Source organism: Amphiura filiformis, chromosome 19 (assembly GCF_039555335.1).
Source record: "Amphiura filiformis chromosome 19, Afil_fr2py, whole genome shotgun sequence".
In the NCBI taxonomy this organism is placed as follows: domain Eukaryota; kingdom Metazoa; phylum Echinodermata; class Ophiuroidea; order Amphilepidida; family Amphiuridae; genus Amphiura; species Amphiura filiformis.
Genome location: NC_092646.1, coordinates 57349202 through 57410149, shown reverse-complemented (window position 1 = coordinate 57410149; position 60948 = coordinate 57349202). Strand labels below are relative to the sequence as shown.

At 37.8% G+C, this 60948-nt stretch overlaps 3 protein-coding genes across 3 annotated transcripts; 1 reads left to right on the top strand and 2 right to left on the bottom strand.

Annotated features, from left to right (window-relative positions):
* Positions 1-308: 308 nt before the first annotated feature.
* LOC140141554 (rho guanine nucleotide exchange factor TIAM1-like) lies at positions 309-32345 on the bottom strand. Its single transcript, XM_072163463.1, has 13 exons — positions 32250-32345; positions 18614-18661; positions 15517-15588; positions 14227-14355; positions 11755-12149; positions 10832-10957; positions 10213-10431; positions 9382-9558; positions 6489-6527; positions 5797-5917; positions 5057-5239; positions 3335-3431; positions 309-2378 (listed from the first exon to the last, which is right to left on the bottom strand). The coding sequence occupies exons 2-13, from the start codon at positions 18657-18659 to the stop codon at positions 2102-2104; spliced, it is 1881 nt and encodes a 626-aa protein (XP_072019564.1). The 5' UTR covers positions 18660-18661; positions 32250-32345; the 3' UTR covers positions 309-2101.
* Positions 32346-35852: 3507 nt separating this feature from the next.
* On the bottom strand, positions 35853-37210 carry LOC140140827 (uncharacterized). Its single transcript, XM_072162583.1, has 2 exons — positions 36895-37210; positions 35853-36268 (listed from the first exon to the last, which is right to left on the bottom strand). The coding sequence occupies exons 1-2, from the start codon at positions 36973-36975 to the stop codon at positions 35930-35932; spliced, it is 420 nt and encodes a 139-aa protein (XP_072018684.1). The 5' UTR covers positions 36976-37210; the 3' UTR covers positions 35853-35929.
* A 10216-nt stretch (positions 37211-47426) lies between these two features.
* LOC140141552 (uncharacterized) lies at positions 47427-53741 on the top strand. The gene is made up of 2 exons (XM_072163460.1): positions 47427-47521; positions 50461-53741. Exon 2 carries the CDS (start codon positions 50708-50710, stop codon positions 53669-53671), a length of 2964 nt encoding a protein of 987 aa, XP_072019561.1. The 5' UTR covers positions 47427-47521; positions 50461-50707; the 3' UTR covers positions 53672-53741.
* Positions 53742-60948: the final 7207 nt, after the last annotated feature.

Here is a 60948-nt window from a genome sequence, read left to right as displayed (position 1 = left end):
TGATGGGGTGCGTCCTATCCCCCGCACCACCCCTGGCAACGAGAACATGCAACCCACTTAATTACAATTTTATATTTTACCATATTAAGGGACCGTTCATAAACACTTGTAAGGGGGGGCCTGATGCAAAAAGTGTGGGGGGGCCTGACATTTTTGACCCTCCTAAGGGGGGGAGGCCATGAAAAAAATGACCGCAAATTTTCCTGGAAAAATTAAGTTTATATGCTTTTCTATGGGGTTGACCCATAATTTTCATGTCAAAAAGGGGGGGCCTGAAATTTTGAGGTCTGCAAAGGGGGGGCGAACATTTTTCGCGATGAATTTTGCATCAGGCCCCCCTTACAAGTGTTTATATGAACGGTCCCTAATGTCTTGATTGAAAATATTAGCACATTGATTTCGATGAAAGACTTTGGAACGGTTTTTGTCGTTTAGAAATGGTTTTCTTCATTTCTGGTTCTCAGCATAACTTGTTACATTGATTAAGTTTATGAGATCACGTAATAGCTAAGACTATAAATAAATCTGAATAAATGTTCTATCTTAGCTTACTCTATAATAATATGGTTTAACTTTATATCTGCACAAGATTCTATATCTATATCTGCACATGAATCTAAATTTTAGAGTTGTAATTATAGGGTGGCCGATCTCGATGGCCTAGTAAGGGACCGTTCAATATTACGCCAAGGGGTGGAAGTTTTGACCAAAAAAATCGACAATTCGCGTTCCACCCTCGACGTGTCGGATTTCCCCTTTAAACTCCCACTCCACCGGCGTAAATACTGAACAGTCCCTAATCATGTAAATTTGTGAAAGGAAGACATTTTTTATCGCCACAATAAAGAATACTTACTATGATTACTGAACAAACAATCAAGCACTGATAAACGGATATAAAAGGCTTCATTTTGAAATTGTATATCATGATATATTTTTAAAAGGCATTTCGTTTCGATCAACTGAATAATGCGCACGTTGTGGAAAACGATCTTATTCTTAGTTAGGTTTTATTTGTGCATAGTTTTAATCAGTGTATAATATATATTTCATTTTCTCTGTATAAATCTGTTTTTAATTACTGTAAAGCACTTTGAGATATCCGCTAATAATAATAGGCTAATAATAATTACGCTGTTTGCTGTTTTCATTATAATAATCATCATTACTGGAGAAATGACACGGTAGTGTGAACACACAGTTCCAAGTTTAACTGATAGTCTTTTTTCCAGCCGTTTTGTATACGTACTACTAGTGTATTGAGGAAGCACACACCAACCAGTGAAAGCAAATAAGAAAGTTAACACTGTTTGTTATCGTTAACTTCGTTTCCATGGTTAGTTCATACGAAAACACGCTTGAGTCCAGATGGTACATACTTTTTAGAAGTCATTGTTAAGATAGAATAAGGTGCGTAATTATTTCAGGAGACACATACTTTAAGAAAAGAATAATCATTTTTAGATGATCATAATGTACATGTAATAGCATTGGAATGACACAGCCTCTATTTTTAGGAGCTCCCACAGTACATTGTAGTCTTTCTGAGGGTTTCTATATCTGTCACTAAATGGACTCTGTCCCCAGTACATGAAAGACTGTGTCTGGTGGTGAAAAACCTCATCTTGCGCCTCGTGCGCTTCTTATTTGCTGTTATTCCGGATTATCCCCACCGACTGATCACAAGTTAAGTGCTGAGTCGGTACGGTACAACTCGGCATGCCCCTCTCAATCCCGAGGAGGGGGATTCAAAACTACGGGTCTTTCGCTGAGATTTGACGCCTTAAAAAGGGAGCCATTACATAGGTGAGACGCATCGTAAACATGTTGGATGAGAAGCTACCCCTGGGTTCGACGCTGCGAATACTACACCGCGATATTCTTTGAATTGTATTGATTTATTGCGATATTCTCATGCTCAAAGTTTTAGACCGAAATTAGGTCTTTTTATCTGGAGACAACAGCGTTAGAAAAATCAAATTCTGGTTTATCGTTCGTCATGTACAACAGCACGGAATTTATAGCACAGAAATCATGATTATACAGTTTTATTCCGTAAGCTGCTTAAAATTCCGCAATGGAGTCTTTATACAAGTCTAACTCAGATAGTTTCAGTTCTTTTAGGTGTTGGTGCAGGGTTAACACCTTCAGCCTTCTTCAGTTTATGTTTACTGTCTTCAGCCGATGACTGCCATCTTCTTAGTGTACGCACGGGTTTAGATTTGAGATCCTCCAGCCGTTTCCCTCCTGATTTAAACTCGTTTATCTTGCGTACGACGTGCGCAGCTTTGCCTGCGTCTTGTAAGATGCGTTTCCGGTTGAAGTTATTGATGGTTTGTTTGATGGTTTTCACGAAGTTATTCTTGAGTTCAGCGGTACTGTATGAAAAATGAAAAATAAAGATAACTTTACCAGTGACATAATACATACAAGACATATCAGCCAGAGTTTACACTAATTATCATTTGTTATCAACTAATAGCACAGGCTCTGTGCTTTACTCTGATACCTAATGATGATCCAAGATATGATCCAAGATCATGTTCCATCAATCGTCCTCGCTACGTTCGGTGCTCGCTTCAGGCGGTAACCAAGAGGGGGAGGGGGGGGCGGAGGTTATTTATGCCTTCTTGGTAAAAAGGCCACTTTTTAAAAATCAACCCCGTCTCACCGAGTCCACTTTTTCAAAATCCGCCCCATTAAATCCTGGTTACGGGCCTGCAAAGGCCTTCAAGCATAAAAAAAGAGAAAAAAGCTCAGTGATTTATAGTGCGCTACGCACAGGCACAACGCACAGACGTTGATCCACAAGCCTCAGCACACTTTACAGGTTGTCGCTAACCACTACGGCCCACATCATTCCATAAACCATTTAAAAACAACACAGGGACTTTGCAGCTTCAAGAGCGCACACCCTAGAAATTCCACAAATGACCATCGCAACCAGGATCAGCTCCCCGAGTTTCATACGGGTTAGCAGTAAGTTCCTTGTCCAGGGAATTTCAAGTTAACTCAATTTTTTCATGAGAGCGAAAGCATAAAACCTGATGTAAGTTAGAAAACAATTCGGACCACACATCTTAACTCTCTTCAAGCGGGTGTCGACTGCAGACGACAAGTTTCAAAAAAAATTTAAAAATTCAAAAATTTCAGAAATGTAAATTTTCATGACCATATTTGGAATCAGCATGAAAAATAAAATAAAATGAGTACAAACAAGCCTAGTATTGAATCAGTAGTTCTTAAGATAGCTCTTGATATTTTGAGAAAATATTTCAAAACTTGAACTTTTTCCATTGAAGCGCATGGCTAGCACGCAGAGCATTAAACTTACTTGCAATAGAATCTGAATACTCTCTTATTATCTTGTAGATCTGTTGATTCTGTTGACTCCTTGTGAATGATCTCCCATGGGAAGTAATCTTCAGAATCTGAAAAGAGAAAAAAAGTATAAGTACTATACTGTGGAGAATGGAGATACGGTCTGTTTTTTGCCCATTTTTTGTTTCATGCCTGTGTTTTTACAGGGCGGAGTGACCATCTCTCTTTGGAAGCGATTTGAGGCCAGACTACACCGAATAATATTGATGTGGGGGAGGGGTCTGTCTGCACCTATAGTCCCGGACTCAGACGACGCGACGGTGGCCGACATTAGTCAATGTAGCAACAGCCAATAGCGTAAACAAAACAGACAATATGACGGCAACACTGCCTGGACGTTGGACGCCCCGTGCCGAGGTGCGTTTTTATCACTATTGGCCCCGTTACAGGAAAAAAATTCACACAATATATTTCTCAGTGCAATGTATACATTTTCACATGAAAATAAATATTTTTGGATTCAAAATGAATGTGAAGAATTTTTTTTATAAAAGCCGGGAGTGGGAATCGATCTCGGGACCCTCTGCGTGGAAGGCGAAGACGCTACCACTACACCACGCAAACATTGGTACACGTTGGGAGAAATTTTCAGTATATATCATAAACATATCGTGCGTTATTCATACAAAACATTAAAAAAACAGTACTTACAATGAGGTTCACTGTCGAACCTCAACGGATTTAGACTGATAAAATAGTGCTTAATAACATGCATACACTTTTGGAATTATTTGAGACATTTTCGTGTTTACGTGTAAAACCAATGACGACGTCAAAATTCAGTCAATCTTGGCGCCCACCCCTGTCCCGGACTCTTTAATTTCTTTCTGCAACCATAATGGGCGGCAATAAACACAACCCTTATGATCAGCGGTAAGCATATTGCGGCCCTTTTTTATATGGTTGCAAAAGATAAATATGCGTCCCGCACGCGTATTAATTTTCTGCAATCATAATGCAATCATAATGAGCCCCAATGCGCGAACCCTAACCCTAACCCTGAACTCTAACCCTAAGGGTTAGGTGTTGCAGTGGCCCATTATGGTTGCAGAAAAAATTAAACGTCCCGCACAACGAGTCTGTTCCCAGGATAAGCCGGTACCAATCTATATAAGAGCCTTGTCTAAGGGCGCACACCTCTAAATCACTCCGCGCGCGATGTAATGTGGATGAGTTCCGGTAAAAACGAAATCTTTTTTGAGGTATTTTGGGCCTTTCTGTGGACTTGTAAGGAAAAAGAGAAGCATGTTATAGCTTAAATAAAAGTTTGAGACCTATACACGAACTTCGATCCCAAAAAAGTTGCATAATCCAATTTTTGAAAAAAGTAGGCCCTCGGATTGAGAAAATGACCAGAAACGGGTTTTCAGGGTAAAAACGGGTCATGGTGCTGTTTGAACGCCCATATCTTGAAATCTAATCGGAAGACTACCCGTACATTGAAACATATATTAAATTTTCATCGATTTGCAATCGATTGGTGGTATATTTATGTTCAATTTGTTGCCGAAAAGGTCTAAAATCGGGCAAAGAAGAGACGTGTTTTCACGTGTATTTCAATGGGACGCGCTATTGGTGGTGTGCGCCCCTAAGAGCACCGCCTAGGCTCGAACCTGCAGCCCTCCGATTATGAGTACCGTGCCCCCAGTGAGACACTCTGTCTCTGCAAACTAACCTTCGTCTTCAGAGATTTTGACTTGTAGATTTGCGATAGGAATCAACATCTTGAAGCTTGTTCCGTCGCCATCTTCACCAAGGGTGGTACCCTTTGGGGCGGCAGACATCAAATCAACTATAGATCGCCTCTTTGTACGACGAGCTGCCTCTTTGCAGATCAGGACCACAGCCGTCTTGAATACTGTAAAATGAAATAGCAGAAACAGTAAATTATTTTAAATTATTTTACCAAACGTTGCCAGGAATTCGTGTCTGTCATGACAACTACGATTCCCGGGGCATATCCTGAGAATGCAGGAAGATGAACCATGCAGAAGATATGCTCTCCACACCCCATTATACGGTAAAAGAAGACATGGAGGGCAAAGAACATCCTAGTCTTATGTGCAAAAACTGTTGGGGGACTTCGACAACTTTTTACTGCCAGATGCCATTACCACTTTGGCTACAAATGGTACTATTATGGAGAAACTTTGTAGTCGCCTGCATCGCCATGTTCGCAGCCGAATGAAATGAAATGAATGAATGTCTGTCATGTCTGTATTACTTACAGTACACCATTATACAGAATGGAACAAGTAACGAAATCTGGATGGCGTTAAAAGTTACGTTCTGGGGTAGGCCTATAACGTTACTCAGGCAGAATGTAACGTCGTACAGACAAGATATAACGTTTTATTGGCGTGCAGCGTTGTGTTGATGTAGCAACTTGCCTGTTACCAGTAACGAAAAACTCACCTAATACAGTCATCTCGGGCTCTGAACTGCCAGCACGTTTATCTTTGCCGAGGAAATCAGCAGGATTGGACCAAAACGCCTTTTCGTACATCACTAAGTCATCCATGTCTAATTCTGTTCTCTGAAGAATTAGGTGCAAAAGATACAACAAAGACATGATATTAACAATAATTTTTACATAAGACTCTATCATTGGCGGTACCAGCCATTTTTACGGGGAGGGGGTAAGGTGACCTTATTCAGACTGCACGGGGAGATCAATGTGGCAAATGTTTTTGTTGCTATATTTGGTAATTTACAATAGTAACTACTCTCTGGCATATTTATGGCCTTTTATCATGTTTATTGTCTCCCCTCATAATATTCTTGCCGTTTATGTTTTTATATAATTATTTATATGGAAGTTTTCATGAAAATAAAACATGATGATGATGATGATGATGATGATGATGATGATGATGATGATGATGATGATGATGATGATGATGATGATGATGATGATGATGATGATGATGATGAGGATGATGATGATGATGATGATGATGATGATGATGATGATGAGGATGAGGATGAAGATGATGATAATAAAAAGACCACGGACATGAGAACAATTATACCACCGCGGCGGTAGTTGGACATAATGGGATACAGGAAAAGGTTTATGGGAGATGCTTGACTTTGAATGCACTAACCCTTTCGGTTCCTTTCTTGTCCTTTGGTTGCTGATTAGCCTAAAAACACATGAAAAACATAAAAAGAAAATCATATTTGCCATTCCTTAGTATTGTTAAAATCCAAACTAAACGTTAAAGACTCGCGCATAATCATCGAGATCTTAAAAAATGTATAATGTATCTCGATGGTACAGAGTTTCCCAAGACAAAATGCAAGCCAATTTTGACATATTGTTTTGCAGGTTTATTAATAGTCAAATGTTTTACATGCTTATTCTACACCTGTATTGTCTTTAAAAATGTTAATCGGGAAAGTAGGATCTTGCATCGTTGAGATTTGGTACTTTCGGAAAAATGAGTCAAAATCAAACTTGTCCACGAAATTGATATACTGTACTTGCGATACTTGTATTAATTGAGTTCCTTTTGTTGATGATTAAAGGGGTACTACACCCCTGGTCAATTGTGTGCCTATTTTTGCATTTTTCTCAAATATTATAGCACATTGGTGACAAGTAAGATGTGTATATTATAGGGGCAAGGACTACAACTACCGCACTGAAAATTCAGCAACTCAAGGCAAGTAGTTATTGATTTATTGATCAAATATTGGTTTTCCCTCATTTTTGACTGTAACTCCACAACTGTTGTCTCTGCTGAAATAAAATTTCCAGTGCAGGAGTTGTAGACCTTGCCCCCATAATATACGTATCTTACTTGTCACCAATGCGCTATAATTTTTGAGAAAATGCAAAAAATAGGCACAAAATTGTCCAGGGGTACTACAGTACCACCTTAATCACTTTGTTCTGTGACAGTAAAGCATAGAGAAACTTGAAATTGATCGGAGCAATTGTCATTATTCTAGTAAATGAAGCTGTATTTCAGTTGGATTGAGACTAAAATACATCCAAACAATTCATTGACAATAATCCATGAAAACTGTATTTTGGGATTCATTTGAAATTGAAGCAAAAACTTTGATTTGCTCATTTTGCACCTAACACTAGGATCCACAACATGCTCATCCATCAGGGGCACAGTTCTAAACCCCAATACATTTGTCCATTCATTGAATGACCTTTGAAAATTTTGGTACAAAAAATCATACTCTGCAACTTGAGGTCAAATTTTGCACTATGATCATGTAATTGAGGTTATTGGACTATGCCATTGGGATGAGGCTATTGTGGTCCATAGTGTAAATAACATGTTGCTGGGTGAGAATACCTACCGTCACTTCAGCGTCAAAACTGTTTTTTTTATTTCTCACATCGAAAACTAATTATTAATTAAATACGGTAATATAGCATTAATATCACTCATTAAACCTAACACATATTTTACAATAATTGTTAAATCGGTGTATTGTGTATACCACTAAAAATCATTTGTTTCTGCGATATGCTATATGCATGATTATTGGGCTATCAAATAAATTAGTTTTGAAATTTAGGTCTTCTTACAATAGTGATTGAAGGACTAGTGCATCATAATAAAATGTGCAACGACAACACAAAGAACAACTGCAACACATGTCAATCAATACAACCGTTTTTAAAACGCTAACGCGAACGCTCATTTCATGTATAAACTTAATTGAGCTCATTTTGTCTGAACTGTCATACCTCAACAAACACAAGATGCTAATTGGGCTATTCCATTTAAAATCCACACTACCCCTGTGGAAGATTTAGCTAAAGTCTTCCACAGAGGGAGTATGAGTTTCAAATAGAATAGACAATTGGGTAACATTCATTTGAAATACTTCTTCCAGTTGTGAAAGATATAGGTAAAGCCATAATACAAAGGGAGTATGGGTATGATTAACCCTGACCAATTACATTTGAAAAATATACTCCCCCTGTGGAAGAGATTTCCAAAATTCTTCCACAGGGGTAGTGTGGATTTCAACTGGAATAGCCCATTTCACCACTTTGTTGCAAACATTTTCCAAAACAATACATTGTTTGAATATGTAACCCTTCTAACTATTGACTATTCACCTGAGAAAAAATGGGTCAATTTGGGTTGCGTTTTTATTGGGACACCCTGTATAACTTACCCATTACTTAGAGGTAGGCATGTTAGTCAAATTTTAGTCGCATAGATCGCTAGTAAATATATTTAAGCTGACTTTGAGTTCAGTTTCATTTAAAAATATGCTGTATATAATACATTTCTAGCTGGGTGACGAAGTTGGCTAAAATAGGCCCAAATATCGCAATGCAGTCAAACCGCTGTTGTAGGGCCTACTGTATCTCCAGCCAAGAGTGAGTAACTTACGGTAAATGGGCTGAATTTTTTAACATCACGGCATAGGCTATGCGTGTGAGACATAATATAGTCGCATAGATCTGTGTTGACTTTGAATTTAGTCGCATTTTGAAATATGCTTTATATTATACACATCTGGCTGGGTGACGAAGTTGGTTTATATCCCGGACATTATATCGCGAACACAGTCGTGCAGCCAAATCGTTGTCGTATCTTGAGCAATAAGCGAGTAGGTGTACGTGTGGACGAGTAGGCTTATTATTTAAAATCGCGGTATAGGTACGCGTGTGATACATGATATAGTCGCATAAATCGCTAGCAAATATCTTTAAGTTGACTTTCTATTCATTTTTACACTTGTATTGGATGAATTTTGTACTTGTTTGCTAGGGTAACGAAGTTGGGTAATGTATGTCCATTGGCCGAATTTACCTTGAGCTGGCTCCTGGGCAAGGCAACATGATTGACCCTGGCTCTTTGGTTCGAAGTGTTACACCCCTACCCCACATCACTGTAACAATTTATTAATGTTATTATCATTTTTTCCTCTCAAAATTTGGACCTCATAGATCTTAGCCCCTGGATTGGGCCCGCTATGCCCTGTGGTAAAACCAGCCCAGATAAGTCCACTTACCGCAAGTAGTGACTCGAATATATTTCCATATTCTTCATGAACCTTCATCATATCATTGATATGATTAGCAACTCTCTGCATCTCCTTCAACGATCCACCAAGATGATAGTATGTCTCGCTCTCAGGATCAAATCTCCCCTGCATTTCACGGAGAAGCAATGGGTACTTTAAAATCCTCTGAAAAAAAGAACAAATAAAAACAAGCTATAATTAGTTACGTTATGTAAATAAACTAGACCTTTATTACTTAAAATACAGGCGGCGGATGACATGATCGAGCCGGCAACTCGTGAAACCGCCCGGCCGTATGGCATTTTCCATGTACTCGGTTAGTTTTGTGGGGTTCATTATAGAAACCCCAACGGTTTTAGCTTGTAATTATATTATTTATCAACATAGGCCTATTTGTTTGTGATATTTCAAGCGTTTTAAAATTTCAAAATAATCCCATTCAATTACACGGTTGACGATGAAAATTTACTGAATTTAGGGACTGCACGTCATACACCACCTGTTAAAATACAGTTTTATGTACAACCACATTCGTTTGTTTTGGACACCCTGTAGCATATGACTAATAGACCTATCTGGACCCGGTGTAGACTCCAAGAACTCATAGTATTGTTTGTTACCTCGTTTTTTTTAACTCTTGTAATTGTTTGGTTGTTTGTCTGTTGTTTGTCTGTGTGTTTGTCCCTTTGTCTGTATGTAAGATGGATGCATCTGAGGACAGCCCCCGGGGGACAGCCTGGACTCTAAGAACTACTGCATCTGTTTGTTTGTCTGTCTGTTTGTTTGTCTGCAACTCAGCATGTCACCGCGCTAACGTACCTGCATAGGTTTAATTAGATATGACGATATACCCAGCGTTCCACTACATCCACCCGGGGCTGGTCTGGATTGTAAGAACTCCTGTAGTTGTTTGCCAGCCTTGCCACTGGGAGTTTTAAGGAGCTTCTGCGCTTTGGAATGGACGGCACAAAATGTGCTGTAGAGATTGAATGTTTCTTGGTGGAATAAAAAGGCGCTACCGATTGAGAATACAATCCTCTGTAAAGGAGAAAAGATAAATTATGAGATAATATTTCTAAAATGCTCATATGCAAAATTATGGAGTTAGTTTAACGCAGTCTCCTACACCGTTGGTTTGATTCCAGTCACTCCACACCCATTTATACTAAAAGACCTCCAGCAACTGTGGACTTTTTTTACCAGAACATACCCAACCATCCGTGGACATCACGGACTGCATATGAGAATAGATTATGAGCGGATTCAGACAACCATGACAATCGTGGACATCCTCAGTTGGAGTGTATCCCTATTTAGGTGGGAAAAAATTACCAAGAGTCTCGTATGCAGGTTTTTACAAACGTCCACACACCCCTAGCCGCATACACACACAATTCATAATTTTAACGATTTTTGTCACCGCAACGTATCAACTTACCCTGAAATCGTTGGGATCCTCGAGCGAATCATATTCAGCAACTAATCGTTGCGCTTCTTCTATACTCTTCTGAAATACTGTTTGAAATTCGGTGATCTCTTTAATGTTGTGTATTAGAGCGTCTACCTATAGGCAGAAATAGGGAAATAAAATTGTAGTAGGCCTTGTGTTTATTTTGATCTGTTACTTTCTCTAGAATTCGTATCAAGATCATACAAATCGTCATCGCCATCTCCTGCTCCTCCTCCTGCCCCTCCTCCTCCTGCTCCTCATGTCTTGCTCCTGCTGCTGCTCCTCATCTTCATCTTCTTCCTCCTCCTCCTCCTCCTCCCCTCCTCCTCCACCACCTCCTCCTCCTCCTCCTCCTCCTCCTCCTCCTCCTCCTCCTCCTCATCATCATCATCATCATCATCATCATCATCATCATCACATCATCATCATCATCATTTACCACACTCTTTCTATATACCATGTATACCGTAAAGATTCGCTATAGCGCATTTGGGCTCCTCTGCCTTGGGGTAAACTTCATGTGCAAATAGAGAACTCCCTCGTTTGAATCCCATCAAGAATTAAGGATCCATGCCCTTATTTACTGGTGGGAAATTTACGTGAGGGCACTCTTTGGTTGTGCCTAAAATTACAGGTTGTCTCTAATGGCGCTAAGTGAGCCCATAGTGCCATTAAGCGAATCATTACGGTATAATACTTTTTATAGGAACTCAAAACAGTTCTGCTCAACCGTCAGGACACAGTTCTTTAACCCCAATATCCGCGTACACTCAGAGAATGACATTTGCTTGTATAGCGTATTAACCTCATACGCCACGACTAGAGGTCAACCTTTGAGCTATGATTGGCGAATAGATGTTATTAAACTATGACACTAGAAATGAGATCATTTTGGCGCCTAATTTCTTTACCTCTTCATCGGGAAAGAAAGCAGCTCTTTTCAGAGGCATCAAATACGTTGTCATCAATATCACGAGGTCCTTTCCATATTTCCTCTCTGTCTCGATGAGCTCATCAATAACGTGCCGCAATTTATCCGCTGATTTCTTCGTCTTAAGAGCGAGCTTCGTAGCGTCATCCTCCTCCTCTACTTCGTTCTCTTTATCTGAAGTACTCTCCGTACTACCATCGGGGCTTGTGACTGAGAGAGAGGGAGCCAGTTTTTTCGTAACTTCTGGACTAGGCTTCGGCGAGTTGTTATTTTGTAACTGGGCTTTTAGTACTGCAGCTTGCTCAGCATATTCTGCTGGACAGGGTGATGGACTCCGTGACCGGGGAATGTCGAAATTTGATGCCTTCCTAAATCCTAAAAATAATAGTTACTTCAATGTTAGTTAGGCCTACTAGTAAAGGAAAATATCATAATTTCTTTTCTCTTGACCCAAAAGATGACAGTTATTGTTCACTTGATGTGTTGGGAGGGTCTTGTTTTGGACAACTTTTCGGTCATAGCACTGCCATTGATCGTAAGATTTGAAAACACAAAAGCAAGTTGGGAGGGTCTTGTTTTGGACAACTTTTCGGTCATAGCACTGCCATTGATCGTAAGATTTGAAAACACAAAAGCAAGTTGGGAGGGTCTTGTTTTGGACAACTTTTCGGTCATAGCACTGCCATTGATCGTAAGATTTGAAAACACAAAAGCAAGTTGGGAGGGTCTTGTTTTGGACAACTTTTCGGTCATAGCACTGCCATTGATCGTAAGATTTGAAAACACAAAAGCAAGTTGGGAGGGTCTTGTTTTGGACAACTTTTCGGTCATAGCACTGCCATTGATCGTAAGTTTTGAAAACACAAAAGCAAGTTGGGAGGGTCTTGTTTTGGACAACTTTTCGGTCATAGCACTGCCATTGATCGTAAGTTTTGAAAACACAAAAGCAAGTTGGGAGGGTCTTGTTTTGGACAACTTTTCGGTCATAGCACTGCCATTGATCGTAAGTTTTGAAAACACAAAAGCAAGTTGGGAGGGTCTTGTTTTGGACAACTTTTCGGTCATAGCACTGCCATTGATCGTAAGTTTGAAAACACAAAAAGCAAGTTGTGAGGGTCTTGTTTTGGACAACTTTTCGGTCATAGCACTGCCATTGATCGTAAGTTTTGAAAACACAAAAAGCAAGTTGTGAGGGTCTTGTTTTGGACAACTTTTCGGTCATAGCACTGCCATTGATCGTAAGTTTTGAAAACACAAAAGCAAGTTGTGAGGGTCTTGTTTTGGACAACTTTTCGGTCATAGCACTGCCATTGATCGTAAGATTTGAAAACACAAAAGCAAGTTGTGAGGGTCTTGTTTTGGACAACTTTTCGGTCATAGCACTGCCATTGATCGTAAGTTTTGAAAACACAAAAGCAAGTTGTGAGGGTCTTGTTTTGGACAACTTTTCGGTCATAGCACTGCCATTGATCGTAAGTTTTGAAAACACAAAAGCAAGTTGGGAGGGTCTTGTTTTGGACAACTTTTCGGTCATAGCACTGCCATTGATCGTAAGTTTTGAAAACACAAAAGCAAGTTGTGAGGGTCTTGTTTTGGACAACTTTTCGGTCATAGCACTGCCATTGATCGTAAGTTTTGAAAACACAAAAGCAAGTTGTGAGGGTCTTGTTTTGGACAACTTTTCGGTCATAGCACTGCCATTGATCGTAAGTTTTGAAAACACAGAAGCAAGTTGTGAGGGTCTTGTTTTGGACAACTTTTCGGTCATAGCACTGCCATTGATCGTAAGATTTGAAAACACAAAAGCAAGTTGTGAGGGTCTTGTTTTGGACAACTTTTCGGTCATAGCACTGCCATTGATCGTAAGTTTTGAAAACACAAAAGCAAGTTGTGAGGGTCTTGTTTTGGACAACTTTTCGGTCATAGCACTGCCATTGATCGTAAGTTTTGAAAACACAAAAGCAAGTTGTGAGGGTCTTGTTTTGGACAACTTTTCGGTCATAGCACTGCCATTGATCGTAAGTTTTGAAAACACAAAAGCAAGTTGTGAGGGTCTTGTTTTGGACAACTTTTCGGTCATAGCACTGCCATTGATCGTAAGATTTGAAAACACAAAAGCAAGTATAATTCTAGACGGTCTACTTTGCTCAGTTATTGCCTTTTGTCATTTATCACTCTTAGAAACAATGCTTCGGCTGTCATCCAGGGGGCACCTTTAAAGATTCTTCAAAGGGGTTCTAAATGTGCCTTTAGAACCCCTATTGGTACTATAAAGAACCCTTTTGGGTTCTTGAACATATAAAGTACCTATTCATGCCATCGGAGTTAACCTTTTCCCAGAGGGTTCTTCTTGCGGGACAAAAAGGCTCTAAGTTGCACTTTTTTCTAAGAGTGTAATGTTTCAATTAAACCTCATCAGAATGATCATGCTGCAATACTTGTCAAAACTTACTTGGTACGCGTTTTGGCGGCATTTCACCATCTTCAGGTATGGTTTGGATATTTGGTGACGGACTGCGGCTACGAGACTTCCTTGATCCTGGTATATCACCCAAATCAACTGTGTCACATTTGGTCAACTCTGCATGTGAAAAGAATTCAGACAAGATTGCGTGCACGGTATTTTTGTGGGACCTGATAGCACATCGGACATATCAAATTGCATTCTGAATACAAGGAATGTCCTCCTGATATCATATAATTTTGATTTTTTGAAATTCATAACATAATACAAAATTTATGGCAAAATATTAAAAATTGATATTTTTGTCAATACGAAAGGTCAAAATTTTCAAATGATGGACGGCTTTCCCTCCCAGCTACATACGCTTTAATTACATAAGCCTAGGCCTATCATTATATTGATGAAGTTTAATTCGAGGACTGTTGAATATCAAAATTATTAATTTTTAAATAATTATATCGCGAATTTCAAAATCTGAATAATATTTTTTAATATCAGAAGGACATTCCTCGTGTTCAGAATGCAATTTGGGCATTTGGCGTGTCTGATGTGGTCTCAGGTCCCACAGAAAAACTATGCAAACGTTGGATCCCGGGATTTGGAGTAGACGGTAACTTTTTTATCTTTCAATATTTATCGGTTTTTATTAGAGACGATACACGTGTTTATTCACTTCGATATGAACTGCGTTGAAGTCGTATGAGAAAGTAACATCCGACAATGGTCCAAAAGCCGATCCATGTTGCACAGCGACAACGCCTGGTAAATAATTATTATATTGTACAGGCAGGGAAACTATAAAATCAATACACGTGTATCTGCTATGCACGATTTGATATTCAGACGATAAATCCTTGGATACCGGGGTAGAAAATGATGAATATCTTCCATAATTTTTGGTTTTTAAAGAAGCCAATTGTAAGGCTTGCACTTGAATATATGTGTTGAAAGAACATGGTAGTCGTTGGCGTGCGTATTGACAAACAACCGTGCGTTATGAATGGCGTAGCATGGCGTAGCATGGCGTAGCGTGGGTCATCCGATTAGGGGCACCGACCATGAGGGGGGGAGCACCGGGTCTGATATGGGGGGGCCGCAAGCCAGTTTTTGTAATTTTCCTATGGGATTTTAAAATTTTGCAATCGATGGGGGGGAGCACGTGCCCCTATGACGCTACGCCACTGTTTCTTATTCATGCCCTGTCCCAGCCGTTCAACACCATAAGAATAGTCAAATATAAACGGACGAGGAAATTAAAGTTTAGGTTTAATTCCTTACCAGGAAGAGAAGCTTGAAGTCTTTCGTGTGCCATTGGATGTAACATGCCGTCAGATGTCCGTCTCCGATCGACTGCAAAGTGATCACAGGTCATAATACATATTAAGCATAATAAGGGGGACGACAAGATTCTTTTTCACCAATCATACACGCAGCTTGATAAAAGATGTGTTGAAATAAAGATTTCAAGTGAGCATATACTGATATTGTTACACTGATCCATTTGCATTGATTTGTGACATTTTCCCGGACACTTTAGACTTCAGACGTGATGATCAACATGTTATTAGGGATTGATGATGAAATTAGCATTGAGTCCGTAACTTTGGAGACAAAATGTTACGGATCCTGCACCTGCCAGCAGAGTAGCGTCTTGGCGGGCCCGCGGTGGTTTTCACGGGCCTTTGGCGCGTGGGCCCGTCTTATTTCGAGCACTGCAAATGGGTCCGGCATGGAGTGTACGGTATTAGATATAATCATTTCACAAATGGGTACTGAACTCGGATGGTAGGCCTACTTTATAGTGTTCAGTGCGTAATGTTTAGTTTAATTGTTTGACGTGATACCGTAAAACCCCGTCTACAAGCATATATAGTGTTTTTTTATAAAAGCTTAATTAATTCGAAGCAAGCGTTAATATACCAATACAATAGATCGGTCTTACTTGTTTGCATATGCTTGGATCCGTAATTTATTTGCTCAAACTCCATAATGGCGACTGGATTAATGAAGCTTTCATCAGAAGCACACTATATGCTTGTAGACGGGGTTTTACGGTATTCAGTCTTTCTTGAGGTACGTGTTTCTGCACGTGGATAAAATTTACATCTCGACATTCGGTCAGAGCCTAGACTTTGTAATGGGCAGAGTACTCAGCAAACAAAAAAAAGTTTAAAACAAGTTATATTTTGGATTTTGGTCTTGATAAAAGCATAAGGGAGTGTTCAGAAATACTTTGGTGGGGGGGGGCTGGAAAATATTTTTTTTTTCATGTCGAAAATTGTTTTAACCCCCAACATAATGTAGGCCTACCATTCTACTAATTCAATTCTACTACCATTTAAATGGCATTAATGATACTAAAAGGTGCAATGAAATTGTACGCATGTCATTGATGTGGAATTGTGGAAATGTTTTTAGTAGCACGCTAAAATGTTTGCCATTTGGAAGCTAAACGAATGAAATTTGATGTAAAAGTGGATTACATGTACATACGCGCGAAGCGCGCAAAAATTTGTACTTTGGGGGCTAAAATGGCCAAATATGAGCTTAATTTGGTCAGAAACACACATACAAGCGTCAACATTGGGGGATCTACGCCTATGTTTACTGGGACTTTTTGTTGCGGCGAAGCGCGCAAAAACAAGACTATTTTAGCCCAAAATACAGGGGCGTAGCCAGTTTTCTTGGTCGGGGGTGAATAAAATTTCGGGGACACAGATGAGAAAATAAATTGCAGTTGCAATATACATATACCGGTTTTGTTTTTTAGAGAGACTGTACATGTATTTGAGCTTAAAAAGAGGCTTTATTGGGACAAAACGCGTGCAAAAATTGTGCATTTCGCCCATGATGGGGTGAAAATGCCTTTATTGTGACAATGTGGGCACACAGCGTGCAAACATTTTGTATTTTACACTATTTTGGCCCATGATCGGGTTGAATTTATATGGAAAAGGGTCGATCTCCTTGCTCCTTTTCTTTGCCCTCCAGATTTTCTCTTTCATTTTTTGTCAGAGGGGCACTTTTCTCTTTCATTTTTTGTCAGGGGCCCTTCCGCCCCTGTCTACACTACTGCCGAAATGGTGTGTTTTGCTCTTAAATTGATGGGCCAGTTCTCGCATAGCGCAAAATTGTGCAATTTTACTCTATTTGGGCCCAAAACATGGTGCTTTTCGATGTGCTAAAAAAGTTGCACATGGCAATTATTGCTTTATTTTTTTCTTCTTTAAGGATTTTTAGGGATGTCCCCATGGAAAAAAAAAAAATAGAGGGAGGACATGTACCCCGGTTCTCCAAGCCTCCTCCGCCTATAATTGTAATGCAACATGATTTAGTTGTATATATCAGTGATAATAAATGAATAATCTGTACTACATGAAACATTATTGTAAAAATTGTCAACACTAAAGAAGAGCAAAGATATTGCAGCTTTTAGTGATTTAAAGAGCTGACCAGAAAGAACTGACACAAACCTAAAAATTAAGTTATAGACGACAATTTTTAACACTGGATCAAATGTACTTTTGTTCTGGTTTAATATGGGAACATTTTTTTACACCCCCCCCCCCTCTACGTGCCGAAAAACTTTTTAACCCCCCTGTTCATACACCCAAAACTTTTTCAACCCCCTATTCAGAACTCCTAAAATTTGTTGACCCCCCCTACATATTTTCCAGCCCCCCACCAGAGTATTTATGAACACTCCCTAATAACATTATATGTCAGGTTATATGTCATGAAAATGTTTTAAATCATTTTGTATGAAAACACACTACAACAGCATTTTAAAAATATTGTCAAAACGTTATTGTAAAATATGTTTTGCAAACATTTTTTGCCAAATATTTCTTCAGCACTTAAATTACATTATGTTAAAATACCCTGCAGTAAGTTTTTAACAAATGTTTTTGAATGTTATGAAAATGTTTATACCCTTTATATAACCCGACATTTAAACAATTTCTGGCAACCTTTTCTAACCTTTTAAAAATAATGTCAAAACGTTTTGTGTTTGCTGAATATTGCTGTGTAGCAAGTCAACTTGTCAGAGACATATTGGACTATTCCATTTAAATTCCACACTACCCCTGTGGAAGATTAAAAATATCTTCCACAGGGGAGTATAAATTTCAAATGGAATAGCACATTAACCAACTCTATTTGAAACTCATCCTTCCCCTTTCTCAGAGGGTGTATGAAATTCAAATGGAGTCGCCAAATGTGTTCATTCCATTTGAAATTCACACCCCCTGTATAAGATATTTCTAACAGCTTCCAAAGAGGGAGTGTAGATTTTAAATGGCATATAGGCCATTCACAGCTCTCAATTACCTATGAACTAGTGTTTAATTACAAGTGTCAATTTGTGACTTACGATTAGGACTGTTATTTGTCTTCTTCCGCAAAGCCTTCGAAGCCATTGCTGAAACAGGAATAAAAGAATGGAACCAAAAGGGTGAGATAAATAAAAAGCAGTTATTTGCACTACAACCGTTAAAGGGGCATTTCGTGATCCACAGCCTCATCCCCCACTTTTCCCAAAAAAAGTTGAGATTTTTACACCACTGGATACCTCTGGCTACATAATGTTTATGTACCAAATATTTCTTGCAGATTAATTCGTTTAGCAAAAATATCGCCAAATTTGAATATCGTTCTGGTGCACCAGAACGAAATTACAACACATTGTCTATGGAGCAGTGTAATACACATAATCATGCATAACTCGCAAACGCAACATAATCATGATAATGGTTTTTCTTTCTTTCTTTTTGGCTGGTGTGGGATTAAAAAAAAAGTTTGAATAATTGAACTTGACCTTCTGTGCAAAGGTTCAATGACCTTTTCCCACTAAATATGATGTGAGTTGAGGAAATGCCTCAATAAACCAAAATGGTCAGCTCTGCTTGAACTATTTTTCTGCCAAAAATGGCCTTTACATAATGTAATGTCATTACTAACATTCCAGGTACTTTTCAATGTAAAATTATGAAACATAAACTTCATCCATGCGTTGTCTTTTTTAAAGACATTTCTTGTTTATGAAATATAGGTTGGGAGCACGGTGTGTGTGCCTTAGTCTGATAAAATAATTTGAAAGCCTGTCACCAAACAATAATTATAATTCTCAGTTCAATGAGTAAATTACTGATACAAAATCGTGACATAGGCTTTCAATTCTTGAAATATTTTGAAGGTTCGATGAACTATCACATGCGAAATTTGCAATTATTATTTACTTCCGTGTTCCCAAAACGATAAAATAAAAGGATATGTTGATATTCCATATTCATATTATATTTTTATAACATGTTTGTCAATATTCAAATACTTTTATTTGTAAACTAGATCTTATCCGTAGATTTGTTGAGACCATTTTTCTTATACCGTAAAAACTCGAAAATTAGCATTATGTGCTTTACTATCTTATCGAGCGCTATTGAAAACATGAAATTGTACCGAAGTCCGGCGCTTTACCAACTGAGCTATAATGGGGTTGAGACACAAATTTGCAGGTTTACTTCAATGTTTGTAGGCCTATATAACTATGTGCTCGAAGACCTTTACACTTTTATGGATGGGACTCTTCATGTTTGCGTGTTTTCAAAAGCGCTCGATAGTAAGCACATATGCTAACTATCGAGTTTTTACGGTATGTTTAAAAACCAAAATACGTAGCCTAATCGACATTAACAACCAACAAATGAAGGGCCCATTTTCAAAGTTTCAATGAAAGGAGCCTGTTATATAAATTTGTACATCCATATCAAAAGGATGCACTTCTTGGCTGCAACATGTAGCACATGTTAGATATGTATAGCTAGAGGAATAAATACCAGACTCATCTCAAGTGGAGGTCACTTCAGATCATCCCTAAGTCCAGCAAAGATGCTACTGAGTCACATGGTTTAGGAATACAGAGAACATTCCCTAACCATGTGACTTGGGGATGATTTAAATGTTTAAAGTGACCCCTACTTGAGCTGAGTCTGGTATTTTTTATCTATTATAAAAGAGACACAAGCGTGTCCTTTTGATATGGATGACATCAAATTTTATATATCCGCGTAAATTTCTTGAAAGAAAAAAAAAAAAGAAAAAGATTTTGGAGCTCGACAGAATACGGTATTAGGTATTATCTGATATAATTGAATTTATATGAATTGGTGTATCTGTGCAATAAAGCCATCTTTTGATATCATGTGTATGAATGATTTCAATATCACTATAATTTTTTCTGTAATTCCGAATATCTATATAATACTAGATTATAGGCCTACTTTTAATTGTATATCACCATGTAATTCAGCCATTTGGATTTATATGAGATGAATTCGGTACAATTCTGGTTTACCCTGCGCCAATGTGCTATTCAGAACAAGTAGGCCTACACACCCCCTAGAGGAGTAACTTTTCAATCAAAGAAATGTTCGGATTTCCAAGTTAACTTTCTGAAAACTACTGGAATTCGGTTCGCCAATGTCACTTGAAAAAGCTTGGAAATCGAATTAAATGAAGAAAAATCACGGAAATATCCAAAATGAATTATTAAATTGGGGATTTCTGATTTTGAACTATTTTTCTGCCGGATTTTTTTGCCTTTGGACACTTTTAAAGTCATTCTGGATTTCCAACAGTCCCGACTGGACAAAAAGTTCGGAAATCCGAACTCCTCTATAGGGGAGGTGCATCTATTTTCTGGAATAGCCCAATTCTGGTTTACCCTGCGCCGGGCCCTGCGCACCCTGTGTTTTAGGGTTAGGGTTAGTGCATATAGTTAGTGTTAGGGTTAGTGTTAGCGTTAGGGTTAAGGCTAAGGTTTTGGTTAGGGTTATGATTATGGTTAGGGTTATACTTGTGCGCGAGATTAATACACCAGAATCATTCCAAATACACCTGCAATATATGTACTGAAAAATAACAATGATGAATAATCATAATAATAATACCCATATAGTTTTGTGTGCTATTTCAATAGCATGACCTTAACAAACCTGGTCAATGGATACTTCCATTGTTTACAAAGGCATTTAAAGTTCCTTTTCACAGTGCATTTTATGAATGGAGAATCCTAATTAACCGTGAACTTCGTTTTGACCGAACAGGATTTCGTTTCCATGAATATTATTGACGTAGAAAGCGGCTTTTAATTGTGACATGACAAGTGAACCAAAAATACAATTTTATTGCCAATGCAGTCATCGAAAAATCAAAACGCACGTATACTTGGGGCCTATTACACAATAAAAACAAGGTGTAATCGTTAAAAGTAGCCCGGTGAGGAGATACTCATTAAAGTGTAATCGTTAAAAGCAGCCCGGTGAGGAGATACTCATTAAAGTGTAATCGTTAAAAGCAGCCCGGTGAGGAGATACTCATTAAAGTGTAGGCCCTAATCGTTAAAAGTAGCCCGGTCACATCATTTTAGTTCCCCTTTTCCTGAACCAAAGAGTCTGCAATTAATTTACAGTAATAAAAATCTAGAATATGGTGTAGCGTTTGATTCCAGGATCTATGATCAAATATACTATTTCGGAGTAGTGTTGCATCATCAAAGCACTACTTTTTTGACATTCCTGAAATAACTGTGCAGTGAAAGGTGTACTTATATCCCCCGGACCTGTTCATCTTCATAATCTTATAGACAATATATAGTTTTGATACTTTTATAGTTCATATATTTTGACTAAATAACTATTAAACATACATTTTAATATGTGCAAATTATATGATCACTTGTTTTATCTTTTATAATGTCTTAATATTTGAATGTCAGTGGTGAAGTGTAATAAATAAATAAAAATAAATGAATAATGTGTTGCCAAAAACGCATTTAGTCATATGATTTCGGTATTCCACTGTATTGCAAGAAATAGAGTTAATATATTGTTTAAGATTTAATAGCAACTATTTAAAACTGTTGTGATTTGGTATAGTTCGCAGCATCTTGCGAATGGTTGTGAGCTTTGGCACACACTGCATTGCTTATTTCATATAGCGAGTATAATGTAGAAGAATTCAAATATCACAGATACTTTTTGTAGGTCATGGTTCTTGAGCTAGTTATGTTGTAAAGAGGGCTGAAACAACAACACTTTTGTAAAACGTACATAACACATTAACAACAATAAATCAAGCAAGTTTTCAAAGGACATGATTTGTAGAATGAACTTTTGCAAAACATCGAAGTGTTATTTTTCAATTTTTTTAAATTAATTTAGATAATGACAAACTTTTTTGGTGCTTTGACCACTATAGTCTACCCTTAATGTTAAAACGAAAACCTGGAACTGTTCCAGCCTAAGTGGTCACAACTGGTTTATACTCATGATTATTGTACAATTTCATATAATTATAGACTCGTTGATTCATATGTTAAAAATTTATGGCTGCAGTTCTCTGTAGGCCTATTACGTCATTTTTAGCGGGCCCCTTATTTGTCTTGACTTTGCAAAAATATGAGCTAATATGCACGGGATGAAATCGTGTGCGTCTAGGCCCGTTATCCTTTGTTTAAAATACAAAATTAATGGACTGATAAAAACACTGAGGCTTTTCAAGAGATGGTGCTATTACGATCGCAAAGTATGATCCAGAAATCCCGTGCGTATAGGCTTGTCATCTTTGTTTGAAATCAGTACACAATTATTGGGTTTATTATAGAGCATGATTTTTGGCATTCGGTGAGAGCAAAATGTACAAAATATGGGGTCATTGGATGAGAGAGGGACCGTTTGGATCTAAATTGGGGGGGGCATTGGGTGAGAATTATGACTTTTTTAATGGGGTCTTTGTGTGAGAACCTAAAGAAGCCTCGAAAATTGAATTCCTAGTTCTAAAAGCTTCTAAATGGCTTCAAATGGCTTTGTTATTTCAAAAGAATGAAAAAAAAAAAATCAGTGATAGACGAGGCTCGTTGCTGTTCAGATGGAAATATATGGGTCAAGGTCTTTGGGTGACAGATCTAAAGGAAAAATATAGAGACTTTGGGTGACAGAGCATGTGCTGGTAATGGGGTCTTTGGGTAACACCGATGGTGAAAAAGGGGGTCTTAACAGCCCTACATACGCGTCACCGCCAACGTGGGAGTGCCCCCCAGATTTCAGCACATCACATCAACGCTTCCATTGGGCGCCCATTCCTTTTTTAAAGGAATTTTAATTCTTGTCTAAATTGTGTAATTTATTTGTAAAGGGGTGCAACATCCACGTGGGGTGCGTTGATGTTTGATATGGACTCGGGAGTTTACGGTTGTGTTTATAATATGTAAGAAGCCATATCAATAAACACAAAAAAGTGCTGACCTGATAAAGATAACGTTTTACAAAATCCATAGTAGGCTACGTAAGTCCAGAAAATGTGAGGCAAAGCACAGATATTGGAAAGCGACCGAATGAGACAAGCTGAGACAGATATATATCGGCAAAATTTTTAAAGTGATGCAGGATGAGTGAAGTAAGCCTACTACTCCTCACGTTTTTAAAAATTTTAGTCTGTGACATATAAGCGCCTAGATACAACTTCCTATACAAAATCACAGTTTGAACCAAATACAACCTTTTTGCCCCTTGAATTGTAATTTATAGGTTGCATGAACATGTAAATATGTTCAAATTGCCCATAAACTTTGTTTGCCTTGGAAGAATATGTATAGGCCTATATGGTATACCTAATGCAAAGGTCGATGCATACATTTAACTTTATTATGATTTGGGCCTACATTTCCGTATCTAGGACGCTCTGAATGGAGTTAGGCTAGTTATGATTTAATAAAATGGTGCATAGTATTAGTAACATTTCCTGCTTCTTTTGTCTTTCATGTGTCAGAATAATGCGTCCTTTTGGTTCAGCGCCCTTTAACATGTTTAATGGGGATCATGAGATGAAGTCCCTGGTACCTTTGGGTGTTAGCAAACTGCAGAAAACATGAAATTGATTGTTTCGACGAACAATGAACAATTATGAACAACTCTCGTTTTCTTTCTCTCCCAATATCATAAGAGTGACGCCCCGGTTTTTGGTGGGTCAGAGATGCAAATTGTGATTTCTTCCTCAGGAGCAAGGTTTTGGGCTAAAGATTTCCTCAATCATGCCAGACCATAAAATAGGCTTTATTCTGCACTTCGAAAGATGAGAATGGTAACATATCATGTTCTTTATATTAGAGAGACTCTATGTGTAAAGTCTTTGAACCTCCCAAAAAGGGCTTTATTGGGCCTTATTAAGATGTGCGCGCGTAGCGAGCAAAATTTACACTAGTTTGGACCCATGATTGGGGTGAATTTTGGTGGAACACAGGCTCCTTTCCTTCTTCTTTCCTTTTCCCCTCCATTTTCTCTTTTATTTTTATCAGGGGGCACTTTACCCATCCCCTGTCAGGTATTCCTCCATTGCCTCAAGCACCCTTGTAAACTTCTTCGCAAATCTTATGTCAGAAAGCACATCTGATAATTAGTTTGATAGACTTGTCGACATGGAACATTACTATTGTATTTTGTCACCAATCTTCAGTCCAGATCATCGTCTCCCCACTGGCACTTCTGATTTCTTAGTATTGATACACTGAATTTCCTTTATGACTTTTTCCATAACATCCTCATTGCCGCCTCTGTATAAATTTCCTCAGATATGTGCCCTATAGTTCCACCCACCTACCTTCGCCCAACTTCTCCTTTTCCTGTTAAATTATTTAATACCTCCTCTGATGGAGGTATGAATTGTAAATTTCCTCAAATGTGACCGTACAGCACGAATGAGCCGTAAATGTCCTCAATTGTATTCTGAGTTACAGTGTAAAATGGGCATGAAGGTCATATCCATATAGGTATTTCAATTTGGTGCTACGTGTATCTCATTAAATGAGGTACACGTAGCACCCAATTGAGGTACCTATGAATACGACCTTCATGCCCATTTTACACTGTAACTCAGAATACAATTGAGGACATTTACGGCTCATTCGTGCTGTACGGTCACAAATATGAATTTTGCCCATTTTCATATTCTAACACCAACACCTTCCTCTTTTAAGGCTCTTATTTATTGAACAATCATGTGAATTTCTTTGCACAACTTTGCACAACCAGTGTCTTGAGATTTCCTCTCTTCCTTTCCATGCACTGCCTCACAGCCCTCACCTATTAACTTGTTATCTTTTGCTAAGATATGTTTCCTTTTTCGTCATCCTCTACCTCACTCCTCCGCCTTATCCTCTCCTTCTTCTTTCCTCTTTTTCTTCTTCCTCTCTTCTTTTTCTTCTCCCTTCCTCATTTTTCCTCTCTTTCTTTTTACTTCTCAAGGCATCATTTCCTCAATTTTGACTGTCATTTCCTAGGAGCGGTGCTCCCTGCTCCCACTGCACAATTTGCATCCCTGGGGTGTTCCACCCCGGAATTCAGAATGGTGGGTCTTTGGGAGCTGACATCATACCGGGAAAAGGGGGTCTTGTGGAACCTGTGAACGGTCCAAATTAAGGGGGTTTCTTGGCTTTCTGGTTGAAAATCGTCTGAAAAAACCCCAAAATGTGAGGGATGAGCAATTTATATGAGTCTTAATTATAGCCGAAATTATCAAAACCAAGGGTCTTTAAGGGATGGGGTATGAACGTTTGGACAGTATTTATTGTGGGACATTAAAGCACATCAGACATATCGAATTGCATTCTGAATACGAAGAATGTCCTTCTGATATCAAATAATTTTGATTTTTTGAAATTCGCAATGTAATACACATTTTATGGCAAATGATTAAAAATCGATATTGTTGATATTTAACAGTACTCGAAGTAACCTTTATAAATCTGATTTTATACTTAAAGTGTACGTAGGTAGCGGGGATGAAAAGCCGAGGTTCAATTGAAAATTTTGACATTTCGTATTGAAGATATGGATTTTTTTCTCAAAACACCCAAAAAAAATTAGGTCTTTTTGGAAAAAAATCCATATCTTCAATATGAAAGGTCAAAATTTTCAATTGATCGTCTGCTTTTCCTCCCAGCTACATACACTTTAAGAATCATTAGATTTATAAAATTTACTTCGAGGGCTGTTATATATCAAAAAAATGTGAAAATTTTTAATAATTTGTCATAAAATTTGTATTATATCGTGAATTTAAAAAAATGAAAATTATTTCATATCAGAAAGACATTCTTCGTATTCAGAATGCAATTCGATATGTCTGATGTGCTCTCATGTCCCACAAAAAATACTGTCGAAACGCTCATTCCAGATCCCTTAAGCGTTGTTCTGAATGTTCTGAATTTGGTCAAATTAATTTACTCGAGTACATGTCATGCTGTATCTACCAAGGGTGGCCCCTCTAAGAAAGGACGGCACATTTTTGACGAACTTCACAAAATCTACCCCCTCGGGCTCATTCTCGATCCAGGCCTTGCTAATAGAGTCGCACTTTTTTTCACGAGTGCCCAAAACAAAAAAAAAAAAATATGCATTGATCAAACAATGGCCTACAAATTATCATGATGTTGATTCATTCATTCAATTCAACTTTGAATTGAATTGAAATTGAATGAATGTTGATAGAACAATTATTTTTCATAACGATATTGAACAATATTTGTTGTGTATTTTCGTGTGAATCGACAGATATTTTACTATACTTCACGTGACTACATGTTTTTGTGTTGTTCTTTAAGTTAGGCGGGCAGCCTAACTTATTTCTTTCTTTGCATTTCTTTCTTTCTTTCTTCTTTCTTCTCACAATTTGCTACTACTTCCACATCCTTGATCGGATTTCGACCAAACTCAGTCACAAGCAGTATTGGGTAGCTGGCTACAAAAGGTATGGGTTGTTTAACATCAAAGGTCATCCAAGGGGTCACAGGGGTCAAAAAAGGTCATTTTAACAGAAAATGCTCCGATTGAGCTGAAATTTAAATGCAATGATCCTAATGACATTCTAAACATGTTTAAAATATATTAAATTTATTTAAGGTCATTAAGGGGCCATAAAGGGGTCAAATGGCAAGTTTTTCAAAATGCTCCAATTGAGCTGAAATTTAAATGCAATAATCCTTATGACATTCTAAACATGTTAAAAATATTTTAAAATTCATTTCAGCTCTTCTTCTTTTTCAGCCATTATCAATCCACTGCAGGATGAAGGCCTCAGCATGATGTCTCCATGTGTCTCTGTTTTGTGCTTGTTGGTACCAGTTCACTTCTCCCCAGTAGTTTTGCAGCTCGTCCCTCCATCGCTTCCGTTGGCGTCCTCTATTTCGTTTCCTCCCATAAGGTGTCCAATGTGTGAGTGTTGAACTCCAACGATTGTCTTGTCTGCGGCTGATATGGCCAGCCCAGGTCCATTTTCTGCTTTTGATGGTTTCCAAGATGTCTTGAACTTGGGTCTGCTCCCTGATCCATTTGTTTGTTTTCCTGTCCTTGTAGGTGATGTTTAATATACTTCTCTCCATGTTGTGCTGGGCTGCTGCTAGTTTTCTTTCCATTTTTGATGTTAAGGTCCATGATTCTGCCCCATATGAAATAGCTGGGAGGATGCATTGGTTGTATACCTTTCGTTTAAGGCATATTGGAAGATTGCCTTTCATGATGGTGCTGTATCTTCCAAAAGCTTGCCACCCGGCTTTAATTCTCCTTCGAATTTCAGAGTCTTGGTTTTTGTCTCGAAGAGAGAAGCGTTGTCCAAGATATACATATTACTCGACCTGCTCAATTTCCACCCCTTTTACTCATTAAGGGCCAATAAAGGGGTCAAAGGTCAAGTTTTCAAAATGCTTCAATTGAGCTGAAATTTAAATGCAATGATCCTTATGACATTCTTTACATGTTTTTAATATTTCAAAATTCATTTAAAGTCATTAAGGGGTTATACAGAGGTCAAAGGTCAAGTTTTCAAAATGCCAGCTTTCCATGATCAAGGTATATTAAAACGGCAATTGATGAAACAGTCTTAACTCTTATTAAAATCAATACTATCCAGCACCCAGCACAGTATTGCTGCTTGATCAGATCGTCACAATCATCCGCCTAACTTACCTCGTGCCCTTGCAAAGGGCACAGTTGCTATCTAGTTGATGATTTTGTTTGTAACAAATGCATACGTCGTATAACATGGGCTCACTATAAATTTCCCTAATAGAATTATTGAATCATCCAATAGGTATAAAATATTAACAAAAAGAGGGAAGACCAATAAAATTAGGTTGAATAAATAAATAAAATTAATTTTAACAAATATAATATAGCCTAGGTCAAAAAGAAAATGAATATTCAATAGACATGATAGAATTATAGGTAAATCTTGTTTATCCTGTTTTTTCTTTAAAACATAGCTTTTTACGTGTGTGATGATTGGACCTGAACTGCATGTATGAATGTTATGTGATTGGCATAATGTTTAATGTGCAAAAGATTTCTTTACAGATTAATTCCCCGGAGTAAGGGATCTAAAATGAGCGTTTATTGCGTTTCGACAGTATTTTTTGTGGGACATGAGAGCACCTCAGACCTATCGAATTACATTCTGAATACGAAGCATGTCTTTCTGATATCAAATAATTTCCATTTTTTGACAATCACAATACAATACAAATTTTATGACAAATTATAAAAATTTGATATTTTTCAAATTTTGATATATAACAGTCCTCGAAGTAAATTATATAAATCTAATGATATATTCTTAAAGTGTATGTAGCAGGAAGGAAAAGCCGACGGTCAATTGAAAATTTTGACCTTTCATATTAAAGATATGGATTTTTTTTCCCAAAAAGACCTAATTTTTTTGGTGTTTTGGGAAAAAAAATCCATATCTTCAATACGAAAGGTCAAAATTTTCAATTGATCGTCGGCTTTTCATCCCACCTACATACACTTTAAGTATAAATCATCAGATTTATAAAGTTTACTTCAAGTACTGTTAAATATAAAAATATCAATTTTAATGATTTGCCATAAAATGTGTATTAAATTGCGAATTTCAAAAATCAAAATTATTTGATATCAGAATGACATTCTTCGTATTCAGAATGCAATTCGATATGCCTGATGTGCTCTAATGTCCCAAAATAAATACTGTCCAAACGTTCATACCCCAGCCCTTAATTCATTTAGCAAAAATATCGTCAAATTTGAATTACGTTCTGGTATATAGGCTACAGGAAATTACAGCACAGTGTGTGACATGACAGTGGCCTATGGAGCAGCAGTGTTAGTCCTAATCATGCATAACCATGATAACTCGCAAACGCAAAATCGGAATCGACTGAAATTTTGGGAATTTAAGCTTTTTTTGTGGATACCTACTGAAACTGTTATAAAAAGAGGATGCTATATCATGAAATGCTTTTTAAAACTATATAGGCTACAGTACATGTACAAGTATCATACAAGTCATGCAAGTATAGGCCTAGATTACAGCGTATGCTCTGGTATTTTTATGAGGACCTAAAACATATATTTCAACCATGCAGCATGACCAGACACACGTCAAATTGTTTATACATCACTAGCGTGTCAAAGTTAGCTAAAGTTCATCTATGTTGGTAGACATAAACAACATAATTTACTATTTTAAACTTTTGATCATCTCTAAACAAGAGGCGGGTAAAATTATGTATATTCGTCATCTTGTAAGGAAAACTGAAATGATGGGGAGATCAGGGGAATGGAAAACCCTTTCCAAACATCAAGTAGGGACTTATTCAAAATGCTATGTAGGGATTAAAACACAATTTTCAAACAAAGAAAACTTTAACATACCGTATTTGAATAACATATAATAGCACAAGGCCATTCAGACTTTTATATTATTTTCAAGTCCGGGTCAGCAAATATTTATACAATCTTTGCCACTGAGACCCTGTCTATCTGGCCTTATCCCTATAAATAATATTCAAAATACAAAAAGCTTGCAGAACTTAAAGTTTCAGCCCCTGATCACCATGTTCACTGCAAAAACAGAGATTAAATACTATTCTATAGACCGTCACCCTTGTCCTCTGATTTCGATTCGAGTTAAGGTTATCAACTATTTTGAACTGTTGCGATTTGGTAGTTCACAGCATCTTGCGAATGGTAATGAGCTTTGACAATAATTGCATTGATCATTCCATTGCGAGTGTGTAGGAGAATTCAAATATCACAGATATACTTTTGTATAGGTCATGTGTTTCGTGAGTTATATTGTATGTAAAGAGGGCCGAAACAACAACACTTTTGCAAAACGTACATAAGTCATTAACAACTATAAATCTTTATAAGACTTTCAAAGTATATGATTTGTAGAATGAACTTTTGCAAAACATCAAAGCGTTGTATTTCAATGTTGATTAAGATAATGAAAATCGATATTTTGGCTGCTTCGACCAACAATACCGCGTCTACCCTTAAAGTATGCTATTCAAAAGACAAAAAAGCTAGCAGAACTTAAAAAGTTTTAACTTGATCAGTGCAAAGGTAGATCCACTACACCCACATGATCCACCATTGTTCGCTGCAAAACAGTGTTTAAAAACACTAGTATTATCATGATTATAGACACCACCTTGTCCTCTGATTTCGATTCGATTTGAACGAATTTTATGCCCTGTGTTTAGATTAATCATTTGATGCTTTGAAGTTTGACATTTGGGTTTAGATTTTACTCGTGTTTACAAATCGCGGACAAAAAAAGTGTCCAATCTCTGGACAGTTTGTGCAGTGTTGTATTCAAAGACTGTGTGCATATCGCATGCATGTATTTGGTAGAAAACGTCAAATAATTTAAGTAAATTCCAATTCCAATTGTCTTAAGAAGAAGCCTTTCTCTGTATAACTCCACAAAGAACTCGTCTTTACATTTCCATGGATTATATCGCATAAAAAACAAATTAATATTGAGCGGAAAATCATAACCATTACAAATTAACATGACCAAAATACAACACACAAGTGCAAAAACCATTATTCGACAATAGTAAAAAAATCTACGCATTCCAACACGGGTGAATCATGGCCCGATGAACAATGATAATATCTGTTTGTTCGAGTGGTATACTTATATCATGGAAGAAAGAGATAAGAAGGAACCACAACGAACGGATTCACTTTGTTCACTCCCTTTACCGACATTTAATTCACATTGTTATTCATGAGGATTTACTTTGATCAATATCCATTAGTTTGGTATTGTACTCCATACATTTGCATGTCTTCTGGAGCGTGTCTAGATGATGAGTTGAACTAATGACCTTCCGTGCAAGCACACTACATGATTTTCTCTGGTGACATGATCATCGGTCATTTTCGGTAATTTCCGTGCGTGATCGAATCGATTCGGCGACACCGTAATTTTCCGAAAAAACACTCTTGTTGCATGCTGGGAAGGTTTGACTTGACAACAAGATGGCGCCCTTCATCTCTATCTTCCATTTTGCCCAATTTTCCCGAACTGTGATGACTTTTTTCTCACAGTTGGCAGTCTTTGGCACTGAAACGAGTTAGCTAGTTACGATTATACACATGTAAGCTATTAAATTCATTAGGTTTCATGTACCGGACTCAACCGGAACATTTTGAATTATTTAAGAACATTACATCTATTTTTCATCGAAAATTTACGCAATGAAGTCTCCAAAATCTTACCTTATTTGATCAAGATGAAACTCGGCAAAAAACGGCCGATATTGATGAACCTTTCGATGTTCTTAAAGTACATTTTCTACACAACACGATCGAGAAAACAGTTTGACTGTAAACCCCGAAATAAAGGTACTATGCATCCTCAAAGCATCAGGGAAATTCCAAAATCTTACTTCCGGTAGCGTTTGTTTTTCATGGATGGGTTTGTTATAGTTTTTTTTTCAGTAATGATTTCGCCAAGCAGCGATCGCGGTAAATGGACTATACATGAAAGGAAGTACCATTGATGGCTTTTCTTTTCATGCGTCAATAGATAAGCGGATTAAAACTTGGCCGATCGAAGTCGTTGTGGTTCCTTCTTATCTTTTTCTTCCATGCTTATATCTAACATGTCTAAAGTGAATTTACCTGTGTTTTCCAGCAAACTCCAAACGAATAAAACAGTTGAACAAATCTCTGCTACTCTTTTGTTGTCCGTTATCCAAAGCAAAAAAACAATGTTAATTAATCCTTAAAGATATATCCAAATTAATCCAGATTATGATAATCCACACTTATCAATTCGTTGATCATAGAAATGTGTGTTTTGTTTCTCACTCAGTGGTACCCCAGCGGAGAGCGATACATTATGGTGTTGTGTTGTGTCAAAGCCAGTGCTAAATAAGTATATCCACACAGCAAATGCATTGGTCCGTGAACGCTAAAAAACTACGAGAACAGACCGTCGGGGACACATGTTCAGCTTGAATGGTTAACAAACCGGATTTTACTTTTGTTAACTCAATTTTTTTTTCTTCTGTAGAAATTGTTGAATTGTGTTACATAGAAAAGAACGGGTAAATGTCGTTACCAAAAGAATAACATTTTGTTGAATTGTAAACCAGACAGAAACAGTCATCCCTTAAGGGGTACTACACCCCTCGATAAATGTGTGTCTATTTTTGCATTTTTCTCAAAAACTAATAGGCCTAACACACTGGTTACAAAATTTATGTATATTATAGGGGCAGGGAATCCAATTACTACACTGGAATTTCAGTGACCCAAGACAAGCGGTAGTTATTTATGATAAGAAATAAGGTACCGCTAGGATGTACCTCATTTCCTATCATATATACTGAACTGCTTGTCTTGAGTCACTGAAATTTCAGTGCAGTAATTGGATTCCTTGCCCCAATAATATACATAACTTTTGTTACCAGTGTGTTATTATTTTTTTAGAAAATGCAAAAATTAAAGGCAGTCATTAGAGAATAAAAGATAGAATTTTGTCTTTTGCCTATCCAATATCGTGTCATAATGGATGGGCTGGCCAATATTTTGAGTAGTGGATGCCGGCGCAGCCGGTATCCACTACGGTACACTTTTTTATCCATTTTTGGTGAGCTAAGAAAGGATCGTGAAACGTGTAAATATAACATAATTTATTGGAACAAATACGCAAATAGGGGAGAGCGGGGAGTGTTCGCCCTAGGGGCAGGTTCGCCCACCGTGCGATTATCATAGGTCATTATACACTTCTCATAATAGCTACGCGATATATAGGAACGTGTTCATCGAACTGCAGCCAAAAACAAAAATGCACCAAATCGTAATTTTTCTTGCATTTATAATGTTATATTATCATTGATACATAAATACAGATTTTAATGGAAATCTGTATTGGGAACATATGGGATTTGTCAAAGATATAATGCAGTTATAAACTCCTTATTCGATACAAAAAGGGGCACGTTCGCCCTTTTGAGGATGGGGCATGGGGCATGTTCGCCCTATATCTTCCTCGGGGCGAACTTACCCCAAACTGGAGGGCGGACCTGCCCCATCAGCGTATTATGCAAAATATTGATAATTTTACCATTAAACAAGGTGAAACTTCTGAAAAGCTTGTTTTTTAAAGTTATGTGGTATCAGTATTACTCATACCACCGTTTATGTCCTAATCCATAATCCCCCCGAAGTTGTAAACAAATACGTTTAAGCTCACTTTGGACCCCTACATTTTACCCTGACCCGACCCCTGCAATAAATTTAGTGACTCCCCAGAAGAGAATGAATGCCCATGTATACTCTTGCTAAATATTTGAGTGATGTTATTGTTATGCATGTTTTAACCTTTTTTGTGATTAAGGTGAACTTACCCCACCATATGGGCGAACCTGCCCCAATATGGTAAGGCCTAGTTCTGAGATTGTGGTCGTATATAGCCAAGATATAGGGCTTTCACATGGGCTACGCAGGTCATCCCTATGATCTTAAAATTGACATCGCTAGGATGGTCAGAAAAGGGCGAACACTCCCCGCTCTCCCCTACATAATGATGGAGACCAAAATTTGACATTTTACCTTTATGCCTATAACTCAAGAACTATACATCGGTGATAGGTCAAACTATACTTTTTCTAAATCCCAATTATGAGAGGAATACAATTAGATGATTTTTATCCATATTTCCCCAATTTTGAAATTTGAGGCCTGTACTAGTGACCATTTTGGAAATATGCAAATTAACATCTTCCCCCTTGTACCGTTTTTGGATATATTGTTGGGGGGTGTGTTTAGAGTCACTAGCAAGCAAAAACATTGGTGTTCCATTTTAGGTGCGCCCATTTTGGTACTTAAATTGACTCGTCTATTGCACGATATATGTACAAGATTGAATGACAACACAAAGAACAAGTATATAGGTGCTACTCAGATTTTGAACAAGTTTTAGTAATACATTTTAGTAAAATGGTTTCATTCGATGAAGATTAATAACGACCTAGGGTTATACACTTACTGATGATCGAATGAAGATACTTGGTGTTCAAATCATGAAAACACAATTTTTAAGCTTCGCGATGTGGCGAGCTCCCTGGTGAGAAGCGAGTCTAAGTATATAAAAACAGTTTGCAAAATATACAAAAAAAGAAGCTATGTACATGTACGTAATATTGATTTCGCACCGAGCACCACTTATTGCAGCAGACCTATAATTCAAGATCGTCCTACAAAACCGTGACAAAACGGGTGACAGTACGTAGACGATTCTCCGCCCAGCCCTTCCATAATACGACCATGCTTTAAATACGATGGCCAGTGGTCACACTCTAGTCGTGTTAATGTAATAATTAATGAATAATTTAAATTATTAATTACTAATTAATTTACTTATGTAATAATTAAAGGTGGCTGGTTCGATTCTAACACATGGTGTTTTCAACTGTAAATTGCGGCTCATGACCAACTAACATTCTTATTCTAAGTTCGAGTCGATCCAGCGGTTTGAATTCTAAAGTAAACATTGTCTCATGACGGCAGTGCCCATGACTAGTTTAAGGGTACTAAACACCACCTATTAAAACGAACATTTCACCTAACTCTGCTGGGAGTGGTCAGGCTGTTACACCCTTTTAACGGGGGGGGGGGGGGGGATTTGACAGGCCGAGAGGGGGTGGGCACGCAATTTTGGGCAGGCCGAGAGGCAGGGCAAGCAATTTTGGGCATGCCGTTTCTAAATTTTACCCTCTCAGGGGGTCTAATTTTTTCACAGCCCAGAATCCTAAATGAAATTCCTTCATACAGTACAGCGCCATCGTACATTTGTGTGATTTTCGTCCCTGGAATTTGGTCAAATTTGTCTTTGCTTTCTTTTCAATAAAAACGCTGGCGCCCTACATGGAAATTATTATTTTTTGGGAAGGGACAGCGATCTCAAAGATGGATATAACTTTCAGGAACAAACCAAAAGTTTGATGAGATTCTGTAAACGAAAGCGCTGAAACGCAAGTGTATAATGTTGAAAATTCAAATGATCAAATTTGACCAATGATGTTTTTTATAAAATCTAGTTAAAACTAGATTTTATAAACGTAAATTGACCCCCTTAACAAAAGGACTTTCGTATGATATAGGCCTTCATCAAACTTTTGGTTTGTTCGCTTGCGCTTCAGGGTAGGTTAAGGTTTGTTCATATTTCCGGGACAAAATGGTTATAACTATAAGGACATTCTCCCGATTTATCAACCAATAAATATTTTAAGCGATTTATTTTACAGTTTCGGATCTTCGACGGATCTCTGAACATGCCAGATGTGGCTTCAAAGTCATGGTGAATTGAAGTAGCTGTATCTAGGTAAACCCCAGTCCCCGTCGGGGCAGATCGTCTCCGTCGAATCCGCTCTCCCACTACTCCCAGCTCCGCTACGATCCACAGCAGTCTTCCACTGTCCCATGTTACGCAGACTCCTTCGCAGTCTCCTCAGATCGTTCATCACTTTTTCGTACCGTACGCAGGCTCTCTGGCCATCGATGATGCAATGTAGTGTTTCCCTCCTCATATCACGGAGGACGGAAGAGAAAGCCCCGTCTGTGAGGCGTTCGACCTCTGGTATGTTCACGTGTCGGCTTGAGGTGCTCACAAGCAGCTTGAGGTGTTCTGCAAGCTGCAGGATGGAACAAAATGGAGTGGAAAGTTTTAGAGAACATGGAGAAGAAAATTCATCGCTTCGGGTCTCAAGTTGGTGGTTACGTATAGCTGCGTATTTTGCTGATCGCAGTGTCGCGAACTTTATCCTAATTCTGCAAAGCGTTTAATTATTTGAATTACACGAGGTCCAAGTTTGCCAGTGACGTTAGGACTTCTAAATACGCGGTTTCGCCGCAAGTTTGCCAACATTCGCCATTGTACGCACGCGTCTAAACTCGATTTGCTGAACACACCCGGGGTCCGTGTTTGTTATTACCCGTAACTATTAAAATGCTAGAGGATGGTCACCAAATATAGCCAAGGAGCGCGGAGACGGTGGTGGGCGGAAGGTGGGGTCTTAAATTAGCACGGTCGGGTTGCGATACTCATAAAGAATTGTGCGACTAGCAGATAAAAGGGGAAATGAATTATAAAAGACAGTGAAGTTATTAATATTATGCGTTAAATTGATGTATTTGGGCTATACATTGAATTGACAAAAATGCCAAAATGATAGGCCCTACCATTAATTTGAAAGCCCTGATAAACTTAAAAAGAACGATCCCATAAGGATCTCAGCGTATTTCCGCATAGGCCACCCACCTCATGCATCTTGTCAGCCAACTGCAGCATGACATCGACTTCATTGGTAACGTTCCTCATCATCCTGGTAGCCGATTCCATGGGGATGTCACGGCCTTCATAATCCAGGATTCGTGGGTCCTTTTCAGGGGCGATGGGATGTGTGTTCTTATTCAGGTTATCTTCATTCTTTCAAAGAAACAAATCGTGATAGAACGAACATCAAAATGAATTTAAAGGGGAAGATTGGAATGTCATCTTTCCCTGGGAAAGATCAGGCAGCACGGTCCAGACGGTAACATGAGTAGGTTTATTTCACGTTGAAGGCAAGGATATAGTCTTGCAAATAATGGGCTAACTTTCCTCTAGAACTTAAACACATTGCAGTGTTTAAAAAGTGTTACAGAAACCCTAAAAACTTGGATTTACAGTGTAAGTGGAGGGATAGGGTCATTTTGCTGAACATGCTGAAGGGATAGGCTATATTCAATTTTTTTGTACCCTTTAAATTTTAAATTTTGTGTTACTGCCCAGTGTCATTCGTCAGTGAGTGGTAATTTTTATTTATTTATTAATTTTGGAAGACTTTTTGAACAATGCATGTCAATTTCAATGATTAGCATGTTACTTGTTAGCACTCAAGTTCATAGACATAGTACATACCAGGCCCGTACGCAGGATTTCATTTGGGTGGACCTTTTTTGTCCAAAAAGCGTAGAAAATCTGGGTTTTTTTTCCTCGCTACGCTCGCAAATTTTGGAACATTTTGTATACTTTTCCAAACTACCCCGCCCTCCCCCCCTGCGTAAGGGCCTGGTATTAGAGTCACGCGGTAGCCGTGACCAGCAAGTTTAAAAAAAAAAAGACTGATAAAGAAGACTACTAACAGATGCTCCCGCGAGACTATTACACCTAACATTAAAACACTTGACTTCTATTGTTCGATGTTATTTTTCGCTGGGTACAAAATGTATCTAAAATGTTATTTACAGTCCCAGGTGTAATATCGTGACAACTCATTAATTCCAAAAGGGCCACCAATCTTACAGTCAATCATTGTTCGTAATAAACAAATATTTTTGCTTCCATTTCACGCGGTATTTCATAGCGAAAATTAGTTGCAAATCATACTGATCCAGAATTTTTGGACACTGCTACAGGTCTACCTGGTTATCACCTTCACACTACTTTTTCAGATTCACTTCCAAATATACCCTAGCAGTTTCCTGGATACCCTACATACAAATTCTGAGCCACATTCGCCAAAAAATCAAGTTTTTCACCATTCTTTTGTTCATATCGGACGACGCATCCATTTATATAATAACTGCTGTATTTCGACATAGTAATTTATAGCAGACGCCCGTGGTCTAATGGCAAGGGGGTGACACTAAATTCACGGTTGTTCTATTAGCAACGCAAAATCTATGAAAAATTCAGCTGGTTTACTAGCTAGAAAGTGAGGCCAGTTATCGATCCGTTATAGCTCGTTATGAATAATTCATGTTCGACCCCTTGGATCATGTTAATTGAGTTTGGCAAATAACAACGTTGTTAGTTTTGCGAACTTTGCCTGTTCAATGAGAGTATAGCACGCCCCCAATACATCTGGGCACAAACCAGGCGAAAACGATCCAGTTTAATGAAATGGCGGACGGGTATTCCCATCAGGCACCAGTGATATGTTTTTTCAAAGAAAGTCTACTAATTTGATATGAAATGACATTTTGCAGTAGCAAAGTCAAAATTAGGACTTGCTGTCAATAATATGAAGGAAATATGTGACAGAGGCAAGGTGGGAAATACAAGTAGTATTTAAGTTATAATAACCTTTGATACCCGACCTGACCTTCCATCATGGCGCCATGATTCGTTTTATGTATTTCTATTATGCTCTCAAGTAAAATAAAATACCAATCTGCGCTGAGCAGACAATGTTACTTGGCTCCCAGCATGAATTATTGATTTTATACAGAGGTAAAGAAATGCACAGTGTATGTGCATGATGTGCAAGCATACTCCAAATATTTACGGTAAATCTGAATAGTGGTCACATGGTGACATATCATGTGTTCAGGAAAACACGTGGCAACATTTTAAGATTTCAGGCTTGTTTACTAGTTAATTGCCATTTGTACTCTTTATTATTTATCTTTGTTAATTAACATATATTTTAAATGCTGATAAATCGTGGTTGGCTGCCCATGATATCTGTTAAATTCAATGTTTTATGAATACTAGCGGGTACCCGCGCTTCGCGCGGGCCCCCGCTAGATGAGTAAATGGGAGCGGTTAGTAAACGGGAGCGGTTAGTATAAACGATGGAAGTGGTAATCATGGCAATTGGTACATGGTATCGCTTTTAACAGCCCAATTATTACGCGGTTAGTGATGTGGTAGGCCTACCATTTGTTGCCTCTACTTTGCAAACGACTTCCTTAACATAAAATCTTTTGCGTAATTTTTGTACCAAACACCCTGTTGACTTATTTTTTCTTTGTCTTTCCCTTTTTTCTTTCAGTTTCTCTCTCTCTCTCTCTCTCTTCTCTTTCCTGCGTTCCATTTCTCTTTCTTTTTCTTGCTTGTTCACTCTCTCTCTCTCTCTCTTCTTTCTTTCTTTTTGTCTATTTTTTCTTTGTCTTTCCCTGTCTTTCTTTTCGTTTATCTCTCCCTTTCTCTCTCTTGCTTTCCATCCCGTTGTTTCTCTTTCTTTTTCTTTCTTTCTTTCTTTCTTTCTTCCCCTTTTTACTTATTTTTTCTGTCTTTCCCTTTTTTTCTTTCAGTTTCTCTCTCTCTTTCCTGCGTTCCATTTCTCTCTTTCTTTTTCTTGCTTGTTCACTTTCTTTCTTTCTCTCTCTCTTCTTTCTTTTTTTCTGTCTGTCAATTTTTTTCTATGTTTTTCCCTTTCTTTCTTTTCGTTTCTCTCTCCTTTCTCTTTCTTGCTTTCCCATTGTTTTTCTTTTCTTTCTTTCTTTCTTTCTTTCTTTCTTTCTTTCTTTCTTTCTTTCTTTCTTTCTTTCTTTCTTTCTTTCGTTCTTTTCCTCTTTCTGTCCCTCTTTCTTTCCCTCTTTCCTCCCCTCTTTCCTTCCCTCCTTCCTTCCTTCCCCTTCCTTTTTCCTTCCTTCCTTCTTCTTTCTTTACATGGGCATAAATCTCGGGGTGAGTACCAATAATAAATTCCTCAATATTTTGATAAGGGGCATGGTCTACTGAATCACCTCCATGTTGACGCATGTAGGCCCTACATGTGCCAGGGTTTCTTTCTTTCTTTGGTTCGTTCTTTCTTATAAATTTGTTTCTGTTTCATCAAGTAGGCCTATAGCAACATTGGGTTTCAAGACGTTGAGTTACATGCCGGTGGTATGGGGTGGGGGATACCCTCCCCCCATATAAGGTCAATGGTCCATACAGTCACCCCCGTACCTGTATACATATTGTAGCTTATTGTACATGTGGGTTTCTGGCTCATATTTGGCCAAACTATAAAAAGTGCCATTTTTGCGGCCTTCGTGCGAATTTGTTCCACTTTTGCACGCATGTATTATGGCCGTTTCTTTCTTTCTTTCGTTCGTTCTTTCTTTTAAATTTGTTTCTGTTTCATAGGCCTAGGCCTATAGCAACATTGGGTTTCTGATGGTTGAGTTACATAGGCGTAAATTCCCGGTGGTGGGGGTTTGATAAGCCTAGGGCAATGGTCCATACAATCACCCCCAAGTTGACACCTGTATACATGTAGGGGCCTACATGTGGGTTTCTGACAAAATTAACCCCATATTTGGCTAAAAAAGTCACAGTGCCAATTGTTGCGGTCTTCGTCGTGCGAATTTGTTCCACTTTTGCACCATATAATTCACCATTTTAGCTTCATTATGGCCATAAATTAATCTGTCGCCAAAAGGTGCTGGATTCACTATAGGCCTATTTCAAGAAATTGATTTAAACGGATCCCATCCCCATGTCAAAAGAAACCTACGCCATCGTTAATGTAAAAAAAAAGGTGCCAGATTCACTATTAATATGCCTACTTCTAAGAAATGCTTTTCATCCCTATCCCCCCAATGTCAAAAAGAAATCTACGGCGCCATTGTTGAGATATATCATATCATGCTAATCAAGCCTAGGCCTACCTTAAAATCTTCGGAAAGTCATCACAAAAGAAGTTTCCGAAAATCATCATAAACGAATGCAGTTGATTTATTATACGGTTGCGATTTATACCGTACCGTGCTGGAAGTTTTGTTACCATTAGCGCGTCGGGAAGTTGCCACGACCTGTGCGTAATCCGCGTATAGCAACGCAGCAACGGACCGTAAATATAAGCGGGCCACCATTGGTTGATCTACCGAATAAATCCAAATAATTATTTGTATTTATTAATTTATCTATCTATCTATGCATTTACCATTCATCTGGAAATGCTAAAACTTATTTATTTATCTATTTATTAATTTATTTTTCATCTATAATCTCTGAGATGATACCGGTACCGATGAATCGATCCCAAGAAGTATCGATTATCGGCAAGTTCCTCTTCAAAGTATCGATCAGTATCGATTATCGGCAAGTTCCTCTTTAATAGTATAGATAATTCTACCACGCAGAGGGGGTCACGCAGCAGAATTTCACATCACCTGACTTAGCTAGATTTCGAAGCTCTGCTCTTCAAATTCATGTAACTTTCAAAGTTTATACATTTAATATATTTAATAAGATACTAATTTTTTGTTATAACCAACTGGTACACGAAATATACTAGCTTATCACCTATACAGAAAGGTGATTATCAGCCTTCACTCAGCAAATTCACATGCCCGGCATATATGCAGCCATTCTCCGTCTGGATAACATGACTGTCGCCCTCAATACGTCTGGGCGCAAATTTTTAAATTTATTAAGATACTAATTTAAAAATAACAATACGCTATTTACATATCAATGTGGCCTCATGCTAATTTCTAGCGCCGCTTCCAGGCCTATTCCGTGCTAATGGTTAGGGCGCTTGACTCCAGATACGCTATCCCGAGTTCGAAACCCGGTGACCAACTGATTGTTTTCTTCAATGTTTTATTAAACAATTTATTGTCATTAATCAAGGATAACATAATTTTAAACATCCAGTGCTATTGTGATTTCATTTTTTTATTAAAGCAAGTTGTTTGATTCTCATGGAAATTGTTTATTGTGTTAAGGGCCTATTTAAAAACACAGCATAATGAGATACAACACCATCAAGGATCAAAAGAAATCTGAATAACCAAGAAACTAGATCAGGTATTATAGGGTATGCAATACGACGTTACTCATTGTTATTCTAATTTAAATATATTTTGTCCTACCACGGGCAAATTCGCATGATAATAGGACAATAAAACATGATTGTGATATGTATGAATGGTTGTTGAATCGATTCAGAGACCTGACTCTCTGTCATCTTCAGTTATCGTAGAACATGACAATTGTCATACCGTCCCGGTAGGTTGATTACAAACACTCTGAAGGTGTGGAAAATTGTTCCGCTAGTATGGAAGGCCAGCAAAAAAAAAAAAATCCAAATAACATTTATCAAGCATATATAGTACGGAAGCGTCTATGTGACACAACTTGACAAGATAATTATCTTGCCATGTCGACTTATTATCAGCATTATGCCAACATGACGATATAAAATATCTCGCCAAGACAACTGAACAAATGCAAACAAATCAACATGGCAAGATAAATTGTCATGCTAAGTCGACATACCAAAAATGGATATCGTCTTCGCGAAATAAATTATTATGCCAAGTCAATTTAGCAACAAATTAATGTCTACATAGCAGGATATTTTGTCACGTCCAGTTGACTTAACAAACAATATAAGTCAACATGGTAAGATTAAATTATCATACCAAGGAATAGTAATTTTGACACCGTAGAATTTAAATTATTGAAAAGCATCCTCGGGATGTAGAGGAGGGGCGGCCCGAAATTAAAGGGAAAATTAAATCTCAAAAGACCGCCGACAACCGCCGCTCAATAGGGATATCCAACTAGATTGCCCCGCAGGGCTACAAAGAACCACAAACCGCGAAATTTGGATATCCAGCTAGATTGCCCCGCAGGACTCAGGAACCACAAATCTTGAAATATGGATATCCTACAAATTAAAACCACAAACCGCGAAATAGAAATATTCAACTATATTGCCCCGCAAAAAGGTTTTTCGTTTTATACCGGAAGTGACCCCTTAATGACCTTTGACCCCAAATCTGTGTACACAACATAGACATTGGATAATTACAATGCATGTGTGCAAGTGGCGTCACTGTCCTACGTAATTTGTAGGAGAAGATGCATTTTGAGTTGAAATCACGTTTTTGACCCTGTGACCCCTGCGTGACCTTTGACCCCACAAGTTTCATGTGACATGTAGGGGCACGGTCAATGATCATTGTGTCCAAGTTAGGTCAAAATCGATGTAAGCATGTGAGTGCTAGAGCAAATGAAAAGGTTGACAGAAGAAAGAAAGAAAGAAAGAAAGAAAGAAAGAACCTGTAAGAAAAAGACACAGCCGTGACTAACGTCACGGCTGTGTAAAAAAGAAAGAACCTGTAAGAAAAAGACACAGCCGTGACTAACGTCACGGCTGTGTAAAAAAGCGGGCGAAAAAGGTACTTTTCAGGGAATAGACGCGCATCGCGTTTGGGCCAAACCGCCCATTTTCTAGAAATATGTTGAAAAGAAGTTGAGCAATACATGTATCATATCATACAAGACAGGCATGACAAAACAAGACAAGCATGGGCGCATGTTATGTGTCACCGCTGGGCAAATATCGACAAGAAATAATTTTTCAGTACTTACTTCCACATTTTCAATGACAACTCTAATGTCATTCGGCGAGGCGGGTCGACTCATCATCTCCAGCCAAATGCATGTGTTTTTGGTCAAAATTGTCCGATTTTCGGTAACTTATCCACGGTTTTGAATGAAAATGTTCAATAACCTTTAATCTTTATGCATGCTTTGCTATGCACAATTCGGAACGCAGTGCGTCTTTGGTGCGATTTACGCGTTTTGCTTTCGCGCGTTATTAATTGCGTGTTTTTATGCGCTGGGATTATTTAGTGCATGAAGCTCGGTGATAATTGATTGCTGAATTAGGCCTACTTTTCGGGTTGTTTCTTTCTTTCTTCATTTGTGGAAGTTGTAGGCCTACCAATTCGTCTTTTAGAATATAGGCCCCCGGTATTATAGGCCTACCAAGTGAAAGATTAACTGATCTCGAACATCATTTTGTGTTTTTCGCGTTGCCAATTCCGTTTGCTTTAAAATTTAAGGTTAGCCTGTATTGCAATATCTGCGATCACAAACGCTTACGAAAATGTTAAACGAATGGTAATCAAATTTTTGATCGAAAATGACCAAAAATCACATTTTAACAACAACAACAACAACAACAACAACAACAAATCACATTTTGCCCCAAAATTACATTTTTGACCAAAAAAAAAAATCATATTTTTGGCCAAAAATCATAAATTAAACGTAAATTTAATAACGTATGGCAAACATTAATTTTGTAAAACAAATAAAAGATGATTAAATAAAACCTTTGACAAGCATTTTGCTCCATAAACATTTTGCAAACGTTTAAAAAAAAGCGTTAAATTAGTGTGTCGCTCCTTATCCGTTTATAAACCGTTTGACTATAAACGTTTGACAAACATTTGCACCAACGTTTGTCAAACGTTTGGCGAAAACAGTTGTGTAAATGAATTTTTAGGTCATTATCACATAGCTGCATGGACATTTTAAATATTCTATTGATAAAACTTAAAAAAGGTTTTACAAACGTCAAACCAAAACGTTTGGAAACGTTGCAGAACGAATGCTTTATAAATGTCGCGAAAAAATGTTTGTAATGTAATTTAAAAAGTGTAAAAAATGTCCTCTGGACGTCCTCATAAAACGAAATTAAAGTGTCAAAAAATATAACCTATACAACGTTTTAAAAATGTTTTTATAACGTTTTGGAAGACGAAGACGTAAAACACTTAACCAGAACCTAATGAAAACGTTTTAGTTTTGCTGGGTTAAAACTCACTCACTCACTCGGTCGACTTCTGTCGGACTCCTACGATGGCTCTCCAGATGTGTCTGTCCTGCATGCAGCTTTGGATTTCGTTTGGTTCCTGTCCAGTGTCCTCACACAGAAGATCTACATATAGGTCTTGCTCGGCCGCCCACACTTCTTTTGCCGTGACTGGGTCTCCACAACACTAGGTCTGACACCACCTGCCCTGTACTTCTTAAACAGTGACCAGCAAATTGTAGTCTCATTTTATCAGTTACCTTTGGGAGTTCTCCATACAGTTCTTTATTTGTGGTATGTGTCCTCCAGCTTATATCAAGAGCTGATCTAAGTAGCCTCAATGGGTCCCGGGGGGTTCTTCCTGGTTGAAGGTATACGGGGATGTGCCACGGTTTTGGGGTACCTTTTCAGTGATTTTGGTATATCGATGGGTGGGTTTTCAGTGGATACCAATGTGCCCAATTGGGCGCATTTGGGCAAAAATGCCATTAAAGCGCCCAATTATGGCAAATTTGGGTGCTTTTTGGGTGCTTTTTCTTGAAAATTGGTATACTGATGGGTAGCAAAACAGCAAAAAGTAGGTATAGAGAAAGTCAGCATCCGAAAGTCTGCGTGGCACACCCCGTACAAATTTTTTCGAAGAACCCCCCCGGGCTATCATATGGGTTAAAACAATTGTTTCTAAATTGTCTAAAAGTAAAGTACAGTCATTAAAATTAACATTAGGTGTTTTTGAAATGATATTTTTGGCGAAAAACAAGGAAAATAGAAGGTATTAACAAAGTTGAAGCCCATTCAAATACGTAACTAATTTCACTAGGGCCTACTTACGAAGAGCAATAATTACAGATTAATGTTTTTGTCTTTGATACTCGCTTTTTTTTCTGAGGGGGTGGGCAGACCACCATAGAGATTCGCGGTCAAAAAAGTGCAGCCCGTAAATAGTCCCCTTAAAACGTAAAAATTAAGCTTATTAATTTTGTTTAATTTTTCAGCCATTATGAGTCTGTGAGGTTTCTTTGAAGCTCTATTAAGCCTGGGTTGGTTTTGATGAAATTATGAGCACAGGAAATGATTTTAAATCTGTTCTGGCGAACTAATCGCGCAAATCATGTATTGATTAAGAATCCCAAGAATTAAGTTTTTAACAGCTTAGAAATCACGGGATGGGGTAAAAATGTCAAATTTGAAAAATAAAATGACATTGTCGATCCGCGTGGTAATTAAAATATTAAAAGCTAAAGGATTTAGCCCCATAATAATGCGTAGTCTCATAGCTTTATGCAAGGAATTAATTAATAATGCGAAGAGTAATGGTGGTGTGAAGTGTCCGAATTAAGAAAATAACAGGGTTGTCCCACAGTCAACCAGGTTGTAATTTCTGGTTGTCCACTAAAGTTTTTGGTTGTCCGTAAACTGCCACAATCTGAAACAACTACATGTGACCAATAAAGTGGAGTGAGTGTAGGCATGAACAATTAATCTTAAATATTTAACAATTCATCAGTTGTGTCAGGTTTGAGCAAACTTTACTATGCTGAAAAAGTGACGTCTGGCTGTAGATCTTTGGTTGTCTGCCGGACAACTAGAGCATTATTTTCGGTTGTCCGGTGCATGTTTTGGTTGTCCCGGATGAACGGATAACCAAAATTTCGTACACTGGTGTGCCCCCTTTTAGCATAACTAGGCTACTAGCAAGCTTTGTTAGCACATTTCCTTCTATCATAACAAAGGTGCAATGCAAAATCTGATTTTCACGATCCTCCGATTTATAAATAAATAAATAAATAAATAAATAAATAAATAAATAAATAAATAAATAAATAAATAAATAAATAAATAAATAAATAAATAATAAATAATAAATAAATAAATAAATAAATAAATAAATAAATAAATAAATAAATAAATAAATAAATAAATAAATAAATAAATAAATAAATAAATAAATAAATAAATAAATAAATAAATAAATAAATAAATTAACTAACTAACTAACTAACTAACTAACTAACTAACTAACTAACTAACTAACTAACTAACTAACTAACTAACTAATTAATTAATTAATTAATTAATTAATTAATTAATTAATTAATTAATTAATTAATTAATTAATTAATTAATTAACTAATTAATTAATTAATTAATTAATTAAAATTTAAATAAGTAAATAAATAAAGTCTATTCTACTTTGGGCCGAGTTGGTGCAAGGCCGAGTTCAGTAGGAGCATAGCTATAGACTATAGAATAGATTTCTCCAAATTTGTTGAAAAAATAATAGCTTTACACCTGGCTGGCCTTCTGAAGGTTAAATAGAATGGTGATTAATGAAAAAATGCACATTTACAAATTCATTTTAGAAAATAATTCATGTGTCACGATCTTTGGGCTGAAATAAACATTCGATTGGTCAGAGAGTTTATATAGAAACGCTGATATGTTTCATTAACACGGGGCTGACATAAACTAACTACACACGAAAACGTAGACTGCTGTGCACACATGTATGTATTACGTATGGGCGTCAATGTAAAACACTGAATGGTCACAGATCGAAAGGATAGTAATTTGGTAAGATTTATGTAAATTACTATAGTAGTTAGCGTATGTGTATAAATATCAGTGTGTATAAATAATGAGTAGGCCTACGATTGCGTTTCTTGACCAAGTCCACGGGACGGTGAAATGAACTGGACTCAATGTGACGACTGTAGCATACAACCCGTTTAAATTTTGTTATTGTCTGTTTACAAACAAAGAGGTTGACAAAAGAGGAATGGGTTACAATAGAGCGATTCACACAGCATGAATAGGGGTTTAAAAAGCTGTGTTTTCACGGGGTTATTTTGTCCAGTTTGCCATCAATATTTCAAAGGGAAACAGTAGGCCCAGAACACGATTAGGCCTATGGCTATGTCAGTATTGATATTTTGCTCTGGGACTGATTATTCAGACTAGTTTTATGTGATGTTAAAGGAGCCGTATTTCGTGATCCTAGCATCCTCTTTTTATGATATTTTTCAGTAGATATTCACGAAAAAAGCTTATTCCCAAAATTTCAGTTGATACCGATTTTCCGTTTGCGAGTTATGCATGATTTATATGTGTATTACACTGCTCCATAGACAATGTGTTGTAATTTCGTTCTCATATACCAGAACGAAATTAAAATTTCACGATATCTTTAATTGCTAAACGAATTAATCTGCAAGAAATATTTTGTAAATAAACATTATGTAGCCTGAGGTTTCCAGTGATATAAAAATCTCAACTTTTTGGAGATAAGTGGGGGATGCTGCTGTTGATCACGAAATGCCCTTTTAACTACGCTCGGTTCTACGCTGCCTATTTATTTAAATAGAAACATCTCAAAAAAAGTAACTAACCCCCCTTGAATAATGGACATTATTAAAAAACGGGCTATTTTTTTCAGGATTAGGTTAAATGATGTTATTCTGATACTTCAATTAAAAAGGTTTCAACATTTAAATGTGTCACGCAAAAATCTCAACTTTTTTGGAGATAAGTGGGGGATGATGCTGTGGGTCACGAAATGCCCTTTTAACTATATGCTCGGTTCTACACTGCCTGTCTATTTATTATAAACATCTCAAAAATAGAAACTAACCCCCCTAGAATAATGGCCATTATTTAAAAACGGGCTATTTTGTCAGGATTAGGTTAAATGATGTTTTGAATTTTGACTTATTCTGATACTTCAATTAAAAAGGTTTCAACATTTAAATATGTCACGCACTGGACATAAAATAATAGTATCCTTCTTGTACTACAAAACAAAACAAAAAAACAAAAACAAAAAAACAAAATTAAAAACAGAAACAAAAACAAACCCCCCCCAAAAAAAAACAGTTTTGTGATATATTTGTATAAACCATGTTTGATATGATTCAGTGACCTAGCTAAAAAGTAAAACTTTCAACAATCTCTCATTATCTCTGTATAATGGGCATTATTCCAAGCAAAAGTGGACATGACCCAAAACATGAAAAATGCTCAGAACTTTGAAACCAGGGCCTACAACTGTTACAATGACAAATTTTGTATCAAATGAAAGAATTAACCATGTGCTCTTTAAATTAAGTTGTCTTTAAGTTACATCGGTGCACAACATGTTTACCATGAATTTTCTTTGAAAACCTGTTTTGGCCAAGTTGTGTTACTTTTTTTGAATGAAACAAGACCTACATTTTTGATCTCCTTTGCACATCTTCATTGAGGTTTTATAGCATGTTTTTTGTGTGGTAGTATCACAGCTTAAATAAATTATGTAGTATTATAATTGCTCACACACTTCTGCAAGATGTTATGCATAGTTTTATGTGGGTGTGTGCCAACCATAATAACCAATCTTATATAACGCATTAATTAGCTGCCAGCCCGCCGTTTGTAATTAACGGTTAATTAAGAACACTGAATTGCAGTGTACAGCCATGGCTCGTTTTGAGTCACAGTACCAGTATACTAATTACTATTATAATATCCGGGATATATACTAACAGTGCATGTGTTAGTTAACTTGTCAATGCTATTACATGTACTTATTAGCAGCTAGCTTATATATATTATATCGAGGGTTAAGAACCAGAAAGCCTAATGCTCTTGGCCAAACTGCTCTGGGTTCCGCTAAGTAACAGCTTACTCCGACGCAACGCAAGTTAGTGTGATGTACTTTTTGCTGACTCAAAACTCAACCTATGCCGGCGAAAAAGATGATTCATCATTAAGCATACGCCCACAGCAGCTAAAAGAAGTATCCCATCATGCATTGCAGTCTATCTGCTTGCTCCATAGCAAATGTATACAAAATATAAACAAGAGCCGCTTAATAGATATTGAGAGCTATGGATAGTTTCACAATAGTTTAGCAGATTTATTATGGTACTGCAGAGCATGATGGGATACACCAATCAGCTGCTGTGGCATACGCCTATACATCACATGCTGCGGGACACTAGATTAGATTAGTCGCACCTTTGATACCACTAGTTAGTACTACATGTAAGTTACATTGAGTGATTGGTGTCGTTGGTGCAAATGATTTAAATTCCTATTCTACATTAATTAATACCATGTCTGATATAAAATTGGATCAGTTGAGCCCATATTTATTGGTCGAGCTATGAGTTTTAAAATATTGGACGAGACGTAGTCGAGTCAAATATTTTACAACTCATAGCGAGACCAATAAATATTGGGCGTAAAGCATCCAATTTTATCATTATTATGTTTTGGATCCAATATTATCACAACTTGGATCCATCAAAACATAATAATGTGATGTATTGGACTACTCAGGGTTCTCGCTAGACCACCGTGAGCTGCTAGACTGATAAGTTCAAATATTGTGGCAGACCGTAAATTGTTCAAATTTGGTAGATTATGGGGTCCACCAGGACCTCATTATGTGATCCCTAGCACCAAGATTGTACAGTTCATACTTCTTGAAAAATGTCGTAAATGTGTGCTTTATTTTTAACTATTTCTTTCAGATCATGGACATGTCCGTGTGTACACTGGATATGGATAGGCAGCCTTGATACCATTATTATAGATGATGCTGTTATAAGATCTTGGACCTTATACGAAGACGCTTCTTCCAACAATGGCAGACACGATGTTAAAGACAGAAAATGACATATTGGTTTCATCCACATGTGACAATCAAATACTGAAACCAAAAACAAGATGGTGAACATTGCGCTACTTTGAAAGAAAGAAAGAAAGAATGAAAGAAAGATGGCAGAAGATTCTAACATATCCAGTTCTACAAACACTGCAGCGTCTAAAGAAATTAAAGGAAAGAGTAAGACGACAGATTCTCGAAAAAATACTCAATCCAAATCAACCGATGGAAGCTACCAATGTTCAGAATGCTCAGAGAAATTCAAAATTAAATCAGAATGGAAGAGACACATGAATCGGCATAAATTCAAGTGCCCTCACTGTGATAAAAACTTTGGTAGACATCAGGATCTTGAAGTTCATATCAGAAGACATCTTGGGGATAAACCATTTAAGTGTGACGAGTGTGATAAGAAGTTTGTTGCTAAAAGAGACTTGACGGTTCATAAAAGACGTCACACGGATGAGCACCAGTTTACTTGTAAAGAATGCAATGAAACTTTCAAATACAGAACGTCTTTTCATAATCATTTGAAGAAACATAGAGGAGAGATGTTTACTTGTGATCAGTGCGAAAAGAAGTTTGTATCCAAGCCACATTTGGAAAGCCATTATCGAGTTCATACTGGAGAAAAATTGTTTAAGTGTACAGAGTGTGACAAATCATTCGCTCATGGTTCAGGACTGGAGAGTCACATGAAGTATATACATAGTCAGAATAAATATAAGTTCATTTGCGAGATGTGCGGCAAGGGGTTCGTCACACTGGGTAATTACCGCGTACATTGTAGAGTTCATAGCGAAGAGCGATTGTTTATTTGTCATGTTTGTGGGAAGAAATTTAAAAGTAAGTTGCATTTAAAACGTCACGTGATGATTCATGAAGGATTCAAACAATTTATGTGCCAGTTCTGCGGTAAGGGATATGATAGAAAGAATAGGTTAACAGATCATATAAAGCGGTACCATGATGACTGCAATGATGTATCGTTCCCAAAAGATGTTGATAGTAAGCCAGAAGTAATAGCACAACATGTTAACAAAGAACAAGCAAAGGGTGTTTTAGATGGAAGAAGAGTAACTCCAGTTGTTTTACCAGCGAATGATGGGCTAACAACTGAGGAGGGCGATGGAGCATTAACTGTGGAGGCCGACGAAGCAACAACTGAGGAGGGCGATGAAGCATTGACTGTTGAGGCCGTCGAAGCAACAACTGAGGAGGGTGATGAAGCATTAACTGAGGAGGACGATGAAATAACAACTGAGGAAGGCGATGATGCATCAACTGTTGAGGCCGACGAAGCAACAACTGAGGAGGGCGATGAAGCATCAACTGTTGAGGCCGACGAAGCAACAACTGAGGAGGGCGATGAAGCATCAACTGTGGAGGCCGATGAAGCAACAACTGAGGAGGGCGATGAAGCATCAACTGTTGAGGCCGACGAAGCAACAACTGAGGAGGCAGATGAAGCATCCACTGTTGAGGCCGACGAAGCAACAACTGAGGAGGGCGATAAAGCATCAACTGTTGAGGCCGACGAAGCAACAACTGAGGAGGCAGTTGAAGCATCCACTGTGGAGGCCGATGAAGCAACAACTGAGGAGGGCGATAAAGCATCAACTGTTGAGGCCGACGAAGCAACAACTGAGGAGGCAGTTGAAGCATCCACTGTGGAGGCCGATGAAGCAACAACTGAGGAGGGCGATAAAGCATCAACTGTTGAGGCCGACGAAGCAACAACGGAGGAGACCGATGAAGAAACAACTGACGAATCCGTTGAAGCAACAACTGAGGAGGCCTATGAAGAAACAACTGACGAGTCCGATGAAGCAACAACGGAGGAGGGCGATGAAGCATCAACTGTTGAGGCCGACGAAGCAACAACTGAGGAGACCGATGAAGAAACAACTGACGAATCCGTTGAAGCAACAACTGAGGAGGCCTATGAAGAAACAACTGACGAGTCCGATGAAGCAACAACTGAGGAGGGCGATGAAGCATCAACTGTGGAGGCTGACGAAGCAACAACTGAGGAGGCAGATGAAGCCATTGAGGAGGGCGAAACGTCAGACACGATGTCAAAAATTGAAAATGACATATTGGTGTCACCCACATCTAACCAATCATGTACTGAAACCGAAAACAAGCTGGCAGAAGATCCTGCCATATTCAATGCTACAAACATTACAGCGTCTAAAGGAATGAGAAAAAAGAGTAGCACTCCAGATTCTCGAGAAAATACTCGATCTAAATCAACTGACGGAAGCTACCAATGTTCAGAATGCTCAGAGAAATTCAAAATTAAATCAGAATGGAAGAGACACATGAATCGGCATAAATTCAAGTGTACACACTGTGACAAAAACTTCGGTAGACATCAGGATCTTGAAGTGCACATCAGAAGACATCTTGGGGAGAAACCATTTAAGTGTGACGAGTGTGATAAGAAGTTTGTTGCTAAAAGAGACTTGACGGTTCATAAAAGACATCACACGGATGAGCACCAGTTTACTTGTAAAGATTGCAATGAAACTTTCAAATACAGAACGTCTTTTCATAATCATTTGAAGAAACATAGAGGAGAGATGTTTACTTGTGATCAATGCGAAAAGAAGTTTGTATCCAAGTCATATTTGGAAAGCCATTATCGAGTTCATACTGGAGAAAAATTGTTTAAATGTAAAGAATGTGACAAATCATTTACTCATGGTTCAGGACTGAAGAGTCACTTGAAGTATATGCATAGTCAGAATAAATATGAGTTCATGTGCGAGTTGTGCGGCAAGGGGTTCGTCACCGTTAGTAATTACCGCGTGCATTGTAGAGTTCATAGCGAAGAGCGATCGTTTTGTTGTCATGTTTGTGTGAAGAAATTTAAAAGTAAGTTGCAGCTGAAACGTCACGTGATGATTCATGAAGGATTCAAACAATTTATGTGCCATTTCTGCGGTAAGGGATATGATAGAAAGAATAGGTTAACGGATCATATAAAGCGGTACCATGATGACTGCAATGATGTGTCGTGCCCAAAAGATGTTGGTAGTAAGTCGGAAGTAATAGCTCAAAGTGCATGGTAACAAAGAACAAGCAAAGGGTGTTTTAGATGGACGAAGAGTGACGCCAGTTGCGACGCCAGATTGATGTACCGGTACCATAATTCGTTAATAAGTATGAGCCTATTTACGAGTTCGGACAATTTTTGGGGTAGTTGAACTTTTTTCATTTTTTTCTTTTAATTTTCAAATATCAGTAACACATAATATTTGTAAATTATAAGAACAAAATTACAAAGTTTAACAAACTACCCAACAATTCGTTCTTATCCGAGCAACTCGTTAATAGACACATGATGCTTATCAACGAATTTTTACGGTATCGTTCCCAAAAGATGTTGGTAGTAAACCAGAAGGAAGAACACAAAATGGTAATAAAGAACAAGCAAAGTGTGAAACTGTGAAAAAGCCTGAAATAGTGCGTAAATTCGGGGGAAATACCAAAATGGGCTGACGAAATTAAACGTGCTAAAAATGGCAAGAGAAAGAACAGTGAGATCTCTGATACCGGAAATATGTATATGAATTCATGAACGACAAAACTCGCCCAAGTCCATATACCATACCTTGGCCAAATTGAGTTAAGCATGGGAAATTGTTGCTTATACATAGGCCTATCATATGCATAAAAGTTGAACCCAAATCCACCCTCTACGTGAGTCTATTGAGCATGTGAAATCCAGCATGTATGTATACCCAGCACGTATGGTACACATTGTTTTTTAGTTTTCTCAAAATCACTTTCCATGGACTTGGGTGGGTTTTGAATTCAAGTATTCAATCGTTAACTTTGAATATGCTAGTAAATACTAGGTCAAATACTGGTTTGTCAATACTTTTAGAAGTATGGTTTTGTTCATGTGTTTTTAACAGATTTTAATAATTCCTTATCAAGTAATGTCAACATAATTCAGAAAATGCTACTCAGGCTAAGCAGGTATACCGTGGTACCGTAAAACCTCATCTACAATTGAGTGCTTTTGATGAAAACTGAATTAATCCAGGCGCCATCCATCGACAAAATTATAAAGTTATGGAGTTTGAGCAAATAAATTACCGATACACGCATAATACAAACAAGTACTTTTGTAAGACCAATCTATTGTATTGACATTTTTGCCGTTGTTTCGTGTTAATTTAGCTTTCATCAAAAACACTCTATATACTTGTAGACGAGGTTTTACGGTATTTAAATTGATAATTATCCAATCTGCGAGTGATGTGTCTTGATAAGAAGTTAGATAGTTAATAAAAGTTAATAAAAACGTTAACCCTTAATTTTACTGCTTTGTTGATTTTAACAATACGCCATCTAGTAAATTATGAATCGTTTGTATTTCCCAATATTTTCCCGATCGCTTCAGTCAAAATTCCCTGGTGGTAATAATACCCCGGGGTACTCAAGTTTGGTTTGGGTAGGGACGTGCCGCTGAAATTTTGGAAGTGGGCCCAAAAATATACCAATTTTTCAAGAAATGTGGACCCATTGATATACCAAAAGTCAAAATTTTCGGCCGAATTTAACCAAAATTGTCTTAGTTTTTACAAATTTTCCTAAATTTTGGGAAAATTTTGGCTAGATTAAGGAAAAATTGGCTGTTTTCCGAAAAAATTGAGAAAATTTTGGAAAAAAACCCATTCATATACCAAAATAGGCTTTGAAAAAGGGGTCATTGATATACCAGAAGGCCGAAAATGTTACCCATGTTTGCGGCACGTCCTGTATGGTCATTTGTACTGAGTACCCCCCCCGGGATAATACCATTACTTACCTTGTTTATCTACTGGCATTTACCACCCAACACTGACACAATCGTGACAATCATCCTCCAAATGCAGGATTCGCACACTATGCTCCCTGCTTTAGGTCCAAATGGCCCATCTCTCACACAATGACCTCCATACATGTATGTGACGTGTCATATCAAAAAGACACTTTTGGGCAGGTTATCAATTTTGAGTGTTTTCTTAAATACTAGTATAGAGATATTTTGCTCCACAACGCTGTTTTCCCCAATGAAATCGGACATTCATAAAAGCGAAGATATTGAATTCGTCAGTTATGGTATTTTAAAATTGAGACATCGGCCTTTAAAACTATTATTGACAATGTTGAAAGTAGGAATTACCTTGAAACATGTCTCCAAAAATACAAGATGCCAGCTATATTCCGATCTGAAACTATCAGACAATATTTTAAACATAATTAACATCACAAATTTGCAACAAACCCAAAAGCTCTTCATTATACGGACCAGTATCAGTATTGCCTTGCTTTTCTAAAATCCATTCGTGATTGGTGGTTTTTAATGGGCAATGGTTAAAGCTTAGACTGTACACACGATCATTAGTAAGTAATGCACAATGGTATATTATGTATCTAGTGTATTTGATATTGCCCAATTAAATTGAGCGTGTATGGGCCATAGGCCCTACTGCAGTTACTGTCCGTTTTCCTATACACAATACACAGTGCTCTCACCATTGACGCGTGACCTCTACAAATGATGTATGTTGGGAGAATGGACACTTGCCTAGTTAACATCACTGTGTGAAAAATAACCAGCCAATATTTTATTTATTCTTCAAAACTTCTAGCAAATATATTTCTCTAACATGACCTAAAATTACAGCTAGGTTAGATGTTCAGAATTGGTCGCACTTTTGTAAAATATGAGTGAGGGCAAGGCATAGCTAGCCAACTCCCCGTGTTAATTGAATGGAGATTTGACCGAAAATATTGGTATCGGGCCGCTCACTTCTGAAGGATGCCACAAAAAACCCGGTAAAAGCTACATTTAAATTATTCTAAATAGGTTCTAGAAAATAAAGTTTTGTAACATGTCCTAAATTTTTAGCTAATTTAGATGTTTGGAGAGTGTCGCACTTTTGTGTTTTAGGAAGGATATGTAAATGACAGATAACACCAAAAATATGAAGAAATTATTTCCAAACCGTGTTAAGTCAACAATCATTATGTTGCTCATTTTGAAGAATGCTGGTTAACAAAAAGCAGGTCTTTGTCTCATTTCGTGAACAATGGTACACATACCATTGTTTCCTTTCGTTTCCTTTATAATCGGTTACCCAACTGAATCTATAATACCAGCTTTATTGCGATGTCGCACATTGAAAACAGACACTTGTACACAACCAGAGAAGATCTGATTTAATCAGTTGAGCTGCTTCAATGAGTGTTATCTTGGTTTAATAGCTTTTAATGGGGTTTAAGTCCTGCAAAGGTCGACATGACTGCATCATGCTGTACTTACAGTAAGTACATCACCTCCTGGGAGATACTGAAGGGATATTGCAGCCAAACAAAATTGTTTCGCTTGCCCAAGATCGCAACAGTTGGAGAAAGTTTGTTGTCGCCGCCTGCTCCGCAGCCGACTGATGATGATGATAATGATGATGGGCCGCATGAGGTGTATAAACATGATCATCTTTATTGATCAACAAAATACTTTCATTCAAACCATTCGACATATCCATGACAATGGTTGAACTAGTTGAACAAAGTATGCACAGCTATAGAACATCAGAGAACATGATTAGTATATTTTCTTGGATTTGTTAAAGCATTCGACACTATTGACCACAATATATTACGAATTATTAATGAACTCACTTAGTGCGTTGCACTGTGGATTCGGAGAGACAGTCTTAAATTAGTGAAAGCTATATAGAATGCAATTATTTCAATCAATTTGCAACGGTTAATTATTCAATTCATTTAAACATATAATAGGCCCATGGGGAAAAAAGGAAATGAAATTTAGTTTGTTGGATTGTAACTAATTTGTGTCCGTGTGATTCAATGATGGAATCCGGGGGAGGGTGCACGCACTAAAAATGGGTGACGGGGATGTGCGGCCACATTGACCCCCATTTTCAACTCCTCTCCCCAATTAATGACCCCCTGATCTCCCTCTCACCCAATAACCCCCTTTTTGTTTTCCTGTCACCAAAATTATGTATCAAATTTTATATCTTGACCCAAAATTTTTCCCAGTCTCATTGAATAACCCCCTTTTTTGGTCAGATTTTCCCCAGTCTCACGTAAAGACTCCTTTTTTTTACCTCCTCACTGAAATACCCTCCTTTCGGTGTCTAGGCTCATCGAAAGACCCCTAGTGCCGAACTGCTGTCCGCACATTCCCGTTACTTTCAAAGTCGAGTGCCGGGGTCGAGTGCCCCCCGGATGGAATCAGAAGGTAAAAGATACTAAAAACTGCCATGCACTGAAAAAGTAAATTCGTCATAAAACTTGGTATTATTTGACAAATTAAAATTAGGCCCTGAGAGTAAATTATTGATTGAGTAAGTTTATCATTCAAGTTAAAAATACCGGAAATGTGCTTGGAATGTTGAACACTTTATAGTATTTCAAATTAATGTTCATCATTACAAATATTTTCACCGTTACCGTTTCATTACGTACCTTTACCATGTCTTACCCGTCACCCGTAGTGATGTGGATTTATGGTCGAGTTGGTGCTTAGCCGAGTTGACTGAATCGTCACTCGAAACGGTCAGAGGTCATATAGGCCTACCTCTGTAATCACTGACGCGTGACGTCCTGTATGTTGCTGCTACATGTACGTCCGCATGTGCATGTACAGTGAGTGAGTCCCGGTTTATTGAATTATTTTAAGAGTAGTGTTCTGCAACAACAACACCAACAATATTGGGGATTGGACGTTGCAATGTAAGTAACTTGTCATTTATATAATGTATGAACTAGCGTTGGGACTACCGTATTAATAAATGAGCTCATTGTGGGAGGCAACAAGAAATAATTTCCTTTGTTTGGCTATCAGAAAATCAATATTAAAACAAGAACCGCGAAATATGAATACCCAACAAGCTTTATAAAAGTATCGAGCTCGGGACTACCGTATTAATAAATGAGCTCATTACAATGATTGTATCACTAGACAGGAGGCAACAAAAGAAATTAAGACTATTTCCTTTGTTTGGCTAAAATCAATATCAAAACAAGAATAACCGCGAAATATGAGGGGTGGTGCAATAATTAGGCCTATGTGTACCCCCGGGGTGAATTATAGGGGGGGCAAAGATTTTTGGCAAGCCAAAGGGGGGCAAGCATTTGTTGGCAGGTCGAAAGGGGGGGTCAAGCGATATTTGGCAGGTTGAAAGGGGGGGCACACCGTCATCATCCCTATATCTTCGTGTTAAAATTGCCGTGATAGTACGATGAATCCTCACGTTTTTCAACAACTACGCATGGTGAATTTGTTCGAGATAGCCCGTGCGACTCAGGCTAGCATACAATTTGAGATTTTGAGAGCCGGCCACACTGTTTCTATTCTATGTTTTACGATTTTCGCATGATCAATATATGGCTGGCCGTAACCGCCACAACGTGGAGCTGCTACGCGTAGCTTACTTTTCGCTTCGCGGAGCTAAATTGACCAATCATGTTAGATCTTTTCATTACGCGGAGCCAGTGGATGCATCCTCGTTCCAGCGAGAGAAAACCCTTGCCAAAATTAATGTTTACTATGGGGATTTTAAATGAATCGATTGTAAATAAACCACGACCAGTTGTACAGGATCAATACCATTGTTTGATTAGTGTATAGTCAATGTTACCTTGCATGCATGTGTCATGTGTGTGGCGTGTTTGTTTGTTTGTTTGTTTGTCTACTGTGTCAGGCCAGGATCACTGACACCCACGGTACTGATACTCTCATACTATCACGGTGATCATATTGTTGAATGTTGTTGACTTTAAAATAATCATGATGCAGTCATGTCTACAGTAGAACTCACCACGACCTTTGAAGGACTAAAGGCTATTAAACCAAGATAACACTCAATGAAAACAGCTCAACTATGTTACATCAGATCTTCGCTGGTTAATACACACTGCACTTGTGTCTGTTTTACCTGTGCAATGAGCAATGAGCTGGTATTATAGTTTCAGTTGGGTGAACGATTATAAAGCGAACGCAAGGTAACAATACTGTGGGCTTTTGTTTACGAAATGAGACAATAGTCTGCTTATTGTTAACCAGCGTTCTTGAAAATGAGAAGCTTAATGACTTAACACGGTTTAGAAATAATTTCTTCATATTTTTTGGTGTTATCTGTCGTTTACATATCCTTCCTAAAACACTAAAGTACCAATATTTCCAAACACCTAAATTAGCTAAAAATTAGGACATGTTACATAACTATATTTTCTAGAATTTCAGAGAATACTTTAAATATTGGCCGGTTATTTTTTACACAGTGACGTCAACTAGGCAATGGCCTATACTTCTAACATACACTATTTGTAGAGGTCACGCGTCAATGGTGAGCGCACTGAGTATTGTGTATAGTAAAACGGACAGTAACTACAGTATGTATGGCCTACTACTAGTATATAAAGTAAATCCGAACTGGTTTGCAGTTTGCTGAAGGTCGAATTCCGCAGGGACACCGCGCAAGTTATACAAATTAGCTCCCGGCGATACACTGCAGATCGCAGAACTGTGTGCATAGTTTACCACCACTCTGCCTAGCTATATAGTTATGTACAATCTTGCAACTACGTGACGCTCGTCTGACAAATTCTTAATGAATAAATTCGCTTCACGTAATGAGTAAGTCGTACTTAATTAGTCAGTTTTACCTCCGAGTAATGAAAAACTCTAACATGATCATGATTGGTCAATTTGGCTCCACGGAGCAAAAAGTCAGCTACGCGTAGCAGCTCCACGTTGTGGCGGTTGGGGCCTACCATATCAGTATCCCATATGATATTTCTATTGCAAGAAAATTTTATTTGTTGTCAGGTTTTATCTTAAATACACTAACTGGAAATTAAATACACTAATTAGTGAGGACCGGTATTTTGCTGTGGATATGTTTAACTGCAATTTGCGGGTACAAAATTTGAAATCATGAGTAAAAATTTTGATCATATTCAACTCTTTGAGAAAAAATTTATATAAAAGAATGCATGTAAAATCCAGCTGCAATACAATGTACATTATTGACACACTATCACTCTCTTTATCTACGGCAATAATAGAATATCGATTGCAATCGAATTGAATACGATGCTCAGTTTTGAGTTTGTAGTTGACTACTAAGCGACCTAAGCGATCGATTGCTAGCCAATCAGATAGAACTCCTTTTCTTGCGTTCGGTGAAATACCAGTCGCCCGTCGCTCACCAACGGAGTATTAAATTTATATTTATCGTATAGGAAGTCGACACTGTGGGGGGGGCAAGCAATTTTGGCACAGATATTTTGGGCACCGTTTCTATACGCCCTAAAAAGG

Coding starts and splice junctions, on each gene's coding strand:
- LOC140141554 (XM_072163463.1), bottom strand. CDS start 18,659: ATGGCTTCGAAGGCTTTGCGGAAGAAGACAAATAACAGTCCTAATC. Junction 10,958..11,754: donor CTTTCTTTCCCGATGAAGAG/GTAAAGAAATTA, acceptor TTCTGCCTATAG/GTAGACGCTCTAATACACAA. Junction 2,379..3,334: donor GTATTCAGATTCTATTGCAA/GTAAGTTTAATG, acceptor TTTTTCATACAG/TACCGCTGAACTCAAGAATA.
- LOC140140827 (XM_072162583.1), bottom strand. CDS start 36,975: ATGGAATCGGCTACCAGGATGATGAGGAACGTTACCAATGAAGTCGAT. Junction 36,269..36,894: donor TGGCTGACAAGATGCATGAG/GTGGGTGGCCTA, acceptor TCCATCCTGCAG/CTTGCAGAACACCTCAAGCT.
- LOC140141552 (XM_072163460.1), top strand. CDS start 50,708: ATGGCAGAAGATTCTAACATATCCAGTTCTACAAACACTGCAGCGTCT.